The sequence below is a fragment of the Erythranthe guttata genome, chromosome 3 (assembly GCF_056151865.1).
Source record: "Erythranthe guttata isolate IM_541 chromosome 3, IM_541, whole genome shotgun sequence".
Lineage (NCBI taxonomy): Eukaryota > Viridiplantae > Streptophyta > Magnoliopsida > Lamiales > Phrymaceae > Erythranthe > Erythranthe guttata.
The window spans coordinates 4989789-5061877 of NC_142535.1; the positions used below are offsets into that span (position 1 = coordinate 4989789).

The 72089-nt window shown below is 36.7% G+C and overlaps 2 protein-coding genes and 1 non-coding gene across 3 annotated transcripts; all 3 read right to left on the reverse strand.

The window, feature by feature from the left end:
* Positions 1-9667: 9667 nt before the first annotated feature.
* Positions 9668-10423, reverse strand: LOC105973954 (uncharacterized). The gene is made up of 2 exons (XR_016030486.1): positions 9970-10423; positions 9668-9847 (listed from the first exon to the last, which is right to left on the reverse strand). It is a non-coding gene; the product is annotated as an uncharacterized LOC105973954 (transcript).
* Positions 10424-35249: 24826 nt separating this feature from the next.
* LOC148771607 (uncharacterized) lies at positions 35250-37212 on the reverse strand. The gene is made up of 2 exons (XM_088815133.1): positions 35933-37212; positions 35250-35835 (listed from the first exon to the last, which is right to left on the reverse strand). The coding sequence occupies exons 1-2, from the start codon at positions 37162-37164 to the stop codon at positions 35250-35252; spliced, it is 1818 nt and encodes a 605-aa protein (XP_088671259.1). The 5' UTR covers positions 37165-37212.
* Positions 37213-39935: 2723 nt separating this feature from the next.
* Positions 39936-41633, reverse strand: LOC105949723 (uncharacterized). Its single transcript, XM_088815134.1, has 3 exons — positions 41447-41633; positions 40322-41077; positions 39936-40216 (listed from the first exon to the last, which is right to left on the reverse strand). The coding sequence occupies exons 1-3, from the start codon at positions 41631-41633 to the stop codon at positions 39936-39938; spliced, it is 1224 nt and encodes a 407-aa protein (XP_088671260.1).
* Positions 41634-72089: the final 30456 nt, after the last annotated feature.

A 72089-nucleotide genomic window follows, 5' to 3' on the forward strand; every position in this document is an offset into this window, starting at 1 on the left:
ACATCACCGTGACTTCACTAGAGGACCAGCTGTATCGTGGCATGTCCATGAGTCCCACCCATGACCGCTCCAAGGGCCAGTGTTCGTATAGTCTGAAATCTAGTGGGAGGTATGTGCATTGTAGTAGGAGATTCGATCGCTTGAGTAGTCATGGATGTCTTGTGTGTTCTTATAGTTTGTGACTATAGTCTCTGGCCAGAGTTGACTGTGTGATCATTAGGGAAATATATTTTTCTAAGTCATACATAAATCGATTACAATACTAAGAACGTTCACGCAGTAATTGAAATTTAAAAGAGGTCTCAGTGAACTAATGCCTCTAGTTCAATCGGGACATTGCATCGAAGGGGTCGTACTGTATGTTAACTATATCAAACGGTTCTTGCAGGCACTTCATTTGTATCTAGAAAATCATTATGCGTTGCTGCTAGGCGCAAATCTTGATTCGTTGGGTATTTGAGTTGAAATTAGTTTCACCTCAAACATAACTCTGGGGACGACTTTGAATCACAATTTGTTGTGGGCCCACGGCTAGCTTATACATGAACCATCGAGGGTCAGACTTCTCGTTTAATTGAATTCCTTGAATGAAGGGTCAGAGGTTAACTCTGCATAATTGGAACTAAATATGAATGAGTCCAACATTCGTAATTGTTGATTATGAACAAGAATGAACAGAGAAAAAGAAATGGGCAAACATTTATCAAACTTTCTAAATCGAAAAGTTTCCCGATTGAGCAGTTCCACTAAACTAGGGTTTCCGATCGTTAGTTTGAGAGAAACGAGCAAATGAATTATATTGGACTTAAGCTGTTGGGGTCAGTCCGACTTAAGCCCAATAGGGTTATATCACAAGACACTATGAATACGAACTAATAGGTCTTGTGAAATAACACAAGACTCATTGAAAAACCTAGCCTCCCTCTCTCACACTCTCTTGTCCGCCCCTCTCCAACCGCCGCCACCGTCGCCCCTCGCCGCCACACGCCGCCGATTTGTCGGTAGTTTTCTTCTTTTTTTTTCGATTCTTTTGTTCTGACATCTGGGTATCTAGTGCCACGTAAGTTGTAAAATAAATCAGCAGCCGCCGTCGCCGCACGCGCTCCCACGTGCCGCCACCGTCAGCGTGTGAATATCACACGCCGCCGCCGCGCCCCCGTTGATCCGGAACAGATCCAAAGGGGTTGTTGAGATGCTAGCCATATACATACATCTCACGCTTCAAGGGTAATTATATGATTATCCTTTATTAGTTTTAATTAATTGATATTAATTATGATTAGTATATATTAATTAATTTCGAATCACATATATTGCATGTATTATTGGGTGCTTATGTGAAATCGTATGTTGAACAAGCTTATTATAAGATTTAAATTACCGCGCATGCTAATTGATTTAATTTTATGCAATTTAAATTAATCGCTAGTATGTATATGGTGATTGCAAGAAATCAGGTATACAGTTAATTACTTTAATTGTGCAGGTGTGTTTATTTGATTAATTGTTTTTCAAATAATTTTTTTGTTTGGTTTTTCGCCGCGTACACGTAATTGATTCCCAACACTTTGAACATGGTTACTCGATCATCGAACATGACAGAGGCAGGAGAAACGAACCCGATTGAGGTGGATACTTTCATTGAAGAACAACTAGCCTTCAATGACAAGATCCAAGGACATCTCACTGTATTAAGATCTGAGATGGAAACCAGCAACCAGGAGATGGATGACATGAACACAGCAGTAGAAGATCTGGTTAGACCCATGAATAACGACAAAGGGAAGGAGCATGTTAGGCCTTGTAACACCTCAGAGCAACCCTTCAGAAATCCAGAGAATGTATTGACCAGATTTAGAGGAAGAAGGAATCACTCACTGTGTAACACCCTTCATGAATTTTACGTAAATAAGAAATATTTAAGTATACGATTTAAAAAAAATTAACTTTACTAAAAATTTCGGATTCAATTTGAACTTTGAGATAAAAAGTTTAGAATTTATCAAATTATTTTCCTTTACTTTAAATATAACCCACAACTAAAACATCATCAGGGTTTAGAAAATACTAGACAGCAGAAGAAAAATAAACTTGATTTAAATACCCCTTTTAATAGACTAGGCATGTGCACGTGCGTTGCACGTGTCGTGACAATATCATTAGTGGAAATAAAATAAAAACACCAACATCAACACTGAAAAATCAAATAAAAATACACAGGGTAGTAATAGTAGTCTCAAAAAATATATATATACCAAATTTCAAAATCACGTTGAGGTTATGAAAGAGGGATTTACCTTTGGATGAATAAATGTCTGTGGCGATTACGGTGGCTACTGCGGCAACGATGCCGGTGCTTGTTTAAGATTGCATAGAAATTTCAATTTCTAATGAAAAGGTCATTTACCAAGGAAAGAATAAAAGGAAAAAAAAAATCAGGAAGATGTGAAAACTGTAAACGTAAAAACTGTTCTTTTGTGTTAATTATCTTATTTAAGTATGGCGTACTAATTAATAACTAGGGTAAATTACACCCACCCCCTGAGGTATCATCAAATAACTCACAAACCCCTGTCGTTTTAGGAATTACAATAACCCCCCTGAAACTGACCGACCGTCTATTATGCTAACAGAATGAAGGAATTGACCGAATTACCCTATAAATAATAATGTCTGAAAAAAAACGAAAAATGTAGAGAATGAAAACGTTTCACTGCGATTTTTAGGGTTTTATTTCTCTCACTTTCCTTCGCCTCTCACTGCGATTTGAGAGGCTTCCTGCTTGAAGAAGGCAGGGTTTTTATTTTGCTTGAAGTCAGTTGACTGCGTTGAGGGTTGAGCGCTGGAAATTCGTGGGGTGCACGAAGAAGGCTTCCTGCTTGTTCATACGAAAACAAAACGGTGAGTTTTTACCCATTTTTTCAGAGATTTGGTTTGTTATGACGTGGTTAATTGATTAGGTTTCTCGTCTCTTTCCCCTTTATTTATGGGTAAAAAATTTCAATTTCCCCATGTTGTTAAATGGGTTAATTTAGGGTTTTTTCAATTTAGGGTTTTTTCTAGATTTCTGGTTTTGTAAATCACTTCTGATTTTTCCATGTTTTTCTTTTCAAAATTTACCCAGACTTATTGATTTAGGTGTTTTTTATTGTTCTTTAATTTTATCAATTTTAGGCATTTTACCCAGGTTTTATTTTTTTCAATTTTTCTCCTTATATTCTCCAATTTGCTTATGATGTCTGAAACATTTTATTTATTTTTAATTGCAAGCATGGAAGATAAGTTGTATTGCATTGTTCTGAATTATTTGGGCTCCAAAGTGAAGCTTAGTGGTGTTGATCCAGATGTGTATAGCTATATTGATTTGGGTTTAGATGTTGTAGAGTCATTCCCTAGTATTGAAGTATCAGGGTTAAGATATTCATGTACAATTGATGGTGGTGAGGTGATGGAGATTAAAAATGATAATGATGTGATGGACATGTTTAAAAGAAATACAAAGAATGACTGGTTCGACTTATTTGTGGACAATGGTGTTAGTATGGCTGCTGAGGTGAGTATTGAAGAAAATGAGGAGGCTGCAAATGTGGATGAGGGTGATCTTTCTGCATACATTGAAGAAATTGTTCAGTTCATAGAGACTGAGATTGCTGATGAAGCTCAACAAGATGAGCCAAATGTGGATGTGCCAGTAGAAGAGAATGATGGTAGGGATGATGCCATTGATGATTCAGATGATGATTTTATAGCACACATTGATGAGGATGATAACAGAAGTGAGCTTGAGTTGAGTGATGCAGAAGAATATGAAGATGATTTTTTGAGTGATTATGAGTCAGATGACCACTGTGAAGCTGCAAACAACTCAGATGAAGAGTTTGACAATGATCCTTTGAATGGATGCATGGAGTTTGGAGATCATGTGTATACTCACATAGAGGGAGATCAGATAGTGCTAAAGAAGGGTCAAGTGTTTGACAATGTAGATGCTTTTAGGCTGGTATTGAAGGACTATGTTATTCAAGAAGGATTTCAGTGTGTAAGGAAGAAAAATGAGAGAAAAAGGGTGACTGCTTATTGTTCAGTGAAAAAATGTAGCTGGAGAATCCATGCTTCTGTGTTACCAGACAATGTAACATTCCAAATCAAGACTTACACAGACACTCACAACTGTGTAAGGACTTCAGCTGACAAAGAGGTTACTGCCAAGTGGATGGCCTCAAAACTGATTGATGTACTAAAAAGCAATCCAGACTTGAATTTGAAGGGTATAGAGGATGAGATAAAAAAATATGGGGTGTCTACCTATTATATGCAAATGTACAGAGCAAGGATGTTAGCAATGGAGGAGATTCAAGGTAACCATGCTGAGCTGTTTCAGAAATTGCCCACATATGCTGATATGGTACAACAAAGCAATCCTGGGAGTGTTGTCACACTACAGTGTGATATTGCAAATGATGAAAATGCCTCCATCCCTAGGGGTCCAACATTCAAGAGATTCTTTCTAGTTTTGGTTGCTGTGAGAGATGGATTTATGGCTGGATGTTCTCCCTTTTTGGGATTTGATGGATGCCATTTGAAAGGTCCATATGGTGGTGTGCTACTATCTGCAATAGGGTTGGATGCAAATAATGGCCTCTACCCAATAGCATTTGCTATTGTGGAAACTGAGTCCAAGGAGAGTTGGGGATTCTTCTTTCACAATCTGTGTATCATGTTTGATGGATTTTCTGATGGAAGACCATGGACTTTCATGACAGACAGACAAAAGGTCAGTTTTATTTCCTATTATTTTTCTTGTGATATTATTTTTCATGTGGTATTTTTGATGTCTAATGAATTCATTGGTTTATTGTAGGGACTGGTGGAAGCAATAACAGAGAGAGTCCCTCATGCCATTAACAGAAAATGTGCTAGGCACATTTGTGCAAATTTTAGAAGTTCATTTGCTGGGGTTCCCCTAAAAAAGTGGTTTTGGAAAGCTGCTAGGTCATATACTGCTTCAGGTTTTAACTTTGCCATGTACAAAATTAAAGAACATAACATTAGGGCTTATAACTGGCTTTTAAAGATTCTATCTGAGTTATGGTCTAGATATGCATATGATAGGAGATTGAAGAATGATCATGTCACTAATAATATTTCTGAGTCTTTTAATAATTGGGTAGCTGAACTTAGGCCTAAGCCTTTCTTTCATTTGTTAGAGCAAAGTTGATGAATAGGCTGATAATGAAGAGGGAAAAAGGAATTAGGTGGAAAACTGATCTTCCTAAAAATGTAGTGATAAGGTTGAACAAGGAGAGATTAGAGGCTAGGAAATGTCGTTTCTTTGTTGCTGGTGACAATGAATTCCAAGTTCAGGAAGATAACCAACTTTTCATTGTTAAGTTATCTAGCAGAACTTGTGAGTGTCACGTTTGGGATGTGAGTGGAATCCCTTGCAAGCATGCAATTTTGGGGATTTTGTACAGAAGGGAAAACATAGAGGATTATGTTCACAACAGTTTATCCAAACAGCAGTACCTCACCACTTACAGTCACCACATTCATGCCATTACAAGTTCTGAATTGTGGCCTGAAGACACCACTGTTACTCCACAAAATTTGCTGCCTCCAACTTATAGAAGGCCACCTGGCAGGCCAAAGAAAAACAGAAGAAGAGCACCAAATGAGGGGGAATCTACAAAGAGGTCTTTTGTTGTTAGATGCAAAAGGTGTAATGGCTTGGGGAACAATATCAGAACTTGCAAAGGAGCTCCAAGGTCTTCTGGTGTTGAGGTAAATGTGTAATTAAACTTTTTTTTTTTTTTGGTATTATGTTACTGCTTAGTTGATTTGCATTTGATGATGTTGTTGCTTAGTTGATTTGCATTTGATTATGTTGTTGTTTGTAGGCATATGTTGAAGGTGACAGCCAATTCCAAGCATCCAACAATCCTGAAGCTGAAATTCCATTGTCACAAGCTGCTGAGTCAAGTAGAGTTGGCAAGAGAAAAACATCAAATACTGCCATCAACCACAAAAGAAAGAAAATACACAAGGTATATTTACAAGTTCAGAGTTATTTTTGAATATGATGTATATATTTTGAAGCTACAAATATTATCTTTTAAATATTCAGGGTGATCTACAAGCTGAAGGCCCATCCATCCAAGTTCAACAAAGCTCATATGTCTAAGTTGATGGCCCCAGTGTTCAATGTGATGGCCCCACTGATCAATGTGATGGCCCCACTGTCCAAGTTCAAGGTCCTTCTAAGGCAACTTCAAAAGCATCTTCAAAGGCAACAACTTCAAAAACATCTTCCAAGCCACATTCCAAGGCAACAGCTGTAAGGCCACCTTCCAAGGCAACAACTTCCAAGCCACCACCTTCATCTGGAATTGCTTCCAAGCCACCACCTTCCAAAGCAACAGCTTCCAAGCCACCACCTTCCAAGGCAACAGCTACCAAGCCACCACCTTCAAAGGAAACAGCTTCCAAGCCACCAGCTTCCAAGGCAACAACTTCCAAGGCAACAACTTCCAAGGGAACATCTTCCAAGCCACCACCTTCCAAGGCAGCTAAAACAGCTTCTAAGGCAGCTTCACAGCCAGTTTGGAAGCCACCTTCCAAGGCAACAACATCAACTTCCAGGGCAACATCTAAACTTGATGATGAATTTGAAGAGAGAATGAGGCTGAGTAAGATTGCTATTGGCAACCCCATGACCACTAAATATGATCATCTTCTTCCCAAGATGAGTGCAGATAAATTCCTTTCTTTGATGAGGTTTTAATGTTGATTATGCATGTTTGAATGATTAAGTATATAATGAGGCCTGTTTTGTTAAGTACTTGATTAGGCATATTTTTGAAAGCCAAAGAGGCCTGTTTTGTTATTATTTTGGAAGCTTGTAGTTATTTTGTAGGCCAACTGATGTTATTCTGTTTGTGAACAAGTTTGGATTAGAATATTGTGGTCTTTTTTTGTGTAGTTGGGAATTTGTGTTATATTCTGTTTATGAACCAGTTTGTAAGTCAGTTTGCATTTGAATATTGTGGGTATTTTGTGTACTCGGGAATCTGTGTTTATATTCTGTTAGTGAACAAGTTTGTAAGTCAACTGAATTAGAATATTGTGGTTTTTTTGTGTAGTTGGGAATCTGCATTTATTGAAAATACAAGTTTTTTTGATTGTTACACTAGTGAAATATAAGCACAAATGTTTGGCATAACATATAAAATGCAAATATTGCTAGGCTTAAAACAATTAGGCTATGAATTACTCCATTTGCAGGTTCTTCAATTTTCACTGCAGATTCGTTTTTTGCACTAGTTGCTTCACTTTCATCATGAAAGTCCTTCGAAATGTTGTGTGAGCAGTTTTGCTGACCGTCGAACGGGTCACACCAGTGAGAGAAACCGTGCTCGGAACAACAATAAAACAACCTCCCCGGATTTAAACTTGTTTCCGAGATCATGATAGTAGTCTTTTTTCCACAATTCGACCGCTTGCATTTCTGCTTCTTGTAACGAAGTCCACTGATTTGAGAACTATTACTTGAGGATGCCATATAATTACAAAAACGAAATGACTTTGATTAAGTTGAGTGAACAAAAAAATTGAACATATGGTGACACTTATATAAGGGGTGGGGGGAAAACGGCTATTTTTTTTATTTTTGTTCAGACATTACAATTACCCCCCTCTGGAATGTTTTCGATTTCAATTAACCCCTCATGGTACAACGGCTATAAAAACGGTCAGAATTTTTATTTTATTTTTATATTAAAATTTGATTTTTTTTTATAATTATAAAATTAAACATATTACAATTAGCCCCCTCTGGGGTATATTAGTCTTACAAACATAACTGCCTACTGGGACACGTGTACAGGGGCATATTTGGAATTTGAAAACGAATATTCCATGGAATCTTGTAGATTCCGTTAGTAAGGGGGCCGTAAGGGGGTAACTGTTAGATGGAGCAATACCTCAGGGGGGTTATTGTAATTCCTAAAACGACAGGAGTTTGTGAGTTATTTGATGATACCTCAGGGGGTGGGTGTAATTTACCCTAATAACTATGAATAAATTTTACTTCATTCTTAGAGGGTGTTTGGCTAAACTTATAAGATGTTAAAAGGAGCTTATAAGATATTTTAGAGCTTATAAGCTCTTCCAAGGTGTTTGGTAATTTTTAAAAAAAAGATCTTTATATTTTTTTAAATAATCTGTTGGAGACCAAATAAGATATTTTTAAATAAGTACCTCTACCCCACCTTTTTATTTAAGATCTTATAATGAGTAGAATAGGAAATAAGCTCATTATCTAAACACTCTAAAAATTAATCCTAAAAATAAGATGTCACAACTTATCAGCTCTAAAAACATCTTATCAGACGTAAGAGCTTATCAGCTTTTTAAAATAAGCTTAGCCAAACACCCTCTTAGTTGTTCGTCAAAACTATTAAATGTGTTACCTTGTACATAAAACTGAAAGGTCGTTTATTTACCATGGAAAAGAATAATAATAAATTTAGAAAAAGATGAAGAAGATGTGTGAAAATATTTGTATAAGTATTAATTAATTGCTATTATTATTAGCATAGTACTTAATTGTCCTTCAAATTTTCCATACCCAAAGGATATTTGTGTCCATACAAAAAATGGTAGAAACATTCATATCATTCACACTTTTATAGATAGTATAGACTAGATTCCTAAATCAGAGTAAAAATTAAAATCATGAAAATTTCTATTTTTGTATAAGACCTTTTCAAAAGCGAAAGTGAAAATATAAACTTCCGGATAAGGCATGCTAGGCATCAAGGTTCGTGATTCCTCGAACTTCGCTTCGATGCGCACTTTGATTACTTCGAGAACCTGAAAAAGGGAATTTTCATAAAGCGTGAGCCCAACCAGTGGCTCATTAATAACTTTGGCCCGACGATACTCGCGCCTCTCTTAACGTGTCACTCACGTCCTATAAGTGCCCTAAAGTACTTGTGTCTATGTTCTTTCGTGTAGGGATAAGCCTAAAGCTTCTATGTCATCTATATTCAATTTATTCCTCTAGATCAAGACATTCGATCATGTACGTAAGAGCACATATCACCACATACAAATACAATATTTTTATTCTATGTTCAATTCGTCTTAATCTTCTTTGTAACTTGATCTATGTTCAATTCGTCTTATTGAGTTTAGCCTCAAAGATTTAGACTATTCTTTCAAACATCTCTTTTCATTCAAATAATTTATTTTAGAAGAATCTGACGTTTTTGGTTCTTTAACTTAGAAAAATCATATCTCTTATATCGTAGATCAAATATAATCATATCCAAGTGGAATCATATAAATTAGATTAGTTTTAAGTCGTATTAAACACATAATCCATGAATGACTCAAAAACTGTGCAGATTCAGAAAGCAATCCATAACTCACTCAATATAAATCATATTTATGCATGATTTATATCAAAATGAAGATAAAAGTATTATCTAGACTACCATAAAATTTCATAATTAAAACACAGGGAGATTTGGCGCAGATTTTCCTTAACACGGGGGGTTTTATGCTGTTTACCCCAGGATTGTCTGTATATTGTTTACTGTATTTTTCACTGACGTAAAACATAGGGGCGTATTTTGTAGTATTTTTTTCTTTCACAAGGACGTAATTAGCACAGCAACATCAACAGGCACATACTTTTATTTATTACAAGCACGAGATTAGATAGAGATAGTAAATACATATATACATCTTATTGTATATATTTATTCACTCTTTTATTTATAAGCACGCACGTCACAGATATATTCTCTTCTTGCAAGTCTCGTCAACTAATCAACGTGTTAACCTGCAGCAATAAATCAAAGCCACAAAACATAATCCATGCATTAATTTCTTGCTTACAATAATATATATGTATGAAAGAGAAATGTTGATCTTGTTATACGGTTGATCGACTAATGTACTCACGTTGAACAGTCGAGCGATGGGGTGTATCTGTACGGAAAAGGGATGCCGCATTTATCTGGAAGGCTGTTAACCAAACTAGGGTTAGGCGAAACGCTAGGTATAAGCGCTGTGAGGCATCTGCATGCGGCTTGTAAATCAGCCGTTGTTTTGGCTTCGTCGTTCAGTAATTTCAGACTGTCGCAACAAGCAGGTGTCACTGCACCGCCTCTCTGGACATAACCGATGCACGAAGTGATCCTCGTCACAACTGCGCTGCACGTGATTGCGGCTGATTCTACCTCAGCCGGACATGTAATTATAATTACCAAGAAGCAAATCATCATCAATAATGCACAACCAACCTTATTAAGCGACAATGGTGATCGAGAAACTGCAGCCATATATAGATACTTCGACTAATGTCGATATACTCTTAGTAATTGTATATTGGAAGGAGATACTGATTTGCTTTGTGAATATTCGATTCGGGTTTCGGGGTATTTATAATGAAGAGAAGTAGGAGAGAAATTAAAAAGTATCATGATAACATAAAAGATCATTAATTATAATTATAACAAAGCTGAAAAAATAGAACTGGACCACATACTTGTTTGCAGATTTTTCATCATAATTCATAGTAAATGATCTCTCATCAGAAAATTCGGTATTGAAGGCCAGCTTTTTTAAGTTATTTATTTATTATTATTTTTTTTAGAGGAATGCCATCATGTTTACTAATAAAATTTCATATGGTATTTCCTAGTAATCCCTATGAATGTCATTAATGATATCTGATTTGCCTAATTTGGATTAGGTCCAAAAGGCCCAAGTTAATCTAACTGATTATGAAGATCCAATGAACACATTTTACTTATGGGGAAATTTGCTAGACACCCCTTATTTTGGACTTATATAGGTAGAAGTCCTAGTTGCTAGATGAATATAGGCCTAGGTCCTTTCACATAAAAAAAATAATATAAATTAAATAATAAAAAGAATATATAGACATAAGTACCCTTATTGAATGAACATATTTTAGGCGATTCAGTTATTTACGTAAAGTTGGGAAATCAAATCCCACTAATCACGATTGAAGGCAGAGTATCGTGTAAGACGCTTGGAAAACAGATCTTAGTCGATTCAAGTGAAATATGAGATCATCATGAAGAGTTCGAGAGACCAATACGATCGTATTATAATTAAACGCGAGAGTCGGTGTTGATAATTAGTCAATCCTTTTTTTTGGCCTGCAATCAACATGAAATTGAATTATACGCAAAGGTTTGTCAATTGATGTTTGTTGTTTTGAATTTTCGATTTATTAATCGTCGTTTTTACAACTTAATTTTCGTTCAATATTGTTTGCAGTTTATCGTTTTGCACAAAATTGGTGTTCAGGTATGATGTATTGGTATCGGTGAAGAAAGTGTCGAATGCAATCAACATGAAATTGAATTATACGCAAAGGGTTGTCAATTGATGTTTGTTGTTTTGAATTTTTGATTTATTAATTGTCGTTTTTACAACTTAATTTTTGTTCAATATTGTTTGCAGTTTATCGTTCTCCATAAAATTGGTGTTCAGGTATGATGCATTGGTATCGACGAAGAAAGTGTCGGATGCAATCAACATGAAATTGAATTATACGCAAATGGTTGTCAATTGATGTTTGTTGTTTTGAATTTTCGATTTATTAATTGTCGTTTTTACAACTTAATTTTCGTTCAATATTGTTTGCAGTTTATCGTTCTCCACAAAATTGGTGTTCAGGTATGATGTATTGTGTTTGCCCTCCTGAATTTAAAACACGACGTGGTAGACCAAAGAAGAAGAGGATACCGTCTAATGGCGAGAAGATAAAGAGGAAAATAAGATGCGGGAGATGTAAAGAACTCGGTAAACACAACAAAAAGTCTTGTACAAATCCGATGTATTCTTTAGGGGTGATGCTTTTTGGTTATGCTTTTTATGTTTCATTTAAGAACTTGTGCTATCATTTTCAAGCTTCTATTTTTGAATTTTTTTTTTGTTTATTTTTGATTAGCTTATGTAGATGTTTTACCATTTATAATGAAATGAACAATTTAGCAAATGGTAAATTTTGTTTAGCTTATGTTCATGTTTTACAATTTAGCAAATGGTAAATTTGCTACAGACAACAAACACGAAGTTATTCAACAAATACATACCTCCATGTTTTATGTTGTAAACAGCAAACAACAAAAAACAAATAACAAACTATAAACTTTTACAGTGTTCAGTGAAACTGCCGACTTTGTTTGGTTCATTACATCGCTCGTTGCACTAGTTAGCAAACAATATGTGTAAAACACAGCGCATAATATTATACTTTAAGGAGCAAACATGTAAAACTAGTAATTGTCTTATTTTTTTAAACTGTCCTACTTAGTAATTAGCGAAAATTGAAATTGCAAACATAAAAAAGTAACATAAACAACGAGAAAAGTACGTCAACTAAGTTCAGGTACCAAAATAGCAACAATTAGTAGAGTACGTCAAATAATAGGATAATACAAGGATGTTTAACCAACTGCAAAATTATAATTGTATCAAAATGCAACCAAACTAAAAATCCAAAATAGCAAGAGTTCAAGGTAGTTTCTAAAATCTGATCATTATGCGCTAATCTAAGTTCACAGTGTCTTCATCGTTTAAGAATTGATGAACAAAGTCACTTCGTAATGCGCATACCCCATTTTGTGCATCTTTAATGTCTAAGGGTTGTTGGCGACAACATTGTCGTGCGATGTAAAGGACGAACATCCCGCAGTCAACTGAATCAAACTTTTGTTGTGGTGATGCCAAAACGGAAACTAATTTGGCCTTTGACTTAATACCAAATTTCATCTTCCCATTTGCAATCTGCATGAAACTCTTCATTTATTTGGCATCAACCAAGAATGGATCTTCTTTTCCGTCCAATCTTCTAGGCAATGAGGAGTTGAAATGCTCCCACGAGCAGTTAATCCTATCATAAACAAGTAGAGTCCATTGGGGTATTATGTTCATGGGACCTTCACCTGAGTTTAACGGGAAAAGTAAGTAACGAAAATTGGTCACATCCTTTCCCGTCATGAAGTGTTGTACCATTTGAGTTGGTTTCATATTTTTCGTATAACTCCCTGAAAAAACATAAGATATTACTTAGATTACCAATTTTGTGTTTAAGACTTATAAAAAAGATTAGATTATATATACCAGAAGCAAGCTGGGGAATATCAGACTATTCCCCATACGTGTGGGGTCTACGCCGCTTGCAAAATGCTCTTCATCTTGTTGTTTCACCAAAAGGTACGCACAAGAGTCCATTATCTGCTTATGCCATAATAACCAACCATTTCGAATCAATGCCATAATAACCAAGCATTTCGAATCAAAAATAAATCAACGTGCAAAATATGAGAAAATATCTAAATGTACGTACAAATATACGGTATGCAAATGTTAACTACAATTTAAATGTACAAACATTGTATAACAGACTGCAAACACCAAAATACAAAAACATATTGCAAAAAACCAACATGATAAGTACCACAAATATAAAATGTAAACATCACAATAGACACACTAAACTTAAATAACAAAAGACAAATATTCATGTCTAAAGTGCAAACCACAGTTAATAACAAATTGCAAACACCTAACTCAAAACATCCAACTTAGTTAACTGATTACCCAAATGAAAAATAAAATGTGCAAATAACAAATTGTAAAATGTGCAAACAACAAATAGTTCACGTTTTGTTTTAGAATAAACATAACCAAAGTTGTAACATAAACAAACCCTTCAATTTTTTTACCTGATTTCGGGGATTGGAAATCATCATCCTCCTTTGATGTTAAGGGGAAAAAAAGGGGTTCTCAAATTATTATTGAAATATTTGAAATACATAGCAAACAACAAAATGCAAAATCAAAATAGGAACAAAATACAAAATTAATAATGAAAGAAAAAAAATCAAAATTAAAAACCCAACATGCAAATAAAATTTTACAGAAAGGATCATCGCTTACCAAGACTTAATCGTGTTTTGGCCATCGTACGAACTCCAAACAACAAACCCTAAACACCAGTCGTTGATTCCGAAAAAAAAAACAATTTGTAAACAACAAACAGAACGAAGGCAAATTGGGAAACAACAAATCGAACGAAGGCAAACGAAATGAAGGAAAAATGCTCAGACCTAGTAAAACTGCAAACGCTCAGACACTCACACGCTCAAACAACAAACCCTAAACACCAGCCGTTGTTTCCGAACAACAAACAATTTGTAAACAACAAACCAAACGAAGGCAAATAGGGTAACAACAATTCGAACGAAGGCAAAATACAAACGACCTGGTAAAACTGCAAACGCTCAGACACCCAAACCTATGGAAGGGTTCAGAATTTGTGGAGAGATTTTGGCTTCGAAGAAACAGGGAAGAAATCTATTTCCTGATTTTTTCAATTCTAATTTTCGGATTTGCAGTATAAAAGGGAGAAAAATAGGGGATTTGATTTTGAAGATTTATTTTACCGTATATTGATAGGGATATTGATAGGGGTACTTTTGACAAATTATAAATAAAAATATTTGCTGGAAATTAGAATTTAATAGATGGATTTTAACACATATAATCTCTTATAAGAGGACCTATAGCAAATTGCCCCTTTACTTATAAACCATAACTCATTGTTCCACATTGGTTTTTAACAAAAGTTGTACTTACTCATCCATCTATAAATATGTGTTTTAATTCACATAACATGTACATGCTAATTTGGCAATTAATCATTATTATTGACTTATATTATTATAGTTTCTTACTTGAGCGTCGCAGGATAATCGACGGACCAATCCCGACGTTTCATCCAGTGTATTCAACTATTTTGTAGGATTAACGAGTGGATCCATAGATTACATCGAGACACGTGGCAGTGAATCTCGGCGTTCTCTATCATTGCGAGCTCAAAGACTCTTAGGTTGCTCAATCCACATTTGAGCAACATCATTTTGGCGTCGTCTGTGGGAATGCACATTCGATCACGTGACACGGAAGGAGGTGGTCAAAGAAATCTCAGTCCGCCCCATCAAGGAGTCGGCGGGATCCCGGATCCGCCTCAAAGAAAGAGAACGACCGGAGCGACCAACCATGGGAGATCCTCAGCGCCGATCATTCAGATGACGGCGGAGGAATTGCAAGCCATGATGGATAAGACTGCGGCCAAAGAAGCGACTTGGGAGGCGGCAAAGGCGGTAGCTAAATACATCAATGCTCAAGGTGTTAGCAATTTTTAAGAGCCGACTCCGTCAAGGGGCGACCCTACGGATTTCACTCACGTCCATGCGACCCCACCTATCGTGGAGCTCCACGACTCCGAGGAGAGAGTGTCACTCAACGACCAGAATGTGCTCCCCAAAGGTACGCTCAATGCGGGTTGCCTCAACGCATGTGATCCTCGGACCAGGCCCCGTGAAATGAAGTGCATGGTCAATCACCGCGCCCCCTGAGGAAAAGGGCTCCTTCAAGTTAGGGGGAGGGTGGCGTGTAGCCGTCGAGAGAGAAATGGTTCTTCTCGGCCGGGTGTTCCACAACTCCACGAGTCCAGAGAATATAGATACCGCGAACGTTCCTCTCGCCATGGCAACTCCCTTTGAAACGAACCTAGGAGTAGATATTCCCAACCTGTTGAGACGAGAAGGCGTCGCTAGGACTTGGATGACCATAACTCAAGGAGCCATTGACGAGAAACTTTGAGGTCAACGGCCGCTCGCTTTGGAGCGTTCGCCGCCCAAATAAGCCCCTTTATTTCGGCCATTATGGAAGAAGTTTTACCACTCGAAGTTAGGATCCCTAATCCACCCCAGTTCGATGGAACCAGAGATCCCCAAAGTCACTTACACAATTTCTTTGCCAATATCGATCTCTATGGCCTCACCGACGCCGCCTTGTGCAAACTTTTCCAAACTATGCTGACTGACCAGACACAAACTTGGTTCAACGGCCTGCCTAGAGGATCCCTAGACGGCCTGAACCAGCTATTAGAACATTTCCTTAGCTAGTACTCCATCGACAAGAAATACGCCAAGACTGGATCATAACTCTTTAGACTCAAACAACGCGAATGAGAACCGCTCAGAGATTATGTGCAACGGTTCGTCAAAGCTGTGCACCAGGTGCCTAATATTAACCACGACCTGTTAGCCGACATACTGCAATACGATTTAAAGCATGTTCGCTTCCGAGAGTTCATTGCGGGCCGACCTCCACAAACCTTGGAGGAACTTCTAAACCACGCCGAGAAATATATCCGGATAGAGGAAGCCGTAGAGATGGGGCTCCCCGTCAAGAGGAAACGCGAAGAAGAGCACCACGAGGCAAAAAGGAGAGAAGAAGGATGCTCGAACCACGCCCTTACATATCCAAAGTTCACTCCCCTAAAATCAAAACTCATGGAAGTATGCAGAAGAGAAAGGTTAGGTCAAACCTCCACGATACATGAAAGAAAATCCACAAAGGAAAAAAATCGGATAAATATTGTGAGTACCACCGAGACCGGGGCCACACTACCGACGAATGCTTCCAACTCAAGCAAGAATTGAAAGACTGATTAAGAAGGGGACACCTTAGTGAATTTGTGGATACACCACGACACCCGAAATTCAAAGGTTAACCACATTTTCAACATAAAGAAAAGTGTCCCAATCCTCGGAAAGATTGTGGCCGATAATCTTCCGACTCAAGGAGTAACTGCGGTCATTTCTGGAATACCATCAAGTGGTGACACCCTAGCGCCTGTCGCGCATCAATGCAGGCATCACGAGGATCCTACTCTACATCAGAACGTCCAGCGGGACATGTTTACCATGTTCACCACCCAAGCTTGGAGATAGCCTTTAACGATGTTGACCTCTAGGGGCCACGTAGTGAATATAATGATGCGTTGGTCATTTCTGCATCAATTTCCAATTACTTGGAAATGCAAATTTTAGTAGACGGCGGTAGTTCGGTGGACATTACAGCTTTTGAAAAACTAGGGATAGCCAATGCTAAACTCACACCCGTGCAAATGCCTCTAGTTGGTTTTACAGGACACGTCGTCGAAGTTGTAGGAGAAATTTCGCTCATCTTGTCTTTGGGATCATTCACATTCCCGACAACAAATTCCGTTAACTTCTTGGTCGTCAAGGCACCATCTACATGTAACGTCATTTTAGGGCGATCAAGTTTGAAGCTCTTCAGAGCAATCCCCTCAACATATCATATGAAGTTGAAATTTTCTACGGCTAGTGGAATCGGAGAAGCCATAGGTGACCAATGCGTAGCTCGGGAATGTTATGCGAATACCTTGAAGACACCTCAACTTCAGAACAAGAAGCAAGTGGGGGGAGGGGATGACACCCCTAATCTTCTAAAGAGAAAATGGATGATGGCTGTCGAAAATGAGCTCATCAGTTCTTCGACCGATCAGCGACCGATAGCATGAGACTCGTAGAAAAGTTGAAAAGCATAGAATTGGTCCAGGACAATCAAGACAAGCTGCTCCGAGTGGGAACAAGCCTTGAGTCTGTGGCGGAAGCGGAGCTCATAGGTTTCTTCCGAAAAAAAGAGTGATGTTTATGCCTGGAAGGCGGAAGCTCGAAGGTATCCATTCCCCCGCCTAAAGCTATCCATCGGCTCGACGTCAACCCGAAGCTCAGGCCAATTAATCAGAAGAAAAGGACCTTTGGACCGGAACATAATAAATATCTTTGAATCTCGCTAGCACAATTCCCGAAAAAGAGATTTCAAAAAGAAGGAAAAACCATACAAGTACAGGTTGGTATTTATATATTACTCTCAAGTATGCCCACGGGACCGTGATCCAACTTGCAAGTGGGGGCTTAATGATGTGCCTGATTGAGATTAGGCCCAAAAGGCCCAAGTTAATATGAAGACCCAATCAACACCTTTTACTTATAAACCACACCTCATTATCCCACATTGGTTTTTTACAAAAGTTCTATCTACTCATCCACCTATAAATATGTGTTTCAATTCACATAACAAGGTACACAATAATTTGATAATTAATCATTATTATTGACTCATATATTATATAGTTTCTGACTTGAGCGTCAGAGGATAATCGCTGGGCCAATCCTAGTGTGTCATCTAGTATTTTAAATTGTTTTGTAGGATTAACGAGTGGATCAATCGATTACCTCGAGACACGTCGCAATGTCCCTCTCGACATTCTCTATTATTGCGAGGTCAAAGACTTTTGGGTTGCCCAATCCACATTTGAGCAGCATCAATATCTCGCGTAGTTTGCATTCCAAAATTAACATCAATTACATAAATCACGCCTATTTGCATTAGTAACTTTGTGATCTGCATCTATCAAATTCATCTGCATCAGCAATTCTATCAAATTCCTCTTTCAGTTTCAATTTTCATAATGGGAAAAACCCTTCAAGCATCAGCAATTCTATCAAATTCCTCTTTCAATTTCAATTTTTATAATAGGAAAAACCCTTCAACCACTTCATAGAGAAGTCACAAAAATGACAAGGGGGTTAAATGCTATTTACGACATGGTGAAACCACATGGAGGTTAAATGCTATTTACCCTTCTTTCTTTATATTTATCGGTTTTGTTTTTTTTTTACAATTTTAACCTAAAATAGTATTCTCGTATATAGTGTAGTAGAATCATTTATACCAGTTATCTAACAAAACGAATATCATGTATTGTGTACAAAAACCTCAATCCACACCTAAATAAAAAATATCAATTTCAATCTTGTTGTTACAACTTGTATCCCACAGTATAAATCAAAGGGTAAATTACAAACACCCCCTAGGTATGGTCAAATTACAAAACCCCCCCTCAAATTACCAAACAAGAGGGGTGTTTTTGTAATTTGACCATACCTCAGGAGGGTGTTTGTAATTTACCCTAAATCAAAAAATCACATGTATAGATTTTTCAAATAAAACAATCATCAAAATTACTATACATTAGAAGAAAAAAAAAACTACGGAGCTTATATATGACTATATATCACCACGTGTTTATGATTGTAGAAGGAAAGTATAAAAAATGATATTTTGAAGTAGGCTTTTCGAATTACTAAAGAACATGGGTTTAAAATAATTATATTTTAAAGAAATGATTTTAGGTTCGAGTGGTGGCACAACGAGTAAGGACTCGAACTTGCGCATATGCTCCGGTTTTAGAAAAATTAGTCGAGCTGAAAATTGATCGTATGCTCGAGCTCTTAGCATATTTAATGAGTCAATCTCGAAAAGAAAAAAATGTTCCACATTTCGAGGTGAAGCCAAAATTGTTAAGTTGCAGTAGTGAAATAAGTTCACTAGCCGAAGATCTCAAACCAACAATTAGAAGAAATAGTTACAAATTTAAAAAAAAAAATTAATTTCAATAAGTGTTAGACCAAATTAATTTTTTTAATGTATAAATATTATAATATTCTTACTTGTTAAAAAAATAGAAAAATCAAAATGATGCAATATTAAAAACTCAAAAACTACAAAAACTCTATTATAAAATCACAAGACCAAACTCTCATCTTCTCCATCTTCCAAACCCACCAAAACCTTTCTTCTTCTTCCTCATCCATAAACCCACAAAACCTAAACATTCAACACCCTCAAAACTCAACAAACCTTACTACGATGGCAAATATGGAGCGAGAAGACTTTGAAAATGGAAGATTCTACGGTGGAAAAAACCCGTATATATATGTATTTTAGCTAGGATATTGCTTCCGAAAAAAAAGTCGAATTTCATTGGTGAAAATCGACATTACAATGTCGAATTTGTAGCACAAAATTCGGCATTTGGATATGTCGAATTTGGTGCTACAAATCCGGCATTGTAATGTCGATTTTTGCTCGCAAAATTCAACATATCATTGATGTTGATTTCTATTCTTTTTGTTCGATGCTTAAAATGTCGATTTGAAGCATAGGTTTTCGACATCTTGATGTCGAAAATAACCGGTTTCAAATTTAATTTTTTTCCTTTCTTTTTTTTGAAGGTTGAACAAAATAAGGAATTAGTAATGGATTAGGTTTAGGTCATTGTTGGGGATTTGGGGGGAGGGGGGGGTTAATTTTATTTTTTGTTTGCAAGTTATTTGTTATTTGGTCTTGCATGAACAAACAAAACACAATTTAACTTGTGGATATATATCATTTCATTTTAATACTTAATAAAATAGAATCTTTTAGGATCTTTCTTTAATTTGATCTTACACTTATCGAAATTAGTATTGCGACTAGCCGCGTCCTTTCTCAAATGGTATAGCAAGCTATCGTAGTAAAATTATGGGTAAATAGTATTAAACCGCCTGAACTTTGCCCGTTTTTGCGGATTACCACCTCAATAAAAAAATCCGATCCCGCCGAAACTCAATAAGTTGTGGCACATTGCCCATTTTCAGGCCAAAATGGCTAGAATTGGACACACGCCCATTGCACATACTATTTAGAAGGTCTTTTTTTTCCATTGCAAATTTAAAAAAAAAAAAAAGAAAAAAAAAACTATTTTACCCCAATTCATTATTTGCTTCCTCTTCCACACAATCTTCTTCCTTATCTCATTCCTCTTCTAGCCATCATCCCCTATTCGTGTACAATTTCCCCAATTCCTCTTCTCAATTCTCATATTCCCTAAGATGAATAAAATCAAAATCCAAGCACAATTATGATGATGTGTTTGCTATTGGTTCGGGCTGTGTGAATCTTTCACGCCTGAATGATTTGCGACTAGTTTACAATATTTTCATGGACTGAATTCACCGACGGACAAGTTGGCGTTATTGTTCAACGGACTAGTGCCAAGTTCTTCTTCAGTTTGGCACATCAAATCTTGAAACGAATGTGTGGCACTCCTTAGATTCCTTTTGTATCTCAGGCCTTCATTTTGATGAGTTGATGATCAATTCCAACAATAATGTGATACGATCCATCCAATTACGCGAGGTAGTGCCGAGCTGGATGAAGGAGTTGATGACTTGGACGAGCTGCATATGCCAAGATGACCAATTACCCGAGCTCGGGCCAAGCGCATTGAAGCAGCCATGCTTAACTTAGTAGAACACAAGCTCCAAATGGAAGAATTGACGAAGTCTAGTTCGATCCCAGCTGAGCTTAATTGGAGCGAATTATTCGGGCCAAATTGTGAAGCAAGCCGAGCTCAAGGACTTGAGCCCGTCTAGTCATCCAGCCGAAGAAGACGTGACTTGGAAAAGATGATTATTATTAATTTTCGTATTTTATTATTGGACAATTTATTTCTTGTTATTTAGAGTTCGATTTGGACTAGATTTAGTTTATTTCGTTATTTCCTTATAATAGATAAGTTAGGATTTATTTTCCTTGTTAGATTAGGTCTCTTTGACACTTATAAATAGGTTATTTTAGGTCATTATTATTTGGACGTTTTTAAATATTATTTTGAGATATTAAAATTCTCCTTCGTTGTTCTTCAACAACTCTTCGGGATATTTTGCGAGTGGATTGTTGTGAATTATTCTTAGCAATATAGTATTGGTTTCTGATTCATTATAATCACGGGGTCAATACTTCCACCTTGATAATATTGGTTTCTAGCTCTCTATAGCTACGAGGTCAATATTCCGAATTCCGCCGATCGAATCCTTTATTTTTTGGACGTTCCGTTCTTGCTTCCGCATAAGATTATTGGGTCCCATAACAAGTTCTACGGGGTTCGTATCAGTTGGTAACCAGAGCCAATTTTCAAGAAAAGGTTTCACCTGTCCTTTTTTTTCGTGTCCTTGTTTTGTTTTCGTTCTTCCATTATTTGTGTCTTCTCTATCTCATATTTTCTTGAATTGTGTTCTCTAGAGTCTTCGTCAAAAAAAAAAAAAAAGAAGAAGAATTCGAATTGTGCTTCTCTTTAAAGTTACTTCCAGCCCACGTTAGGGTTTGTTAGTTAAAAAACAAAAAAGAAAAATAAAAAAAAAGAAGCAAAATTCGAAATCCAACCAAGGAAAATTCCTTGTAAGGAGTTTTAATAGATTTGGGCAACACAAATAGAGTTTTAATAGACTTGGGCAACTCCTTGAATATCTTGTTTCCCTGTCTACCTTTCTCCTAATTGAATTCCACGTTGTTTCTTTGTTTCTTATTCCTTTTGTTTCCTTTTACCATTAAATTCGAAATTCCTTTTATTTGCCTACACATAATTTCTGAATTGATAAAATACTATTTAGCTTTGAATAAAAAAACGAAAATCCACTTAATATTTTCTCGATTAGTTTCTTTAGAACTTCGAAGGGAGTTTACGAGTGGAAAAAGGCAAGAGAGTGTGAGATCAAAAGAGGGTAAAATCCTAATTGTGTGAAACACGAGTGCATTGAGTGAACATCATATTGAGTGATACACGTGTGGGAGTGGTGAGGAAAATCTTTTTTTTTCTTTAACAATATTTTGCAGTTCGAACATCATGTCAAGGAATGAGAGTGGTGATGAAACGGACGAAACCACGGAGCAGCACTTCCAACGTCTGCATATAACCCTTCAAAGGATGCAAAATCAAATCGATGAGTTGAGTAGGGTAAGACCTGCACCGGCGCCACAACTGCGGCCACCTATTCGTCAACTTGTTGTACGCCAACGTGACGAATTGGAGTTCGATGAACAATTCTTCGATGAAGAATCTGAGGCAGAGTCTAATACTTCTAGACGATGGCATAGAGGACAAGGGAACAGAGGTGGCAGATTTGACATACCAAGGCGAGGTAATGTGGGACGAGAAAGAGATGAAGTTGATCGAACCTCAGCTCGATCAAATTGAGTATACCGTCTTTCCAAGGGAAAAGTGATCCCGAGGCATACATAGAATGGGAAAGAAAGGTTGAGATCCTTTTCGATTGCCACAATTATTCCGAGGAAAAAAAGGTGAAGCTTGCAGCTGTAGCGTTCACCGATTATGCTATCATTTGGTGGGATCAATTGGTAGTGACTAGACGCAGAACCGGCGAACCATCAATTGTCGATTGGGGGTCTATGAAGGCACTTATGAGACGGAGGTTCGTGCCCTCACATTATTATAGACACTTACATCTGAAATTGCAAAGCTTGAAGCAAGGTACTAAATCAGTCGAGGAGTACCATAAGGAGATGGAGATTGCAATGACTCGAGCCAATATTGAGGAGGATCGAGAGGCCACGATGGCAAGATTTATTTGCGGGCTGAACCGGGAGATCGCTAATGTAGTGGAGTTGCAGCACTACGTTGAGATTGAGGATGTCGTTCATATGGCCATGAAAGTTGAGAGGCAACTTAAGCGAGGAGGTTCGTGCCCTCACATTATTATAGAGACTTACATCTGAAATTGCAAAGCTTGAAGCAAGGTACTAAATCAGTCGAGGAGTACCATAAGGAGATGGAGATTGCAATGACTCGAGCCAATATTGAGGAGGATCGAGAGGCCACGATGGCAAGATTTATTTGCTGGCTGAACCGGGAGATCGGTAATGTAGTGGAGTTGCAGCACTATGTTGAGATTGAGGAGGTCGTTCATATGGCCATGAAAGTTGAGAGGCAGCTTAAGCGAGGAGGGAGAACTACAAGCTGGAAACCGCGATGGAATCCTACTTCGAAACCCGAGGAGAAATCGACAACGAAACCTTCCAATGAAAATCCAATCAACCGAGCACCACCTGAGAGAGGTAATAATTCATCATAACCACAACGAACACGTGATATTAAATGCCATAGATGTCATGGAGCAGGTCATATCGCCATGGACTGCCCTAACAGGCGTGCTATGATTTTATTGGATAATGGCGAGCTGGAGTCCGAGGAGGAGGACGAGTCAACTTCAAAAACAACACCTATTGAAGGTGACGTGGTACAAGCTGTTGATGGACTCACACTTGTTGTACTTCGAACTCTTCACGTGCAAGCTGAAGAAGATGGTGATGTAATACAGCGAGAGAACATCTTCTATACACGCTGCCATGTTCAAAACCGATTATGTGGATTGATAATTGATGGAGGAAGTTGCGTGAATGTAGCGAGCAAGCTAATGGTAGACAAGCTAGGGCTACAAGTCACCAAACATCCGAGACCTTACAAACTTCAGTGGCTGAATGAAAGTGGCGAGTTGAGAGTGACAAAACAAGTACTGATTTCCTTTAGTATTGGACAATACAATGATGAGGTGATGTGCGATGTTGTGCCCATGCAAGCAAGTCATATCTTACTTGGGCGACCTTGACAATTTGATCGACGAACAGTCCATGATGGTTACAAAAATCGCTACACTTTTCCTAAGGATGGCAGGCGAATCACACTTGCACCTTTACCACCTCGTCAGGTGTTTGAGGAGCAAAACCAGATCAAGAAGTCCATTGCTGCAAGTTCAAAAAAAAATGAGATTGAACGTGTTAGTAGTAGTGGAGAGGTAAAACAAGAGAGTTTAGCGGAAGTGAGAAAAGAAAAAGAAGAGAGTGCAGACTTAATAAAGAGAGATGAGAGAAAAGTGAGTGTTTATGCAAAAGAAAGAGAGATTAAGAGTGCATGTAAGGGTGAAAGAACAATGATGTTGTTAGTGTTTAGGGAGTCCTATTTTTCTAAGGCTAACCTTAATTCTTCTTTGCCTAGTATTGTTATTTCTCTTTTGCAGGAGTTTGATGATGTCTTTCCGGACGAGATGCCAACGGGGTTGCCACCAATTCGAGGGATCGAGCACCAAATTGATTTTATTCCAGGGTCCCAAATTCCAAATAGACCAGCTTACCGAAGTAGTCCCGAGGAGATGAAGGAGTTACAACGGCAAGTGGACGACCTGTTAGCTAAAGGACATGTTCGAGAAAGCATGAGTCCTTGTGCAGTGCCGGTTTTACTAGTACCAAAGAAGGATGGGAGTTGGAGAATGTGTGTTGATTGTCGAGCCATCAACAAAATTACGGTAAAGTATCGACACCCCATTCCTCGATTAGATGACATGTTAGATGAACCACATGGTTCCATTATCTTCTCTAAAATTGATTTGAAAAGTGGTTATCACCAAATTCGCATGAAAGAGGGAGATGAGTGGAAAACTGCATTTAAAACTAAGCACGGATTGTATGAATGGTTAGTGATGCCCTTTGGTTTAACTAATGCACCAAGTACGTTTATGCGACTTATGAATCATGTTCTGCGATCTTACATAGGAAAATTTGTTGTCGTTTACTTTGATGATATCTTAGTATATAGCAATAATTTGCATGATCATGTTGAGCATTTGAGGTGTGTCTTAGAGTCCTTACGGCGAGAACAATTATATGCTAATTTAAAGAAATGTGATTTCTGCCTAGATAGGATAGTTTTCCTTGGTTTTGTTGTGAGTTCTAGGGGCGTTGAAGTGGATGAGGAAAATGTTAAAGCAATTCGTGAATGGCCAACACCCAAGAACGCATCCGAGGTGCGAAGCTTCCATGGCCTAGCGGGATTCTATAGGAGATTTGTACCGAACTTCAGCACAATTGCAGCACCTTTGACCGAGGTGATCAAGAAGGAGGTTGGCTTCAAGTGGGGCGAGGCGCAAGAGAATGCATTTCACACTTTGAAAGATAAGCTAAGTTCCGCTCCTTTATTACTTTTACCAGACTTTTCTAAAACTTTTGAAATCGAATGTGATGCTTCTGGAATTGGTATTGGTGCAGTGCTTATGCAAGACAAGCGACCTATCGCTTATTTCAGCGAGAAGCTCAATGGCGCAACCTTGAAATACTCGACCTATGACAAAGAGCTCTACGCGTTGGTGCGAGCTTTGGAGACTTGGCAACATTACTTGTGGTCTAAGGAATTTGTTATACACACAGATCACGAATCACTAAAACATCTTAAGGGCCAAGGCAAGCTGAACCGAAGACATGCTCGGTGCGTGGAGTTTATCGAGATGTTTCCTTTTGTGATACAGTACAAACAAGGTAAAGATAATGTCGTAGCTGATGCACTATCTCGCAGGTATGTTCTCGTGTCGACCCTTAGTTCTAAATTCTTAGGTTTTGAGAGTGTTAAGGAGCTGTACGTGAACGATCATGATTTTGCTACTATATTTGCAGCATGTCAAAAAGGAACTTTTGAAAAATTCTACAAGCATGATGATTATTTGTTTAGGGAAAACAAACTTTGCATGCCTAATTGTTCGCTTCGTGAATTACTTGTGCGAGAATCACATGGAGGTGGTTTAATGGGACATTTTGGTGTTTCTAAAACATTATTAGATATTTTAAAAGAACATTTCTTTTGGCCGCGTATGAAGCGAGATGTTGAGAGGATTTGTTCGAAGTGTCTAACATGTAGGCGAGCTAAATCTAGGGTTAAACCACATGGATTATATATGCCATTACCTGTTCCTACTCACCCTTGGACCGATGTATCGATGGATTTTGTTTTAGGGTTGCCGAGGTCTAGTAGAGGTCGAGATGCTATTTTTGTTGTGGTAGATCGTTTTTCTAAAATGGCACACTTCATTCCATGTCATAAAACTGATGATTCTACGCATGTATCAAATTTATTCTTTAGCGAAGTAGTGCGATTGCATGGTGTTAAGTGTATATTTTTACACTTAATCATACCTTCTAATTGGGACTTTGGATGTGTTTTTACGACAATTGGTGCTTAAAATGGGTATTATTTGTGTTTTAGGTGCAAATTGAAGAATTGGCAACTTATGGGGTGAAAACTGCAAATTCGGAGAAAAAGTGGGCCAAAAGTGAAAAAATCAGAACTCTGAGGAATTAAAGACCGGACGGCCGTCCGGATTTAAGAAGGAATTCTCGCACGGCCGTCCGGATGAACGAAGTGGCGCAGTGAAGGAATTTTAATTACCAAGGAAACCGCCCTTTTATATTTTTGCACCCTATTTAAAGGCCAAAAAGCACACAATTAGGAATCCATCTTTTATCTTTTATCTTTTATCTTTTATCTTTTATCTTTCATCTTTCTACACGCGATCAAGAAGCACAAGAACGAAGACGAAGACTTGACGAATCTTCATCATAGTTCTCCTCTTTTATTTTTATTCATAGCTTTTATGTTTTTTCGTATTTTTATTATGCTTTTCGCTAAGAACATGAGTAGCTAAGTTTTTATTCTAGGGTTTTGTTAGAACCCTATGTGGTGATTCGAACCTATTTTTCTACTTTTATGCAAGTTTAATTCTTCGATTATTTCTTCTATTTTGATCTTATTTAGCGCATGAACATAGCTAATTTATGTTGCTATGTGTTATTGTTAGAATTGATTGACAGATTGTTTTAATAATTAGAACAGGGATAGAAGAGCCTTCGAGTAGTTTTCACCGAATGTGTGTGTTGATTGCATGTATTATCGTAGACATACAGATAATACCTTAGGTAGCCGTTTTCGAGACTTGTTATTTAATGCTTTATTCATACTAGCTTTGCATAGACATATAGTTAATCTTTTATGAATAATAGACTTATAATACACGCGATAGCTGGTTATGAGTAATTTCGTGTCAAGGGTTAATAATCGGGAATCGTAACTTGCATGATAGGAGATTAATTGGGTGAAGAATTATCGCATAGGGGGAAGATAAAATCCTAGATCCGTTTTATATTGATATTTTCTCGTGTTTAATTGCTTTCTTAATTAGTTTAATTTATTTAGTTAATTAATTTGACAACCCTGCGTAGGCTGGATAAAATTATAATTGTTAAAATTTGGTACTTAGGATTAGGTAATTTGCGTATTCCCTGTGGGATCGACATCGGACTCTCACGAGTCCACTTTACTACTTGTTTGCGATACGTGCACTTGCGTGTTGGTATTTAGCACCTAACACATGGGGTACCTCGTACTATTGTTAGTGATAGGGATGTTAAATTCCTTAGTCATTTTTGGCGTGTTTTGTGGGGTAAGTTAGGTACGACTTTACTCTTTTCTACTACTTGTCATCCACAAACCGATGGTCAAACCGATGTAGTTAATCGAACTTTAGGTATGTTATTGCGAGCTGTTCTTAAAAGAAACCTGAAGTCATGGGAGGAATGTATTCATTTTATTGAGTTCGCGTATAATAGATCTGTGCATTCTTCTACAAAGTTTTCACCTTTTGAGATTGTTTATGGTAATAATCTGCTAACTCCTTTGGATTTGTTGCCTTTACCTGTTAATGAGATTTCTAGTCTAGATGGGAACCGTAAGGCTGAGTTAGTGAAGAAAATCCATGAAGAAGCACGCGAGCACATTGTGAAAAAGAATGACCAAGTTGCGAACCGAGCTAATAAGAGGCGAAAGCACCTTACCTTTCAGCAAGGAGATTGGGTTTGGGTTCATTTTCGAAAGGAAAGGTTTCCCAATGAGCGGAGTTCAAAACTTAAGCCACGAGGAGATGGACCTTTCCAAGTGCTGGAGAAGATTAACGATAATGCCTATAAGATCGACCTTCCAAGTGAGTCTCAAGTTAGTTCGACATTTAATGTTTCTGACCTATAGGTTCAGATTCGAGGACGAATCATTTTCAAGAGGGGGAGGATGATACGATCCATCCAATTACGCGAGGTAGTGCCGAGCTGGATGAAGGAGTTGGTGACTTGGACGAGCTGCATGTACCAAGAGGACCAATTACCCGAGCTCGGGCCAAGCGCATTGAAGCAGCCATGCTTAACTTAGTAGAACACAAGCTCCAAAAGGAAGAATTGACGAAGTCTAGTTCGATCCCAGCTGAGCTTAATTGGAGCGAATTATTCGGGCCAGATTGTGAAGCAAGCCGAGCTCAAGGACTTGAGCCCGTCTAGTCATCCAGACGAAGAAGACGTGACATGGAAAAGATGATTATTATTAATTTTCGTATTTTATTATTGGACAATTTATTTCTTGTTATATAGAGTCCGATTTGGACTAGATTTAGTTTATTTCGTTATTTCCTTATAATAGATAAGTTATGATTTATTTTCCTTGTTAGATTATGTCTCTTTGACACTTATAAATAGGTTGTTTTAGGTCATTATTATTTGGACATTTTTAAGTATTATTTTGAGAGATTAAAATTCTCCTTCGTTGTTCTTCAACAACTCTTCGGGATATTTTGCGAGTGGATTCTTGTGAATTATTCTTAGCAATATAGTATTGGTTTCTGATTCATTATAATCACGGGGTCAATACTTCCACCTTGATAATATTGATGTCTAGCTCTCTATAGCTACGGGGTCAATATTCCGAATTCCGCCAATGGAATCCTTTATTTTTTGGACGTTCCGTTCTTGCTTCCGCATAAGATTATTGGGTCCCGTAACAAGTTCTACGGGGTTCGTATCATAATGTCAGAATAAATTTCTCCAGTCAATTAATATATCCAACGTGTACTATTTGGAGTTCAAAACTTTCATATAAACCACAAAACACAATCACATGATCTGCCAATTTGTACAGCACCATCACCTCTTGTCTGTACGTGGCTAACGCATCTGTGTGGACCATTATGTTTACATTAGTTAAAAAAAATTAATGGTGATAATATGTAAATTATAGTTCAAAAGCCATTATTAGGTATTGTCATCAATATGTTTATACGGATTTTACGGTTGTTGTTTCCTCTGTATTATTATGACATGTAACATGAAATTAATTGAACTTGTTATTGTTTTCGGTGAGATGAATGCTTCACAATTTGTTATAAAAAATTGATTACTTTTGTGGGGTATTTTGAGGGCTATTTCTCATCTCCATCATATGCTTATTAAAGAGATTTGCTGTAATGTTCATTATATATTATTATTATTAAGAATGATATTGTACATAATATATACAAAAGAGTCCCACTAATCTAGTTTGTACAATAGGAAACTAAATCAATGTAATTACTGTAATGGGGAGAGAATTATGTCATTACTGATTATGCTCTATCAAGGAATATTATGTTCTTGATTTTGTGCTCTATCATGCCCCCGCAAGCGCAAGGGTCCGGGAAGGACACTAAGCTTGGACCGATGAATTAGAAACAACTTCCGAGAAAGAGGTTTTGTAAGGGAGCCGCAAGCTGGTCTGTTGTATGAACATGGGAGATGCGAAGCCTTTTTTGAGAAACTTGATCACGTACAAAATGAAAGTCGATTGAAATGTGCTTCATTCGTGAATGGAAAACAGGATTGGAGCATAAGTAAGTAGCTCCAATGTTATCACAATAAATTGTTGGAGCAGCTTGTAAGGAGAGAGATAGTTGACGAATTAAATTCGTGATCCACATTACTTCGGCAGTGGCAGCAACTATGGCACGATATTCTGCCTTGGTGGATGACCGTGCAATGGTCGATTGTTTCTTGGAGCTCCAACTAATGGGATTTGAGCCGAGGAAGACAACATAGGCTGATGTTGAGTGTCGGGTGTCGGCATCACCAGCCCAGTCTGCATCGGCAAAAGCATGAAGTGCTAGAGGAGAGCTGGCAGCAATGAAAAAACCATAATGGGACGTGCCCTTTAGATATCGAAGAACTCGTTTAACCGCAAGCCAATGATTCTCGGTTGGTCGATGCATAAATTGAGCTAGCTTATTGACTGCATAACTAACATCCGGTCTGGTAAGAGAGAGGTATTGAAGTGAACCAAGCACTTGGCGATACTCTTTTGGATCATGGCTAGAGGAGCTGTCGTCAAGTTTGAGGTCTCAGAAGGAGACAATGAAGTGTGGACTTCTTTGGCTTCATGCATATTAGTGCGTCTAAGAAGATCACTAATATATTTTTGTTGAGATAGGAACATGCCCCGGGAGGTTCGAGATGTTTCAACTCCTAAGAAATAGCTGAGATTCCCGAGATCCTTAAGAGAAAACCGATTAGAGAGCCGAGTAGTGAAGGTAGAAATTGTAGATGGATGATTGCCGGTGATAACTATATCATCCACGTACACAAGCAAGTACATGATTCTCGCCCCCGTAGTATAAATAAAGAGAGAAGTAACACTCTTTGAGTTTGCGAAACCATAATCAAGAAGAAAAGAGCGAAGCTCATTGTACCATGCCCGAGGAGCTTGACGAAGACCATATATGGCTTTATGCAGTTTACATACATGTGAAGGATAGTGAGAGTTGATGAAGCCTTGAGGTTGCTGCATATAAACAGATTCAGAAAGAGTACCTTGCAAGAAAGCATTATTAACATCCAATTGTTTCAAAATCCACCCACGAGTCACACCAATAGTAAGAACAAGGTGAATAGTAGCTGGTTTAACAACTGGACTGAAAGTTTCGGTAAAATCAATACCAGGTCTTTGGTGAAATCCCTTAGCCACAAGACGGGCTTTGTAGCGAGCAATAGAACCATCCGGATTTCTTTTAATTCTATAGACCCATTTACATCCAACAATGTTCTGTGTAGGGGAGGAGGGTACAAGGGTCCAAGTTTTATTTTTTGTAAGGGCTAGAAACTCTTCGCTCATGGCTTCACGCCAATGAGAGTGTGAGTTCGCTTGGGTAAATGAGGTTGGTTCTGTTTCGAGTAGAGACGGAATCGTAGTTGTATGAAGAGAGAAATGTTTTTTGGTTTGTGAATATTATTTTTGGCACGAGTGATTATGGGGGATGGTTGAATTGGTGGAGGGGGAGGGGAATTATTTGGTGCAGTGGGCTGATCCGAGATGGTAATATTTTGGCATGGGGTAGAGTAGCTGGTGGTACATTCACCTGGGGTATGAGTTGCAGTAGTAGGGGTGGGATTAAGAGAACTTATGGGTGAGGGTGGAGAACTAGTTACCTGTGGTGGAGATGATCGATGAGCAGCCGTGGGAGAAGACGAAGTAGAGACAACTTGTTGAGAAGAACATCTTCGAGATGGTGTAGGGAGCAAGTATGGTTCATGAGAGGGTGGAATGACAGAATCCGAAGGGTCACATGGGGGTGCTGTTGCTTTGTCGACATTCTTGTCTGTAAAGGTAGATAGGTATTTGGAAAAACTGTGGCTTGAGATATATAAGTCAGGATATGATTTATCTTTGTAAGGAAAGACGTGCTCAAAGAAGACAACATGTCGAGAGATGAAGAGCCGATTCGACTTAATATCAAAACAAAGAAATGAGTGGTGAGAAAGAGAAAAACCAAGATACACACATGGACGGGAGCGGGGTTCAAGTTTGTGGCTGTTGTATGGTCGAAGCCATGGATAACAAAGGCAGCCAAAAACTCGAAGTGAAGTATATTTTGGTATGTGACCAAATAATTTTTGGTAAGGTGTATCGTAGTTGAGTACGGGTGTAGGCATACGATTGATAAGATAAATGGCATTTTGGAAAGCACGAGACCAGAATCGTAAGGGTATGGCAGCATTGTGGAGTAGCGTGAGGCCGGTTTCCACTATATGACGATGTTTCCGTTCAGCGGAGCCAACATGCTCAGGTGTATAAGGTGGAGATGTGAGATGTTGGATACCTTGTGTAGATAAAAGGTGAGCAAGAGCTTTGTACTCACCACCACCATCTTTGTATATGGTTTTAATTTTGGAGTGAAAGAAATTTTCAATCAACTTGCTGAATTTTTCAAAAACACTAAATACATCGGATTTGGACTTTAGAGGATAAAACCATGTGTATTTAGTGAAATAATCAATAAAAATAACATAGTATCGGTAATTGCCAAAAGAGATCACTGGAGAAGGTCCCCAAACATCTGAATAAATAATTTGAAATGGTGCATTACAGCTAATTGAAGAACTTTTGAAAGATAGTTTATGACTTTTGTTACACATACAAGAGTCACACACTTTATCAGAAGAAAGCACAGAAGAGGGAATTTTATTATTTGTTAGAATCCTTTTTTGGATGGAACGAGAGGGATGACCAAGACGTTGGTGCCATAACTGAGAGGAAAGAGCAATAGAGGTAGAAGGACTGAGGGTGGATGGACTCGTTTTTGAAGATGACCATTCGTACAAGTTATGTCTACTCCGGCCTTTCGCCAAGGATGCCCTCGTATTCAAATCCTTCACAAGAAAATAGTTAGCAAAAAATTCAATGGAAACATTATTTTGTTTGCAAAATTGGGAAACAGATATCAAGTTCTTCTTTATTAATGGAGCACACAGAACATTGTTTAATGCAAAAGAGGAACCATGAGAATTAATTGAACCAGAACCAATATGAGAGATAGGAATTTCATTACCATTGCCGACAACCACGTCTTCATTTCCAACATAGTTTGAGTGCATCGAGAGATTCTGGAGATCAGAAGTGATATGGTGCGTGGCACCTGAATCGAGCACCCAATTCTTATTGTTATGGGTTGTGTCTCGTTCAGCTAGATTTGCATGCGGTCGAGATAACTGAGAAGATGGTTGTCCATGAGAGTAACAAGTTTTTGCACTGTGTCCCGGTTTATCACAGAGTTGACAAACAATGCGATGTTGGCTTTGATTTCCCTGATAAGAGTTTGAATTCCATGAGGAAAAATGTGGTTGAAAATTTGATGAGCGTATACCTCGTCCAGAAGAAGGTTGTTGTTGGCGATTAAAATGCATGTGGCTGGGAGTGTTATGTGAGTTGTGTGATGAGCTATTGTTACCACCACGATGTCCTCCGCGAGTACCACGATTTTTATACATAGCCTGTTTTTGAGTGAATTGTGCAGTGATTTGTACTTCTTCGTCCTTTAATTCTCCATTATTACGAATCAGTTCCTCGTCGAGTAATTTATCATAGAGGTCCTCAAACGAGAGTGGAGTGTCGCAAACACGAACGGCTGCAGTGAGTTCTTTAAACTCGTCACCCAGACCATTTAAGGCATAGGACATGACTTGAGAGTCATTTAGAGGGTGTCCAATAAGAGCTAAGTCGTCAACGAGGCTCTTTACCCTGCTCATATAGGCAGCAACGGTCTTCCCTTCTTTTTTGTTTGTCATGAGGGATGACATAATAGAGAGCATCCTTGTATTGGAACGATTAGCAAAACTCGTTTCCAATTAGTTCCAAGCATCAGCAGAAGTGGTGCAATTGTTGATCGTCGGGCTGATTGTGCTATTAACCGTGGCCTGGATGCTGAGGAGCACAAGACGATCTTGACGAGTCCAATAAATATATTCTGGATCGGTTGGCAGCGGGCATGGATGTGTTCCATCAACGAAGCCAAGAAGTCCATAACCGAAGAGAAGATTGGTCATTTGCGACTTCCAAGAAGCATAATTTACCCCATCCTTTGCAAGTTTGAATGGAATCTGGGAAGAGGCATTAAGAGATATTAGATTTCCACCGTTAGAAAATGAATCACCTTGAGTCGTCATTTGTGGAGTTGTTGACACAAGAGTAGGTTCTGCAGAAATGGTTTGGGGAGGTATTGTTGTATTTAGTGGTGTTTGATTTTCCATTGTAGTTGTAATGGAGACTAAGTAGGTGGGCAAAGGATCAAACTCTATTCAATTGATAGAGAGAGCTCTGGTACCATAAAGAGATTTGCTGTAATGTTCATTATATATTATTAAGAATGATATTGTACATAATATATACAAAAGAGTCCCACTAATCTAGTTTGTACAATAGGAAACTAAATCAATGTAATTACTGTAATGGGGAGAGAATTATGTCATTATTGATTATGCTCTATCAAGGAATATTATGTTCCTGATTTTGTGCTCTATCACTTATGTCCCTCGAGTTTAACATGCCATCACATATCCACTACTCGTATCTAAATTTATGAAATACTCAACAAGTCTATTTACACCTATATATATATATATATATATATATATATATATATATATATATATATATATATATATACACACACACACAACACATTTCTTGGTCATAACAAGTCATCCAAAAAACACTAGCTTCCTCAGATTTCACTTATTTCAAAATAACTTTCGATAAGTTTGTTTTCTATTTCGCCATAGGTTAACAAATACGGGAATGGGGGACACGGCGACACACAGACACGGACACCGGGAAACTTTTAATAAAAAAAAGTAGGACACGGGAACGTGGGGATACGTGTAAATATTGAAAACATAGGAGTCTACTTGGAAATTATTAAAATATTTATTTTTACAATTTAAAATTCACATATATATATTTATTCAAATAACGTTTCAAGTTTTCAACTTTAAATCAGCAAAAAATTATAGATTAGGAGCTAGCGTATGTTATAGCCAATTTCACATCATACTAAAAATTAAAAAAAAAACAATCAAATTAAATAAAATAAAAAAACCATGTTCAACTAATCAAAATAAATTATCCAATACTTAATAAAGTATTGCTTTTAAAATAATAATAATAATAATAAAATTGAACGAGCATTTTCCATCACTTCCTACTTTTCAGCCGCCTCATCTTCAGTAAAAAGTACGGTCTCGAATTCCGGTTCATCTAAAGAAAGGTCGGCAATTTCAAGAATTCCTGTATCTTCCATACTTCCAAATTCATCCCCACCAACGTCCCACATCTTTGTCTTTTCATCGTGGTATTGGGAAGTGCCTCTAGACAAAAGACGAAGGTTGGTATGAACGAATACTAAATCCTCTGCTCTTTTAGAAGTTAATCTATTCCTTCTAAATGAATGAATAAAGGAATACGTACTCCAATTCCTTTCACAACAAGAGGAGGAAGTAGGTTGTCCAAGAACCCTAAATGCCAATCGTTGAAGCAAAGGAGAAGTTGAACCATAGCATGCCCAGCACTTTCTAGGCTCAATATCAAATCTACTGCCAATAGAATCTGGATCTCCAAATGCCCCCCTCTTGAGAGAAAAATTGGCAAATTCATCATTGACCTTTGCACGATCCTCTTCGTTTGCGAACATTCTTTTAAAACACTTGATTCTTTCAGTTGAAACTTCTCCATCCATATGAGGTGGCAATCTACCTTCTCCGTCTCGAAGCCATTTATCACTATAATACCTTAGGGAAAAAACAAGAAAGCGAATAACAAGAAGTCAAAAAATAAATAACACGTTGATATAAAAAAAATTAAATATTAATAAAAATAAAAACTCACTTTGGGTTTAATGAGTGAGCCAAGCAATGAAGAGGGGTATTATTCTTTGCCCAACGATCAACAAGAATCTCATGGACCACATCATAAAAAGCAGGAGATTCAATTTGTTGCTTTCCTTCATTCTCATAAATAGTCTTCTTCACTTTTTCAATCATGGAGTCCCACATCTCATAAGCTAAATGAAGACATGGCTTGTCTGTATCACAATTTCTAAGCATTTCATAAATCAGGGCAGTAAAAGAAAGAATGTAATCAACCTTTTTCCACCAATCTTCATTCACCACCGTATCGCGAACAAATATAGCTTTCCCTTGGTCATCTTCTCGGTATTGTGCCCATTGTTCACTGAAAACCATTAACCCTAAAGCACGTTTAATAAGCTTGAATCTCTTAAGAATGACAACAACAGAAGCAAAACGAGTGTCGGCAGCTGAAAGCAACTTCAAATGACTAAACCGATAGAAAATAGCTAGCCTCATGTTATGGTACATTATAAAATTCTTGATTTGCATAGCATCTGCATGAACGATACTTATCCAACTACACAAGTCATATGTAACTTGATTAGCTTCCGCATTTCTAGCTGCACAAATATTTTTCAATGCAAGATTGAGAGTATAAACAATACAAGGAGTCCAATAAATATTAGGAAACATGCCTTCAATAATTTCTCCAGCGGCCTTACAATTTCTAGCATTATCTGTAATAACTTGAACAACCTTTTCATGTTCAACCTCGTGGATTACTTCTTTCAACAACTTTGCAATAAATTGTTTATCTTTTATCTCACCAGAACAATCCACGGCTTTGACAAACATAGGACCAGACTCAGAAAAAACCATAATATTAATCAAAGGTCTCCTCCGTGGGTCACTCCAACCATCACTCACAATACTAACACTTTTTTCGCACCAAGTGCTCTTAATAGGTTCCAACAACCTCTCCACGTGTGCCTTTTCTTGCTGGAGCAATGTGGTTCTCAATTTATTGAAGCTGGGAGGAACATAACCACCCAATGAATGATTAGAAGCAAATACAAAAGAGCTCAGAAAATAAGGATTATTAGCAAGATTAAAAGGTATGCCCCCATTATAAAACATCCTAGCAATTTCTGCATCCAATTGATCTCTAGTTTGTAAATCAAAAGCTCTAGCAATAGGTGAGTCGTCTGCTCGTCTCTTCTTCAAATTCAAAAGATTTGAACCACCTGCTTCACCAGACAATGGATTCATCGTAGTTTTCGGTAAAGAAACTTTCTTAGGTTGTGAATTTAGAATTTTTTGTGTTACATCTTCTTCATTTAAGAAATATCATCCTTGCCAACACTCGTGCAACCTCCAATCCCTTGCTTCTTAATATTTAAGAGGTGAACCCTAACCTTGGTGTAACTTCCTTGTATTTCTTGATGACAGAAATTACAAACCCATTTACAATTACCACCACCGTCCCCTAATTTCCCGATTTTAGTGACATATTTCCACAGAATATTATTCTCTTCGTCTCTACTTCTAATATGATCCATAGTTAAATAAAAAAACACAAAAAACCAAAAAAAATAACAAACAGAAAAAAAGAATAATATTATTGTTGTATAGCTTGTAATCATGTATAAAAGAAAAAAGCAAAAAGTAAAAACTAATATATAATATATTAGTTTATGGCTTTCTGCAGAGTCATTTGCAAGAAAGAAATTCCGGCTAGGCTACAACCTATAATAAAAAAGGTAAAATAGGTTTTGACTTTGAGTTTTTCCTTTTGGGCTTTTCAAAAAAAGGCTGCGAATTTTTTTTCCTCTTTGACACGCGTATCAATTTTGGATACGCGTGTCCAATTATTTCATAATTACTGACACGGCCCCCAAGCGTATTATACGCGTATTTGGGCGTTTCGTACGACACGTGGACACTTCTCATATTAGGCGTATCCGTGTAACAGAGGTTTCGCCTCATCAAAAAAATTTAGTTTGAATAGTATAATGGCGATTCGACAAATGCTTAGACGGTCTTTACCATCTGAAAGGAGATCAAATGAAGTTCCAAAGGGTCATTTAGTTGTTTATGTTGGGCAGAATGAGAAGAAGCATTTTGTTATTCCATTATCGTATTTGTACCATCCTTCTTTTCAAGAATTGCTATTTCAGGTCGAAGAAGAATTTGGGTTCCATCATCTAATGGGCGGACTTACTATTCCCTGCAGTGAAGAGTCACGATCAGTTTATGATGTAGAAAAACACACTATATTAGTTAGCTAGTGTAACATAGATTTTGATTTTTTTTTTTGAATTTTTTTTTGTCTTGGAAAAATATGTTTCGTTGGACAAAATTACAGTACGAATATTGCTGATCCATTTTAAGATGAAAAATCATCTGGTTTTGAGTTGCTACTACAAATTATTCATAGACTCAATAGTTTTAAGGGTTAATAGCATTTTGTCATCTGTATTGTGCACATTTTTACATTAACTATTCGGACGGGCACAACGAAACCATTTTTTTGACGCACATAACTACCTATGGCGAATATTCTAACGAATCTTCTCATTTATCGGCGCACGCGCCATGCACATGCTTAATATGCTTAATGTAAGGGGTTTTTTGGTCTTTCAACTCAAATAATGTGTGGGCCCTATTTTTTTCTCTCTCCTCTCTCTCATACAAACATTGCCACATCATCATCTTCATCTTCATCTTCTTCTTCTCTTCTTTGTTTTGTGCTTTTCTCAAGAATCAATCTTTTCTGAAGAAACTCCGTGTTTGTGGCTTTGTGAATTGGCGGCCATGGCAAATTTGTCTCGATGATGTGAAATAACGGCTGAATTTGATGAATTGATGGATGAAGAAAGAAGGCGTTTCAGGATTTTGTTGATGTTTTTTGGAGATGGATAGGCCTGTTTTTGGGATTTTGTTGGTAAAAATTTTTGGGATTCTGGAGAGGGCAAAGTGCAGAATTTTTATTTGCCACATTTTTTCATACAATATTATCCAAATAAATGGTAAGGAAGATGCTTGCGGATGGAAAGGTGGACAAACCCAGCAAGGGTGAAGATGAGACTCACTATAACTTTGATTTGTTTGCAATTGGGGAGGTGGACAAACCCATTGAAATTAAGGTTTTGATTTTCTCCATGCTCTCTCTTCGTTCTTTTGTTCTTTTGTTTAGGTTCCGGATATGTTACAAAGTAGTTGAGTCCAGGTCAATAATACATGCTACTCTGCAAGAATGACAATAATGAAAACATCTTGGACCGATTTGAATCCAGGGAGGAGATTTGCTATATGTCCCAAATATAAGGTATGAATTTCTTGTAAATTTCGTCAATCTTATTTTGAATCCATGGAAGAGATTTGCTGATTTTGAATTCTTGTAACGTGTTCTGTTATTTCCAGCTAATTGGGGGTGGTTGCAAATACTATTTGTGGATTGACCCTTCAATGTGTGACCGATCTCGTAACATAATTCTTGGTTTACTTAGGAAGATCAACAAGTACGAAGATGAGTTGAATAAGTACGAAGATGAGTTGAAGAAGTGTGAAGATGATTTGAAAAAGTGTGAAGGCTCAGCTACACTTTCTTGAGTCTGGTTAATGTCAGAAACAAGCTTCCTCTACAGAAATGGAAGAAATCAAAAAAAATCACAAAATCATAAACTAACATAGAAACAGTAGTTTGGCTACAAATCACAAAAGCTAAGTACCTTTCTGTTAATAGCATTACTTGTTTGAACTTCTATATGAGGTGCAAATGTAGTTTGACTTCGTTGTTTTGTCACAGTTTGTCTTTGTTGTTGAGTAACAGTAGCTTGTGTGTTTGACTTCTTTCTCTAGCACTGAAACAAATTCAACTGCATTAGTTAACAATTAACTTACTCAATAAAATAATGAATAATTGAAAACTATGCATATACCTGGCCTTTATCATTAACTACACATCTTGCCTTCTTCAAGGGGCAAGTTCTTGCATTGTGGTTTTTCTTTTGACATGAACTACATGTCATAATGACACCTTATCTACCCAAACTCTCAATTTTTGTTATTGTTTTGGCAACTGGTGGTGGGATGTCCTTTGGACCATTGATCTCCCCTGGTTGCCTTCTTCTTTTGTGCAGTTTAGGCCTGCCTGGCATCTTCACTATGTCTGGAAGAAGCAAGGGTGGCTTTCCAGATTCAGGCCAAGATTCAATTCCTTCAAGTGTGTCAAGTAAGTGGTTGTACACTGTCATATAGGTGTTCTTCTTATAAAAAATTTCAACATACTCTTCAGGTATTCTCCGCAGATAGTACATGCCTGAAATGGAATGTGCACAAGAAATTTCAGAGATTTACCACTTTCTACAACTGCAAGTTTTATCCCCCAAATGCACCTTAAATCTATCATCACAGCAATTATCACCTTTAAACTGATCCTTACCATTCCAATTAGCTATGAACTCCATTGATTTTTTCTTCAGCTCTATCTGTCTCTGAATGTTAGGACAAATGTCACCGTTGTGGCTTGCCATCTTATCCCTCTTCACATGTAGCCTCTTCAAAAAGGTCTTTCTGATTGCCTCCAACATATCAATTATTGGTAGATTTCTAGGCCTTAGAATCATTGCATTAAAGCTTTCACACATATTGTTCAAAAGTGTATCACATTTTGAATTTGTATTGAAAAAAGCTCTACTCCAATGTGCAGCAGGCCTTTCTGCAAGCCATTTGAAAGCATCTTTATCTTTGGAGGCCAAATCTCTCATCACTCTTTCAAAATCTACCACTCTTGAAGCTCTAGCAGCTTGCCACAGAATGTTCTTGAGTGCCAATCCTTTATGTGATACCTTGAAGTTACAGTACAAGTACATGGCACAAAATATGTGCTCACTGTTAGGCAGAACTTCCTCCACAACATCTAATAACCCCTTATGCTTGTCACTCATGATGGTCCAGTGCTGACTCTCCTCAATCTTCAAGTCTTCTTTCAGCAAATTCATAAACCACAACCAACTTTCTTTCTTTTCCTTTTCTACAACAGCATATGCAAAGGGATACATGCCATTATTTCCATCTATCCCTACTGTACATAGAAGAATCCCACCATATATCGACAAGTGACAACCATCTAAGAAGATGATTGGCCTACACCCATCAAGAAACCCATTCTCAATCCATCCTAGCAAATGTAAATTCTTTCGAACTTCAGTTGATCTGTTGCACCACTTCATTTGATTCTAACAATGGTCCTAGGACTAGAATTTTTAATTTCCTGAGCATACCTCCATATGAGTCCATACTGCTCAATATTAGACCCGGTACTCTTCTCTATTGCCTTTTGCTTAGCTCTGTATAATTGGTGTCTGCTATAACAATTTGCAGTCATTCTGGACCACAGTCATCATAGAGTCCAATGGCCATCTTGGATCAGTAACTATTTTGTCTGCATATTTAGTGGCCAACCACCTGGAAGTTGCACAAGCCACCTTCTCCTTTCGTTTACATTCATGGACTGCATTGATTGTCTTGATTTGAAAGGTTGATTAACCTCTCATTTGAGAAGCATAGACTAGCCAGTGACAACTTGGATGTTTGCATATCGCTTGAATCTTATACTTCTCATTAAGCCTCAGCTTTATGTCCCTACCATTAACTATGGAGTGCTGTCTTATGGCATCTCTAAAACTCTGTGCATCTTTGAAGCAAACACCAAGATGAAAGTTAGGATCACCCATGTCTATCTTTGGATTAAAAACTGGAAAGTTGTGGTGTTTCCATTGATCTTTCTTGGCAGTTTCATGAATCTAATCTTCTACCACTTTCTATTTCCCCTTGTTTAATCTCCTAGACCTTCTAGGTTCTTCAGCTTCTTCATCTGACTTAAGTCCACCCCACTCTACCCCATGATCAATATTTTTATCATATTTAAAATCATCATCTGATGCAAAAAAATCACTACCAACCAAAAAGTCAGAGGGCTCTGAATCATCTCCAACTGACTGAACATCACTGCCACCACTTTCATTATCATCAAACAAACCATCATTATCACCAAAAATATCAGTCATATGATTCACATTCATATTACTATCAAGAACCTCAAATTTAAGCACATCAGACTCACACACATCATTAAGTCATCAACTTCATCAACATCGCCCACATACCCTACTGCTTCATCTACATATGGAAGATTATCTAAATCAAAGGAATCAGGTTGACTTTTTTCAGTTTCATCTTCTATTACTTGTAGGCAAGGTTGTAAAAAGCGGTAATCGGGTCCGAGTCGGTCAGGCACCGGCTCACGATTAATCGGTGCGGCGGTGATTAATCGGTGATAAATCGGAAATAAATCGGTTTTTAAAATTTAATATAATATATTTCTAAATATAATTTATAAATACTCCAAATATATATAAAAAGATATTTAAACATAGTTATATCTCCATCATCTATATATCCTAATAACATAATAAAAGTTTAATAATTATAAGATCATAATACATAAATATCCTTATAAAATATATATTAAAAAAAACTATTTTTTTAAATTTACATTTATTCTTGAACATTCTTGGCATACATCATTAGTTCTTTAACAATAATAATTAACATAAACAAAATAAGGCATAAAATCATATTTTCTTTTATTAAAATCCAACTTTTATTTTGAATTATAAAAAAAAAAAAAAAAAAAAACAACCGATTTTTAACCGATTTTTGCCACCGAGTTTGACCCGCCTTAAAGGTTTGACCACCTCAGACCGCCTCGGACCGCCTCGGACCGCCTCAGACCGCCTAAAACCGCCTCACTGGCAAAAAACCGATTTTTCAAACCTTTACACTAAAATCGTAAAGGTTTTAGACCGCCTCCGCCTCGGAGACCGATTAATCGGCCGCCTCGGCCGATTTTTAGAACACTGCTTGTAGGTGCTTCACATAAATTGTAGTGGCTCTGTCTTTGTCAAGATAGTTCACTAATTCCAAAGCATCATATTCATGCTCCATTAAATAAAGAACACTACAATCTTGTAATGCACTTCTACTGTGATAGAAATCTTCCCAATCTTCCAATTTTAATTCCCTTGTCATTTCAGTTATTTCAGTCATTGACATTTCATCATAACAACAGTAGTCAAAATAACTAACTTTCTCACCCACATAACAGATCTTACCTAAATCCATAATTTTTCCAGAATGGTGCATTACTATTGTGAAATAATCACTATTGCGGCCTGCCAAAAAATATATAAAACACATTTTCCGAACATGTGAATCTAATAAAAAACTGTTTGATGTGGTAATAAGAAAAAAAAAATTAAACATGCTAAAATCAAAGTGGGAGACCGAAATGTGGTCCAAACATGTATTGTAAGTTGGCATAAACATATGGGAGACAAGAAAACCAATGTGGTCCACACAATAAAGAAAAAACTATAAACAAACAAAGAAATCACTATAGTATATTATAAACAAATCCAAGAACACCCCATGTGCAACCACATTGAATACATCAAACAACTATTTACATTAAAAAAAAAAACAAATAATATGAATTCTAAGAACGCATACCGTATTGTGGAGCATTTTTTCGAAAATCGTCCTCGTCACTACCCTCCCTTAACTTCCAAGTCATGATAGAGTTAAGAAGATCTTCAGATTATTGCAATTTATCGTCGACAATGTTAGCCCTAGATTGAGATAGAAAAGAGGATTTTTTGGGAAGGTGTGAAATTGAAATGAAATGGGGGAGGTCAACGACTGCTAGGGCATTTAGAAGGATGTTAAAGGAAAAGACGAAAAAGCCCATATACTTTGGCATGTGCAGCGTGCGTGCGCCGGAAAGTGGAAAGATTTGCCAGAATATTCCCTCCTGGTGGTTATGTGCGTAAAAAATGAATGTCTAGGTGCGACCGTGCAAATTTTTTTAGAGAAGGTGGTAAAGTGCAAAAACGGGCAAAGTCTAGGTGGCGAAATGCAATTAACCCGGATTTTTTTATAAAATAGTTTTTTGTCTTGGCCACTTTATGAATGAGTAGCTCATGATGGGCTTATTTGTAACTTTCCCTAAAATAAATGATTTATTTAAAAAAAAATTAATATATATGCTTATAATATATCAGTGGAAAGTTGTCCAAATGTAATTTTATACAAAATTAAATTACATCAAAAATATCAATATGTAGAAAAAATTACAATAAGAATAAAATAAACTCTCACTTTCATATAAATATAGCACATGAAAAGACATTTGATATTTAAACTACATTATAAGCTATGTTAATTTATTATTTTCATTTTTTTATTACACAATTGAGTACCCCAACTAGTTGACGGTATAACTTTGTTATAAGGTGCATAATAGCAAGCACAAAAAATGTTAAGAAACAAAAAACATTCATACTTTTAAAGTTGGTAGAGATAGAGAGTTTGTAAGCAAAATGCCAAACGAATATGTCTTTGATCTTTAAATGTAGAACGAAATATTGTTGTTTATAAACATTTACGGCCACAAATTTGTCGCCTTTTGCACCTTCATTGTTTCTTAATTCACTAATTTTCTTATTTTAATAACTATTAAAGTTAATTATGAGCGTAGTTCATTCCTCTCTCTTTTTCATTTTTTTTATTTTTTATTTTTTATTATTTATTTTTTGTTGCCAGTTGTCGCGTAAGAGGTCGTTCCTTTCTTTGAGATTTTTCATCGGGACCTCATTTTCACCTTGGGAAGGGATACTATTGAGTTGGTTGCCTCCCCAAAGACAGAAGATGGAAGACATATGTAGATGCACTAGAGAAGCATCTCGAACAATATTCTTTTTCGTCAGCGACATAGTGGTTAAACCAGTTTTCTAACAATGTAAACTTTTTTCTTGCACCATGTTTGTGAAATCATAGGTTTCATGATCAACAAAGTTTATGAATTTTCTCTCATTTTCCTTTTGTTGTTGACCAACCAAAAAAGTTTTACTGGAGGGTGGAGGTAGCGGAAGCATCGTTAACAATGCTCTAATGCTCAACACAACAACGGTAAAAAATATTTATGAATCCAACATAACTAGTTTTTGATGCACTATGGTCCTTTGTACTATTTTCCTTGTTTTTAATAACTTAAGAAGTTAATTATGAATGGGATTTATTGAACTTTGTTCTCTTTGTAGTTTGTTGTTGAATGATGAATGAGTTGAAATAGAGAAGCATCTTTGAACTATATTCATGCTTATAAGGGTAGACCAACTTTCATTAAGGTTGTGTTTAGATTGAGGTATTTGAAATGAATGGTTTTAAATCAATTCAATTGGGGAGGATTTGAAACGGTTATAATTAGGAAAGGGTTTGAAATTCACCACAATTGCTAAAAAACTAAAAACTAAAAATGAGAACTCTGGATTTGAAATCCACAATGAATCTCTATGTCCGAACAAGTACAATGAGTTTATTGTTACGGATCTGAAATACCTCCTCAATTAATCGTCCCATCCAAAAGCACCCTAAGGAACATAGACTAGTTAATTTTTTTCTCGCATCATGATTGCAGGATCAATACCATTAGGAATAGAGTTTATGATCTCTCTCTCTCTCTCTCTCTCTCTCTCTCTCTCTCTCTCTCTCTCTCTCTCTCTCTCTCTCTCTCTCTCTCTCTCTCTCTCTCTCTCTCTCTCTCTCTCTCTCTCTCTCTCTCTCTCTCTCTCTCTCTCTCTCTCTCTCTCTCTCTCTCTCTCTCTCTCTCTCTCTGTTTTCTCGTCGACCTACCAATGAAGTTTTGCTAGTGAAAGCATCTTGAACATTGTTGTTGTACTAAGACAAATTCTATTTAATATTTTCATTGGCTTTCACCTTTTTTGACCTTGACATTAGGTGGAGTGTGACAGTAAAATTCTTAACATAGTACTTATATAAGAGCAACTCCAATGGTTTTATCAAATAGAGTATTCAAACATTTAACCCCCATTTACATACTTAAAAATAAAAATCTTTAACTCCAATGGAGTTATCAAAAGAGGTTTCCATTTTGATAATTCACCTTTTGGGTTACTTGCTGACAATTTAGTTATCAAAAATGTAACCTCCTAACTATCCAATCATAAGTTGACATGTGGCAATTACAAATAAAACCATCAATAAACTTCCAATTGATAATTAATTTGATAACCATGATTGGAGTAGATGAATTTTAAATCAATATTAAAATAATTCTCAAATATCAAATGAGTATTTGATAACTCAATTTTGATATCTAGCATTGGAGTTGCTCTAATAGCCTTCTTGCCATCAAGATAACATCTAATCTATCCATCTATATCATCCAAATATTCTCGGTGTTATCAAATTCTTCAGATTTTTGACTTCTTCACTATTCGCCCATATTTTCTCCAAAATTGCAGTTTTTACCTCATACTTATCCTATTCTTCAATTTGTACCTAAAATACAATAAATCAACATTTTAAGCACCAATTATCAATAAAACACACGAGAATCCCCAATTAAAAGATACGATTAAGTGCAAATATATACAATTAACACACCCCCAAACTTGCACTTTTGCTTGTCCTCAAGCAAAATCTACTCATAAGCAAATAACTGAACTACTACATCTCATTACATAGATTAATGATCAACTTCACGTTTTCAGAACTTGTAATTATAATGACAATTCTTAGGCATTTTCAACCTCAAAATTCAAAAGCACTTAGTCACTTACCATTGCCAAAAACCACAAATCATACAATTGCTTCAAGAATCCAATATTTGTAAATTAAAGATAGACAGAATTTATGCTTACATGCATATGTTTGACTCCAAATACTCACCAAATTATATTACTCTACAAATATCGAACATTAAGCTATTGGGATCATTTGGGCTTTTTGGCTTTCAACTGTTAGGCTTTTTGGTTCGAGGTAGGAAATATTGGTATATGTGGCTATTCTTCTTGACTTGAGGTGATTACGTCAAAATCTGAAAGATAGGCGTTTGAATCAATGAATTAGCCTCTAAGGACTTTAATAAACTCGATTCTTAAGAGTTCAAAAGTCTCCACTTTTGCTCTTAAGACAATGAATCGAGTTAGCTTTCAAAAACAATTCAACAAGTAGTATTTACTTCTCCCTTTTAGTCTCTTCTTCTTCTTCTTCTCTTTTTCTTTTTTTTTTAAGAAGAAGAAGGACCTCATAAAAATTTTCAATCGAACTCCAAGGGATAATGTTTCAAGATTCTCCATCCATTCTACCGTATACACATTGGCTAAAAGAAAGAACATCTTTTCTCCGAGGCTCAAATCAAGGTTCTAAGGATATTTCGATAAAAAGGTCGGCTTGAAAGGCTCAAACGTTTCAAGAAGGCCCAAATCATATCCCAAATTACTCACTACTCAATACTTCGTATCATAAATTTCCTAAGGTGAGTTTTAAAACCGAACATAGCAAGATATAACACAAATTAATTCCAAAATTCAAAATACAAAACATTCAACCAAAGCAATGCACAAAGTGTGATTCCTAGCAATTATTCGTTTCTAAGTTCCGTTGAATCGAAAGCTAAACAACATATAATCCTTATCACACAAAACAAGAAATCTCATCATCAAACATTGATCATCTCTCATCATCATAATTCATCGATGCATTAGACTCAAGCAATTTTTTTTTTAATTTTTTTCCAAACGATAAAAGCAATAAAAATAGAAAAATAAAACATCTAAAATAAAAACCTAAGGCATGCAACTAAAGCAAATAATCACAGAAGCATGTTTTTCCACCCCAAAACTTAAAATTTTCGTTGCCCTCAACGAAATTAGCACAAATTTTACGGATAAAGAACACCTGATTTAGTCGGAATCGTTGTATTTGGGGTGTGAGAATTTGAGGGAAAGAAATCTGTAATTTTTTATTTTTTCGCTCAAAATGTGTTTCGGACGGCCGTCCCGTGATATGAGAATATTTTTAGGCGGCCGTCTGGACCCTCTGACCACGTTTTCGACCCTCAAAATTAATATGCATGCCTATGAAAATAAAAACAAAACGTAAAATTAAAAAAATACGAAAAACAATAAAGCTCGGGTTGCCTCCCGAGAAGCGCTAAGTTTAAAGTCTTCTGCCAGACTTTGCTTCTTGAAAATGTTATGTCCAATCCATCCATGAGATCTTTCACATCAATTGCAACCGATACATGGATAGGATTAAAATATGTTAGGGTCCACTTTAGCTTGTAGTCTTTTTTGGTTGTAATCAATCGGTACGAAGTCAAGATGGGATCTTCATCACCCGCTCCCTCAAATCAGTTCACAAAAGCCTCAAGTCCGCGTATAACCTCCACTTCAAACACATTCGTCTTCTCATCAACCTCTATTGATGCCTTCAAAGCCACGTCAGGAACAATGATAAGATCCTCAATTTGAATATTTGCACTAACCATATCCATCTCTTTCTTCTCTTGTTCCGAGATATCTTTGGAGTTTAGCTCAATTGCATTCTCATATTCATCATCCTTAAGTGTCTTCGTAAGTTCTTTTTCTTTCTCATCGACACTATTTTTTAGGTCTGAAGGATTTTTCTCACTACAAGTTTCAGACGGATTTTCTTTGTTGCAACCATTCTCGATATTGTCTGAAGTACTTTCAAGAGACCTCTGGAACTTGAATTCTTCCAACTGTATCTCCAGTCTTCGGATAGATGCTTGAGTGGATTTCATAAAATCTTCAAGGATGGAGTTCGAATAACACTCCTGAATAGTGGTTTCTCGTGGCGTGTTGGTGTATGTGTTCTAATAACCTCTATTGGTTTTATCTATGAAAGTATTCGCCTTCGGTGCATACCACCAACATTGGTTAGTGTAATGATCTCCACCACATATTGAACAAAATAACGACATATCATAGGTATTTTGCAAGTATTCGCCAAACCGAAGCCATTCATATTGTTGGTTGTAATACCTACACGCAAGTGCACGTATCGTACAAGTAATAAAGTTGATTTTTAAGTCCAAGTATCGATCCTACAGAGAATACTTAATTATTTAATTCTAGACGCTAAATCCTACCAATTGTTATCAAGCCCACCCTACACAGTCGAAAAAGGATTAACAAACTAAATTAAACTAAAGCAATTAAAACAAATTAAAAATAACAAAAGCAACAAAAAATTAAAACGAAGATTTAATACGAGAAGGCAAGCCTAGGATTTTATTATTCCCCATATGTGATTATTACTCCCCCAAGTAATTAACTTGGATTATTAACCTAAGATGCTAATTTAATCATAACTCGTTTCCGCGTGTATTACGATTCTAATATTCTAGATTCAATTACTATATTCCTATGCAATTAATTCTAGAACAAAGTATTAAGCACAAATCTCAATAATGGCTACCTAAGAGATTAACTATATTCCTATGTTAATACCACAAATACTCTTCTACCATAGTTCTAATTATTAACCTGGTGTTCTGGTTCATGCGATTAACAATAACATAAAAGCACATAAAGTGGCCAGTTTCATGAACTGTATAAAACAAGTAGAAGAAATAATCCGGAATTAAAACTCGCATAAAATCATAGAATTTGGTTCATAAATCCCACATAGGGTTCGAAATAAAATCCTAGAATAAAGACTTAGCTACTTGTAGTTCTTATGATAAACAAAATAGAATAAATAAAAGAAATAACAAAAACTATGTTTGAGTCTTCGATCTTCGTTCTTCGCGTTTTCTGGAGTAAAATTTCGTTCTGATGGTGTAGAGATTTGTTGCTTTTATAGGCTTTTCTTGATAAGGAAGTAGTGGAAACCTAATAGAAATTAACTTCCGCCACTTTCCCCCATCAGGATTTGTTCTTCGATTTTTTTCATGTTGCATTCCGAATTTTGGAATGTTGAGTGAATAAAAATTGTAGCCCTTGAAATTAGCTTTCCAATACCTCCAAAATCAGCTGATTTGGAGGTCGTATGAGAGAGATATGCTATAAATGGTGGACACTGCCAAAGTTATGGCGAGATTCCTTCTTCCTATTTGATTTATTTCCTTATTTGCAACTTTTTCCTTTCTTTTTGATCTTTTTTCCTTCATGGACACATAATTCTTGTTTTTCACCTATAAAACATTAAATCAATCAATTAAAGTACAAATATAATTAAATCTAAACAAAAGATCCACGTAAAAGTAAGCGTATTGAGTGTAAAATCTTCACTCAACACACCCCCAAACTTGAACTTTTGCTTGTCCTCAAGCAATATCTAGCAACTTGAAAAGCCACGAAATCAATAAATGCATCACATTATATAAATTAATATGGTCAACTTCACATTTTTAGAACTTCAAATTGTTATGACACTTCTCGAATATTCACAAGCTTAAAATGCAAAGAAAGTTAATTGCTTACCATTGCCATTAACCAAAAATCATGTTATCGCTTCAAGCATCTAATATTTGTAATCTAAAAATAGAGAAAATTTATACATACATAATAGGGGCCTTAAGATATAGGTCCCTGGTGACAAAACTTATTTGAACTAAATGACAAGTCAAACTAAACCTTTGCTTCACATCCTTTATAAATTTCATTCCAAAAGTGCCCTTCTATTCAAAAAATGAAATATGCACCAAGTAATATTTACATTGCATTTATTATTTTTTATTTTACATTTAACATTTTCATTTTTTTTGTATTTTTTTATTTGTCTGATATAATATTGAAAATTAATATTTTCATATTTTTTTAATTTTATTTGTATATTTTTAACAACTATGTAGTTGATTTTTATCGATAAATGCAGAATATGAATCACAATATAGTCACCCATAGTTACGTAATCGTTTATAGTCATCTAAGTCATGTATCCAACTTCATAGCACACTCTTTATATACGTATATCATTTTCATCCGTAGCAACCCTAGTCACTTGTTGTAATCCGTAGTCATCCGTAGAAACCCATAGTCACTTGTAGTAATCCGTAGACAACTATTGTCATCCTGAAACCCTAGATACGCCCTCTTGAACCCTACCCCGATCTTTTGATTCACAACGCCGCCAGACCCTGTAGACGACCTTAGTCATTTTGAAAATTCTAATTTCACCCTTTTAAACCCGAGCGCCGCCAGCAGACGAAGACCGACCACCGTTGAGCCGTCATCGCCTCGTAAAAAATTAGACACACACGTACCATGAATTCACAACCAGCCCTAGTCGTTGTCGAAACGTGCAACAAGATGTCGAATCAGCAACCCTTCCCTGCTGCCCCATAACCAGACGAACAAACGTTGATGCAATCGCCCGTTCCACACCAGACCTAGGCGAGTCGAGGTTCGTAGCACCGCCGCGCAAAGCTTTTCCGGAATTGCCGCCACCGCTGGTTGCAGATCTGTTGCTCTCCATTTCAAAACATCAAAAACAGATATACCAAATTAAAGATACATAAAAAGAAAAAAAAAATAGAGTAAAAAGGCGATGGTGGGTGGAATAATATAGTTGTAGCACAAGAAGAAGAGAAAGATAGAGAGAGAAGGGGAGAAGGTGTGGCGGCGCAAGAGAGAGTAAGGAAATTACGTGTTTATTAGGTATATATTAAGGGTATTTTGGGGTTAAAAGAAAATAAAAGGATGTATGTAAAATTTTGTTTTGAACTAAAGATTTAGTTCAAATATTCTAATTGAGGTTGTCATTTAAATCTAATTAGGTTTGATTTAAGGGGTGTCATGCATATTACCCCTACATAATAATATTTGACTAAGACTCACCGAATTTCTCTACTCCGCTAATATCGAATAATTGAGCTATTGGGATTATTGAGACTTTTTGGCTTTTAATTGTTGGGCTCTTTGGTGCAAGGTAGGAAATATGGGTATAAGTGGCTACTCTTCTCCTTTCGATCTTCTCATTATTGAATATATAGTTGCACTAAGAAAGATGCTTTTTTTTTTCTTTCTTGAATCGAGGTGTTTTCGCCAAAATTTGAAGATTAGGCTTTTCGAATCGCTTATTCACCTCTAAGGACTAATTATCCTACTCGATTCTCTAGAGTTCAAAAGTCTCCACTTTTGCTCTTGAGGTATGGTTCGAGTTTTTATTCGAATATTTGCGCATGTCCTCCTTTTCCCTTCTAGTTCCCTTCTTTTTTTTTATATATATATACTTATATTTTTATTTGACAAGAAGAAGAAAAACGTAACAAATTTTCAACCAAACTCCAAGGGATAATTTATCAAGAAATATCCTTCTAATCTACCCACTTTATTTTGGCTAAAAGAAAGAACACCGTTTCTCCAAGGCACAATCAAGGTTCTAGGAAAAATTTCAATAAAAGGTCGGCTTGAAAGGCTCAAACGGTTCTAAGAAGGCCCAAATCACTCAACGACTCAATACTTCACTTTGCAAATTCCTCAGGTGAGTTCTAAAACCGAACATCATATGATATAGCATAAATTAACTCCATTTTTAATAAAACAAATTTTTTAACAAATGCAACACATAATTCATGATTCTCCACAATGACTCACTCATAAATTACTTTCAATCAAAAGCTCAACGAAATTCAAGTATAGCTACCACAAAGCATGTAATATCATCATCAAACATTGTCCATCTTTCATTATCAAAATTCATTAATGCATTCAACCCAAACATTTTTTTAAGAAAACAATAAATAAACAAAAACGACTAAAAAGAAAAAAAATCCTAAAGCATGCAATCTAAAACATATAAAGCACATAAAAAGTGTTTTTCCTTCCCAAACTTAAAATCTACATTGTCCTCAAGGTAATTAAAACGAAGTTTAAGGATAGAATACACCTTGATTTGTCGAAATGTCCTCCACGTGTTGCACTCCTCCATCTCTTCCTCTTTCAAGCAAACCTTTTTTTTTTCAATTTTTCGGAAGAAAAAAAAAATTCCGGGGGTGTTCTGGACAGCCGTCTCAACTTTTGCACTATTTTTTAGAATCGTCTCAATTCCAGAAGGTTCACAACTCGTCGTAACTTCTCCGTACGGCCGTCTGGGGTTTTGGCTTGATTTTCGGACGGCCGTCTGGGCTTTTTGTGTCTGTTTTTCGACCTAAAAATTCAAACATGATTAAATTATTAGATTGCAAGTTTATATGTATTCTAAGAAAAAAAAACTTAAAATACGAAAAATATGAGGAAAAAAACGATAAATGCTCGGGTTGCGTCCCGAGAAGCGCTAAATTTTAAGTCTTCAGCCAGACTTGCTTCTTGAAATTGTTATGTCCAATCCAAAGCCTTGTAGATTGCGCATCCATTCATTGGCTTTATAAATTCAATTGGAACCAATGCAAGGATATGATTGCAATATGTCAGAGTCCACCTTAGCTTGTAGTCTTGTTTGGTTGTAATCAATGGGTATGAAGCCAAGATGGGATGTTCATCAGCCGCCCCCTCAAATCGGTACACAAAAACCTCAAGTCTGCGTATAACCTCCACTTCAAACACATTCGTCTTCTCATCAACCTCTATTGATGCCTTCAAAGCTACGTCAGGAACAAAGATAAGATCCACAATTTGAATATTTTCACTAACCACATCCATCTCCTTCTTCTCTTGTTCTGAGACACCTTTGGAGTTTAGCTCGATTGCATTCTCATATTCATCATCCTTAAACGTCTTCATAAGTTATTTTTCCTTCTCATCGACATTTTCTCACTACATGTTTCGGACGGATTTTCTTTGTTGCAACCCTTCTCGATATCGTTTGGAATATTTTCAAGAGACATCTTGAACTTGATCTCTTTCATAAATTCTTCAAGGATGGATTTCCTATAACACTCCTCAATAGTGGGTTCTCGTGGCCTTTCATAATAGGTTTGAAAATCATCAAAGTGCGGCTCTCGGTGTTGAAAATTATTTAAAGCTTGGCTCGGAATGCTTTGTTCGTACGTGTTTGTGTATGTGTTCCAATAACCTCTGGTATTATCTATGAAATTATTTGTCTTTGGTGCATACCAACATTGGTTAGTGTAATGATCCCCACCACATATTGAACAAAATAGCGGCATATCATAGGTATTTTGAGGTATTCGCCAAACAGAAGCCATTCATTTCCCGTTTGAGGTGCACGAAAATTGTAGCCTGACATGTAACCAAAGAGAAAAAAAAATATTAAGAAAAATTAAAACGAAAAAATAAAAATTAATTTGGGTGAATCGTGAAAATTGTTCAAATTTAGAGCTAGAATAAAATAAATAATTAAAATATTCCCCGGCAACGGCACCAAAAACTTGTTGGTTGTAATACATACACGCAAGTGCACGTATCCTACAAATAGTGGATTTTTCAGTCCAAGTATCAATCCCACAGAGAATACTTAATTATTTAATTCTAGCCGCTAAATCCTACAAATTGGTATGAAGCCCACCCTACACAGTCGAAAGAGGATTAAAAAACTAAATTAAACTAAAGAAATTAAAACAAATTAAAAAGAACAAAAGCAAGAAACAAATAAAAACGAAGATTTAATCAGAGAAGGCAAGCCTAGGATTTTATTTTTCCCCCTATGTGATTATTAGTCCCTCAATGCCTTCAATTATGCAAGTAATTAACTCGAATTATTAACCTAAGATGCTAAATTAATCATAACCCGCTTCCGCGTGTATTACGATTCTAATATTCTAGATTCAATTATTGTATTCCTACGCAATTGATTCTATAATACAACATTAACCACAAATCTCAATAATGGCTAGCTAAGAGATTAACTATATTCCTATGTTAGTACCACAAATGTTCTTCTACCACAGTTCTCATTATTAACCCGATCTTCCGATTCATGCGATTAACAATGACATAAAAGCACATAAAGTGGCCAGTTTCATGAACTGAATCAAACAAGTAGAAGAAATAATCAAGAATTAAACTCGCATACAATCATAGAAATAGGTTCATAAATCCCACATAGCGTTCGAAATAAAATCCTAGAATAAAGACTTAGCTACTCATAATTCTTATGGTAAACTAAATAGAATTAATAAATGAAATAAGAAAAACTATGTTTGAGTCATCTTCGTTCGTGGCGTTTTATGGTGTAAAATTTCGTTCTGATGGTGTAGAGACTTGTTGCTTTTATAGGCTTTTCTTGATAAGGAAGTAGTGGAAACCTAATAGAATTCAATTCCCGCCACTTTCCCCCATCAGGATTTTTTCTTCGATTTTTGCCATGTTGGAGTCCGAATTTTGGAATGTTGAGTGAATAAGAGTTGTAGCCCTTGAAATTAGTTTTCCAATGCCGCCAAAATCAGTTGATTTGGAGCTCCATGGGAGAGATATGCTAGAAATGGTGGACACTGCCAAAGCTGTGGCAAGATTCCTTCTTCCGATTTGATTTAATTTCCTTATTTGCAAATTTTTCCTTTTTCTTTTTTTTTTTATCTTTTTTCCTTCATGGACAACTAATCCTCGTTTTTCTCCTATAAAACACAAAATCAATCAATTAAAGCACAAATATAATTAAATCTAAACAAAAGATCCACGTAAAGTAAACGTATTGAGTGTAAAATCTACACTCAACACATATCCCGTTTGAGTTGCTAAAAAATTGTAACCTGACATGTAACCAAAGAGAAAAAAAAAACATTAAAAAAATAAAAACGAGAAATAAAAATAAAAATAAAAATTAATTTGGGTGGATCGTGAAAATTGTTCAAATTTAGAGCTAGAATAAAAATAAATAATTAAAACATTCCCCGGCAACGGTGCCAAAAACTTGTCGGTGGAAATACCTACACGCAAGTGCACGTATCGTACAAGCAATAAAGTGGATTTTTAAGTCCAAGTATCCATCCCATAGAGAATGTTAAATTATCTAATTCTAGACGCTAAATTCTACGAATTGCTATAAAGCTCACCCTACACACTCGAAAAATGATTAATAAACTAAAGAAATTAAAACAAATTAAAAAGGCAAAAACAGGAAAACAATTTAGACGAAAATTTAATCAAAGTAAACCAGCCTAGGATTTTATTATTTCCCTATGTGCTTATTAATTCCTAAATTCCTTCAATTATGCAAGTAATTAACTCGGATTATTAACCTGAGAAGCTATATTAATCATAACCCGCTTCCGCGTGTATTACGATTCTAATACTCTAGATTCAATTACTGTATTCATGCGCAATTAATTCTAGAACACAACTAATGTTAATAAACAAAGGCTCTTCTACCACAGTTCTAATTATTAACCCGATCTTCTAATTCATGTGATTAACAATAACATAAAAGCACGTAAGGTGGCCAGTTTCATGAACTTAATAAATCAAGTAGAAGAAATAATCCGGAATTAAAACTTGCATAAAATCATAGAATTGGGTTCATAAATCCCACATATGGTTCGAAATAAAATTCTAGAAACTAAAGGCTTAGTTACTCGTAACTCTTATGATAAAGAAAATAAAATAAATAAATTAAATAAGAAAAACTATGCTTGAATCTTCGTTGATCTTCTTTGCTCTTGAATTTGCGTAAAAAGATTGATCCCCAATTGTGTGCTTGGAGAAGAAGGTAGTTTCCTTGTGCAATTAGAATTCCTTTACTGCGCTTCTACGTCTTCTCGGACGGCCGTCTGGGATTATGTACTAAAACTTGGACGGCCGTCTCAATTCCAGAGACTGCCTCTGTTTCTCGGACGGCCGTCTGAGACTTAAGTGTATTTATCAGACGGCCGTCTGGACTTTCGCCCATATTTTCTCCAAAATTGCAGCTTTTACCTAATACTTATCCAATTTTTCAATTTGTGCCTAAAATACAATAAATCAACATTTTAAGCACCAATTATCAATAAAACACACCAAACGCCCCAATTAAAAGGTACGACTAAAGTGCAAAAATATACACTTAACATTTGAGATTGGTGGAACTTGTTCACCTCGGATTCCTTCTGAAGATGTGATTATTCCAATATCCTCACTGGTGAAAAGTTATGAAACTATTTGATTTATTGCCGTTTGTCATGGTAGTTTCACAAATTTCAACATGTACTATCTCCAAGACAAAATTGCAAGGTCTAAGTTCAAGTTTAGTAAATATGGTATTTGTCGACAAAGAGAACCATGTATTCATGATGGCAGAACTATAAATATTGATAACAATTTGTAAGAAGATAAGGCATCCATGTATTAATGTATTACGATTCATTTGTTCGGGAATACATTTTGTATCCAACAAAGTATCTTCCGTGTTTACAAAATATGTAAAGAATCTAGCTAATAAAATTTATATGCTCTAAGAACACTCTGCTCAAGCGATACGTTAGCTCAACGAATAAATCCTCACTGCAGGGAATAGTAAGGCCACCCATTGGATGGTGGAATCCAAATTCTTCTTCAGTCTGACATAGTAATTCTTGAAATGAAGGATGATTCAAATACGATAATAGAATAACAAATCGCTTCTTTTCAGTTTCTACGATGTGAACAGCCAAATGTCCTTTTGGAACTTCCGTTGATCATCTTTTTTCGGCCGATAAAGACCGCCTAAGAATTTTGTGAATAGCCATTGATTCTTTGTTAAATTAAATCTTTGTGAAGCGGAAGATGAAAGACAATAAAGTAATTTATGAGAGTCTTATGAAGCAAGTGAACTATGAGAAGTTGAAAGGTGGTTGTGAATTTAGATATGTGTCGTATAAACATATAAATAGATGAAGTTGTAAATGCTATATCCAAATTAGCTGGATTGAGTGGTGATGAAAAGGCCAGAGGATATGTGTTGGCTACTGGAGAAGTTAGAGAAACAAAAGCACATGAAAAATCACATGGTTTTGTCCATAAATTAGAGCAACATAATGAATTACATATCATACCTAACACCACCAGCAAGAAAACGTCACATTGAATTGAATGGGGCATTTAGGATAAGATGGCCTAATTAGTAGATATATCGAAATAAATAGAGATGTTGAGATGATGGTTTAAGGGGCCGTGTTGCCAGAGTTGGTAGGATACAACATTTTCTATCACACAAATTCTTGTTGGCTTGAATTCATTTCATTTTTTAAAGATAAATCCATGTGATTTCATGTGCGTATGTTTTCTCGAGTTTCTTACAGCAACGACATTTATGTTGACCACATCACTTGTGTAGATTTATGAAGAATACATCATTTCTTTCTAGCCTATATATACAACACCGTTTCTTGATTACAAACAACAACTCCTGATCAAAATACTCTAGTTTCTTGATTTCAAAAACCTCTTAAAGAGTTTCTATTTTTACTTGACCAAAGAAAAATTCACTTCACGCTAAGATGGCAATCCGTCAAATTTTGAGAAGGTCATTATCCAACGAAAGAAGATTAGCTGAAGTTCCAAAAGGCCATTTAGCTGTTTATGTTGGGTAAGGCGAGAAGAAGCGATTTGTTATTCCACTATCGTACTTAAACCATCCTTTGTTTCAAGAATTGCTATTTCAAGCCGAAGAAGCATTTGGATTCCACCATCCGATGGGTGGAATCACTATTCCTTGCAGTGAAGAGTCATTTATTGATTTAACTTCTCGTTTGAGCAGCACATGATTGATATACATGTTTAGGAGGATCACAATTTTGTAAAATTAGTTATTCTTGTTTGTTCTCCTTTACTAGGCAGACATAATAGTTTATCAAGAAATGTATAGAAGCACTGAATTAGAGTATATACGAAAATCTTTGAACCATTTTAAGATGCAAAAGTATTGTGTGGCTTGAGTTGGAAATACTAATTGATCTATATGAACTCAACATTACGTGCAAATCAATCTTGATTTACTGCATATTTTTCGGGTAAATTTTGGATCGCCAGAGCGCCGGAGCCTCTGTTTAGTGGCTGATGTTGGCTTTGAAACTCTTCGTATTTACAGTATTTGTAGCCTAATTCTCACCCATATCGGAGTTGTCGACGATGACGGCAAAGTCAAGTCCACTATTGCGTAGAGTGAATATTGTCCTTTCCATTTATTAAATATATACTATATTGCACAGAGTGAATAGTGTCCTCCTTATTTATTAAATCCACTATTGTGCAGAGTCGATTTTAGTTGGACTTTTCAGAAAATTACAACCGCCATAGTGAGGGGGTTTCTCAGTGTTGAAGATGAAGTGGGGAGATGCGATTTTATGGATGTAGTGGGAGCTCCTCTGTTTTCTCCTTCAAATTATCATCACAGAAGTTGCACTAATTGTTGGCTGCGACGTAAATGTGTGGATCGGCGGACGAAGAATCAGTACTCTTCAATATTCTCACATATTTTTCCATTCTTTACAAAAACTACCCATATATAATCTCTGATTGCTAAAAAGACCCTTATGTATTTACCAAGAACTCCTAAGAACTTATTGTGGGGATAATTACCTTTTTCGTCCTTATACTTTACCACTTCTTCGTTTTTTGTCCCTAAACAAGTTGGAGTGACATTATTCATCCCTAATCATGCCATTTTTAAGCAGTTTTCGTCCTGCCGTTAATTCTTGCTGATACTTTGGATGGAAAATCTGACGTGGACCTGAAAATCTCAATATATGTTGCTGACATGGACGATTAATTCACGTGGCCACTCACATACATGTATCCTGCTGTTGATATGCTTTGTGAAACCAACTCATATTAACTCAAATTACCCATGCATTGGCACCCATCAAAACTCAACTCTAAACTTTGCTAGAGAGAACGAGCCACCATGCATATTCCCAAAATACCCATTTCAACTTTGCAAACGAGCCACCACCATGCAAGAGACCCATTCCCACCTAATTAAGAGGAAATTCTCAGAATTGACTGTGAACGATACAATTTTCGGATGACTTTGCATGAAATTTCCATGTTTAAACTCAAAACATACAGTGAAATAACCTTTTGCAATATGTGCGCGTACACGCACTTTAGAATTAATGAATATAGAAGACATGCAATTACATCAGTTTTTTTTAATATCCCCTACACCAGACATGACAATTTCCTTTTTTTTTTTTTTGTTCAAATGAGTAGGTAACGTCAGTTGGGGAGATAATGACTAATAAGGGTAGGCAATCTAAATTAAAGTTTTAAGAATTGCAAATCGTGCAAATCCTTAATTTGTAACAAAACAAATAATTCTTCTTGAGTAGCTTAACATATTATAAATTTCATTCAACAAATCCAAATATATTAATTCAAAGTAGAAATTGCATTGCATCAGATTCGTATGATGGAAAAAAATTATCTTTTGGGCCTTATCGAGGCTATTTACGAGTCCAAAGAGGTGTAATTAGGGGTGGTAAACGAGTCGAGCCGGCTCGTGAGCTCAACGAGTTGGCTCGTAAAAAGCTCGAACTCGGACTCGAGGTTTTCGAGCTCGAGCTTTTTGACGAGCCGAGCTCGAGCCGAATTTTAGTTGTTCACCGGCTCGCGAGCCGGCTCGCGAGCCGGATTTATTATTATTTTTTTATTATTTTTTTATTTTTTATTTTTTATATGTTATTTTTATTTAAATAATGTATAATAATATAAAATATTATAGAAATAAATACAAATATTAAAAAAATATATAATCACAATTTAGTTTTTATTTTGTATTTTTTAAAAATAATTTTTAATAATAAAATAATAATTAAAAAATATTAAAAAAAAAAAAAAAAAAAGAGATTGGGCTCGAGCTCGAGCTCGAGCTCGAGCTCGACAAAATTAACACGAGCTCGAGCTCGAGCCAAAAAAAGAAGAACTCGACGAGCTCGAGCTCGAGCTCGAGCTCGACAAAATAGACTCGAGCTCGAGCTCGAGCCAGCCAAAAGAGGCGAGCTCGGCTCGAGCTCGGCTCGTTCACACCCCTAGGTGTAATATTGAAGAAATTGGCAATTTGGAAAAGAAGGCTTATGTTCTAAAGAAGATGCAATCTGAATTTGAAGAGACATGTTGGCTCTTACGTATCATGTGCGAAACACTTGTTATTTTCCGTCCAAACTAACCAACCAAATTAACAGAGGGACGAAAATAGCAGAAAAATGGCATGTTTAGGGATGAATAATGTCACTCCAATTTGTTTAGGGACGAAAAACAAATAAGTGGTAAAGTATAGGGACGAAAAGTGTAATTATCCCACTTATTGTGTAATGCACGGGCGGATTGTGAGAGTACAAGTGTGTTTTTTGACTTGAAAAGTCAAAAATATCCTCTGGAACTCTTTTGGTGTCCTTTTTAGTTATTTTTTTTAATATTTCTTTTGTAAAGGTAATTTGGTCATTTCACATAAGTCAACCCTAAACATCGAAATAAAACCGGGTTGCTTTGAAAAACGCAACTGTAACAACAAATTCATATCTGCGATTTAGACAAACAAGAAAATACTTGCACAAAGATAATTTATTGAATTAAAAATAAATATTACGGGTTACAAACTCTAATTTAATCCTCTGATTCTTCTCTCAAGAACAATATGTGTTTGACTTTGAATTTCGGAGACGGGTCGTTGACTTGATCTTCTCCGGATTTGATTTGGATTTGAATAACGTCTTCGGAGGGTCTTGCGACTTGAATCTCGGATCGAACGCCGAACTTTGACGGGTTTTGACTTGAAGATCTTGGAGTTCTTGATGGATTTGGCCCTTCAATCTTCCTTCGATCTTGATTTGTTGAACTTTGACGGACTTTGACTTGAAGATCTTGGAATTCTTGATGGATTTGGCCCTTCAATCTTCCTTCGATCTTGATTTGTTGAAGAACGCCCTCGATTTGATGAAGAACGACTTGAATTTGATGAAGAACGACTTGAATTTGATGAAGAACGACTTGAATATTGTAGAGGGAATTTTCTCCTACGGTTTTTCTTCTTCTTGAGTTGTGTTTTGAATTGTGTAGGGGGGTCCCTATTTATAGTGGTAGAATATGAGTCCTACATAAAGTCTTCTTGATGATGTGGCGCGGTTTGATTGGCTCTCTTTAAATTGATATTTATCTCTTATAACTTGGAAGAGAAGAAATAATCCTATTGGCCAATAATTAATTGATAATTATCTATATAACTTATTTTGGAAGATAAATTATAATTTAATTTAGACACAATTTAATTGGCTAATTTAATTAACAAATTAATTAATTTTATGCGTCTACAAATGCCCCCTCGAGACTTGTTCACGGACAATGCATCTTGGAGTGAATGAGTCTTGATAATTGCTCAACTTCAATTGCAGCTTGATCTAGCAAAACACATATATCTTTTGAAATCATGACTGCACTTAGAGAGATTCTAAGTTGCCTACGTACCCTTTAAAGGGATCAAGTCATAACGTAGTTCAAAATATATCCTTTCGAGGGATGTCGTGCACAGTTTATACTCATGTGGACAAGGAGAAACATTTGCAGTTTAAGCTCGTGCTGAAGGAGCATTGACTTGATTTGGATATATAGATAGTTTATGCTCGTATCAAGGAGCCTTGACTTGATTTGGATATATAGATAGTTTATGCTAGTATCGAGGAGCCTTGATTTGACTTGGATATGTAGATAGTTTATGCTCGTATCAAGGAGCCTTGATTTGATTTGGATAGTTTATGCTCGTATCAAGGAGCTTTGATTTGATTTGAACTTGTAGACATTTTAAACTCGTGTCAAGGAGTATTTAATTTGATTTGGACATGTAGACCTTTTAAACTCGTGTCAAGGAGTATTTCATTTGATTTGGACATGTAGACCTTTTAAACTCGTGTCAAGGAGTATTTCATTTGATTTGGACATGTAGACCTTTTAAACTCGTGTCAAGGAGTATTTCATTTAATTTGGACATGTAGACCTTTTAAACTCATGTCAAGGAGTGCTTCGTTTTATTTGGACATGTAGACCTTTTAAACTCGTGTCAATGAGTATTTCATTTGATTTGGACATGTAGACCTTTTAAACTCGTGTCAAGGAGTGCTTCATTTGATTTTACTTGTCACGTTGCATAGGATGTTGTTTCTTCAAAAGACTTGCCCCCATCCTCATGATCTTCTTGTTCTTCTTCGACTTGTTCTTTATTGAGCTGGTGTGACTTTTGGATTGAAGGTTCTTTAACTCCATTTGCAATTATGCTCAATTCCATATCATGTGCTCGAGTGGCCAACTCTTCAAAACTTCTAGGTTGAATTCCTTAAAGGATATATCGGAGTCCCCATTGCATTCCTTGGATGCACAGTTCAATAGTTGATGTCTCAGACAGTCGATCCTTACAATTAAGACTCAAATTTCTCCAACGGTTGATGTAGTCTATGACAGGTTCCTTCTTCCATTGACGGGAATTTGTGAGCTCAATCATGCTGACTGTTCTTCGAGTGCTGTAAAAGCGGTTGAGAAATTCTTCATCTAAGTGCTTCCAACTATCAATGGAGTTTGCCCCCAAATTAATGTACCAATCAAACGCATTGTCTTTGAGCGATCAAACAAATTGCTTGAGGAGGTGATCTCCCTACGTCCCGGCATCATTTCAAGTCTCGACGAAGTGTGCCACATGTTGCTTGGGGTTGCCTTTGCCGTCAAATTGTTGAAACTTTGGAGGTATATAGCCCATTGGCATCCTTGGATCATCAATCCTTTGCGTGTATGGCTTGACATAGGTTGATGGAGACTTCGAGCTTCCTTGCAACTTGTCTTTGATGGTTCCACTGATCAGCGTCATCACTTGATCTACATGAATCATCCCTTCTGGAGAAACTTGAAGTTCTTGAGCTGGAGCCTTCTCGTTTTCAACTGGATGTTGCTTTGTGGATTTCTCGACTTTGTCTTGAGCCTCTATCTGATTCTCCGCAGCTTGACTAGCATCGGCTTTGTCCATCTTGTTGATCAACTTGGCAATTTGAGAATCTCGTTGTTGAACATGCTTTGCGAGTCCCTCAATGGCCTTTGTTAAACTTGCAATTTGCTCTTCCATGGTTGTAGTGTTTGTTGTCATGACGGATGCCACCTCTGACTAGCTTGATGTTGAACGAGGCGTGGGCTGTGAAATCTCTTGTTTTGAACCTTCCACGTCTGCGCTTGTATTGACAAGAGGTGGTAAGCCTTTCTGAATGGTTTGGGGCGCCGAGCTAGTCTCTGAGGATGCTTGCAGCTTCTTAGCCATACTCATTGTAACTAAGCCCACACTTAATGAATCAGAAGTAGCAGTCTTCATTGCGAACGTAGAGCAGTTACTGCAACACTTCGAGGATCTTCGAGAGAGAGAGAGACAAGAGATGAGAGGTAGAGATGTCCCACCGGGCGTGCCAAAATTTGTAACAACAAATTCTTATGTGCGATTTAGAAAAACAAGAAAATACTTGCACAAAGATAATTTATTGAATTAAAAATAAATATTGCGGGTTACAAACTCTAATTTAATACTCTGATTCTTCTCTCAAGAACAATATGTGTTTGACTTTGAATTTCGGAGACGGGTCGTTGACTTGATCTTCTCCGGATTTGATTTGGATTTGAATAACGTCTTCCGAGGGTCTTGCGACTTGAATCTCGGATCAAACGCTGAACTTTGACGGGTTTTGACTTGAAGGTCTTGGAGTTCTTGATGGATTTGGCCCTTCAATCTTCCTTCGATCTTGATTTGTTGAACTTTGACGGACTTTGACTTGAAGATCTTAGAATTCTTGATGGATTTGGCCCTTCAATCTTCCTTCGATCTTGATTTGTTGAAGAACGCCCTCGATTTGATGAAGAACGACTTGAATTTGATGAAGAACGACTTGAATATTGTAGAGGGAATTTTCTCCTACGATTTTTCTTCTTCTTGAGTTGTGTTTTGAATTGTGTAGGGAGGGTCCCTATTTATAGTGGTAGAATAAGAGTCCTACATAAAGTCTTCTTGATGATGTGGCGCGATTTGATTGACTCTCTTTAAATTGATATTTATCTCTTATAACTTTGAAGAGAAGAAATAATCCTATTGGCCAATAATTAATTGATAATTATCTCTATAACTTATTTTGCAACATAAATTATAATTTAATTTAGACACAATTTAATTGGCTAATTTAATTAACAAATTAATAAATTTTATGCGTCTACAGCAACATAGGGGGCTTCTTACTAATTTTTTTAGCACAAGGGAGTTTTTCTACAATTATAAATAACACAGGGAGGTATGTGATATTAGCTCATTTATAAACCAAAGGGACAACACAATGGAAAGTGGAGAAGCCACGGTCATTTTTGTAATTTTCCAGGCCTGACCAAACAATGCCAAGGTTAGAAATATGAAAACTAACGCCAATGACTACATTGGTACAATTTTACAAGTACATAGGGTAAATCGATGCAACCGGAAGTAAAATGGGGTAAATTAATCTTGACCCAAGTACAAGGGGTGGAAAATGGAATTGCCCTATATTTTATCCACATGTTAAAAAATAATAATTTAATTTAATTATAAGCATGCTTTAAATACATATTTTTTATTTCTTCTACTTAATAATGGAAAAATTAAACATGAATTATTGGGACCATGGTTCTCTGGAACGCCCGGAACACAACAGGAAATGACCTCCAGTTTCGGATTCAATTAGGGAGAGGAGTTGCATTGTGAAGTGGGCCCCACAACAAGAAGTTCTGTCTCAGTTTGCAGTTGGTGGATTTTGGACGCATAGTGAATGGAATTCGACGCTGGAGAGTATTTGCGAAGGAGTACCGATTATTTGTTCGCCTTTTTTAGGCGATCAAATGGTGAATTCGAGGTATGTGGATTAGGGGTGTGCGCGAATCATAAACATGCGGGTTCTAGCACAAAACCCATAATCGTCCCGCCAACCTACAGTTCTTGATTTTAAGGAACCAAACTTGTGGGTTTTTGACGGGTTTAGGATATACGGGTCGATGGCGAGTTTATAGTACAACCTAACCTTCACGTGTCAAAATCCGCCATAATTTAAACATGTTACTCTTTTAATAATTTATAAGTTTTATGCGAAACTATTTAGAAATTAAATTGAATTACCAAGCATATAATTTTAAATTGAAATCCACGTTAATAAAATCATGATAAATGTCAAGAGTAAATCAAAATTAATACATTTATCTTAAATCTATTCAAAACAGTAACTAAATTCAAAGCTTTATAAGAAAAAAATTAAAATCAAATATATAATGATAGAAAAAACGAGACGGTGTTGTCGTTATAGATATAATTTTTGATATATAAGAGATACTTTATTCATGTATTATATATTATTAATTTATTATAAGAGCTATTAGTGAAAACTCCCTCTACGATTTTTTAAGAGACCTACTATTTCCACCACGAAATCCTCTCATTTCACCATTTTATTTATATAACTTAAAATAATTATATATAAATATCTTAAATATCCTCAATAATTTCTATTATTTTACTAATTTAATTATACACCACCATCTCCACATTATATGCCCTTTCTACCTTATTTCTCATTTCATCTTATTCGTCCAACAATTCAAGAGTAAATCAAAATCAATACGTTTATCATAAATCTATTTAAAAGAAAAATAGAAAAGATGGAGCCCATTATATTATTAGTGACAGATTCAACTTTTCTATTATTCCAAATTTACCCTCCTCCTATTCACTTTCCATTATTTTAATATCTAGGGGCTCTTTGCGGAAACCTCCTTATTACTTTTTTTAATGGAGGGAGGCCCAAAATATTTTTCTCCATTTGAGAAAAGCCCACACCCATTTTCAGCCATTATGTTTTCCCGCTTTGCCCCCGCCCGCCACATCATCACTGGGTCACGCGCTCAGCTATTTATTTTTTATTTTTTTTCCAGTCTTTTATGTATCAGTTTCCTTAATCGACTATGAAGCATAGTAGATTAGCCTTAATCGACTATGCTTCATAGTCGATTAAGGAAATTCTTTAATTTAAAAAAAAAAAAAATTTAAATTTTTTTTCTATATCAAGTATATTAATCGGCTATAATGAAGCATAGTCGATTAAGAATCTGCTACTTAACATAACAAATTACAACTGCGAAAAAATGCAAAATCAACTATATTTTACAAAAAACAAAAAATATACAAACATTATAAATGATTTATACAATTGAAATCAATAAACAAGAAATCCAAAAAAAAAAAAAAAAAAAAAAAAAACTGGAGTCGATCAACCTTAATCGACTACCAGAACATAGTCGATTAGCTTAATCGACTATGAACATGTACATAGTCGATTAAGGTTTCAGCCTGCGCGAAATTCTCTACACGCGTCGTCCTCCGTTCGATCCACTAAAAACCCAAATCAGCCTCCCCATCGTCACCACACCACCCAGGTTTTGAGCATGTTTGGCTCCACCAATGAAGCAACATCAATCTTGAGCACCTTCTTCACAATCTCATGCTTGATGATGGCCTCGCACACAACCGATTTTCCCTTCCCTTCAATCCAGTTCACCGCAGCAGGTTTCTTGTCCGTGTTAGAGTAGGTGACCAACAAGCCAACTTGTGGCTGTGGTCTTTCATATTTATTATAGAATAAACAAACTTTTTTCGTATTAATGATAAAACACCTAGGCATTCTATATCTTTGTCCCTTTGTCACAAGCATAGATATAGTCCTTACAGTTATTACAAGTACGAGTAGTTGATTGTTAGGATCGTGAGATATTTACTTTCGTATTATAACTGTTAAACGTGTTCCTAGTCGAAGGGTTACGCCACTAATGAGGATATTGACCTTTCCCATTAAGAGACTAGCACTTAGTGTATGTGTACTGCATCTCATCAGTAAACGGTATTGTGATATCGGCATGCATAAGTGGGTGCTCGTAAGTTGACGAGTTCACTGAACTCACTTACCCTAGAAATATCTAAGTGGTTCTCAATAATCGAGTAGAGATATCTATGGCATAGTTGTACATCATTAGTCCTTATGACCTAGACATCACCATGACTTCATTAGGTCGTGACCTGTCCCTGAGTTCCACCGAGGACCGCCCCAAGGGCCAGTGTTCGTGCAGTCCGAAATCTAGTGAGAGGTCTATGCATTATAGTCGGGGATTCGATCGCTAGAATAGTCTTTGATGTCCTGTGTGTTCTCATAGTTTGTAATCTCTAAGTCTCTAGCCAGAGCTGACTAAGTGATGATTAGAGAATTTGATTCTCTAAGTCATGCACGTATCGATTACCACACTTAGAACGATCGCACAATCATTGAACTACTAAGGAGGTCTCGATGAACCACTGCCTCTAGTTCAATCGGGGCATATGAATCGAAGGGATCGTAATGTACGCTAACTATACAAAAAGATTCTTGCAGGCACTTCATTTGTATCTAGTGAATCATGATGCGTAGTTCCTAGACGCCAATCTTGATTCGTTGGGTGATTAAGGTGAAACGAGCTTCATCTTAATCATAACTCTAAGGGACAAGTTTTGACCACAAAGGGTTGTGGGCCCACGGCTAGCTTACACCTGAGCCATCGAGGGTCACACTGCTCGTGCACATGAGATCTTTGAATAAACGGTCAGAGAGAAAAATATTTTATCTTTGCATGATTGGAAGTCAATATGATTGGGGCCAACATTCGTAGAGAATAAGAAAAGTAAAAGAATAGGCGAACAACTTAGTGAACTTTCTAAATCGGGAAATTTCAAAATTTAGAAAGTGCACTGAATTAGGGTTTCCACTTTCGAAAAGTTGGAAATCGAGAGTTGGCACTCGCAATGACGAGGACATTATAATGATTCCGAAAATGTAATCATTACAATTTTCCGATCATTGAATAGAGAGAAACGAGCGAATAAGGGAATAACGAACTTAAGTTGTTGGGCCCGGTCCAACTTAAGCCTGTTAGGGCTTTTATGCAAGACACTATAAATACTTGATTTATAGGTCTTGCACATACGTAACCCTAATACGAAACCCTAGCCTCTCTCATCTCTCTCTCGGCCGACCTCAACCCGCGGCCACCACTGCTGCCGCCGTCGCTAACTCGACGGAATCGGCCACCCCTTGGCCGATCCTATTAGTAGTTATTTTCTCTTTTCGTTTCTTCCGTTTTATTCTAACTATTGCGTGTCTAGTGCCACCTTTTAGTAGATCTAAGTATACGAGGTGAAATCCGAGAGGAGGAAGATCGAAGAATCAAAGAATCGAGGAGCAACCACCAAGCCAACGACGCACGCGCCGCCTGAAGACAGCGCGTGAACCACACGCGCCGCCGTTTCTCACGCCGTTGCGGCCACCACTTCGCCGTCGCTGCTCCGGATTGCACGGATTGGTTTCTGTGGCAATCTTGTTTCGTTTCGTGCGCCTACCTCACGCTTCAAGAGGTAAAGTTTCGAATTCGTAGTTATTTGATTCGATTAAATTTAGATTAAATATGTATGTTCGTATCGTACGTATATTGTATGAATTTATGTATATTATGTGATTACATGAAATTCGTTATTTACTGCGAGCATGATTAATTGATTTAATGCGAGCATGCTAATTGATTTAATGTCGATTATATAATCCGCATGTATATTGATTTTAATTTGGCTGGAAGCGCAAAGGTACGCAATTAATTGTTTACAATTATCAGGCATGTGATTATGTGTTTTAAATTCGTTTAATTCACATAATTTTTTTTTTCCGCTGCGTACACGTGTCTGATTCCCAACAGTGGTATCAGAGCTCGTTGCGCAATTAATTTCGTTTTTAATATGCTATAATTTTGATGCAAGTTCGATTTATTAAAGTAGCAATTGTTGTATTATGTAATTAGGAGTTATCGAAAGTTTAAAATATTTTTGAAATATTGTTTAGAATTTTTCCAGCTTAAAATTGTTTAAAATTGGAAAATCAGATATGAAATTTAATTTTAAAACGTCGGTTTTATTTAATTCGGATCGAACCGGCCGGTTCGATGGTTATGTTCGATCCAATTGACCGAATCCTGTGGATTCGGGACGGTCACACCGGTTCTCGGTCCGACTGACCCGGCCCACTTCGGTCAACTGGACCGGTCAGAACCGGACCGTTTCGGTCCGAACCGGACCGTTTCGGTCCGAACCGGACCGTTTCGGTCCGAACCGGACCGTTTCGGTCCGAACCGGACCGTTTCGGTCCGAACCGGACCGTTTCGGTCCGAACCGGACCGTTTCGGTCCGAACCGGACCGTTTCGGTCCGAACCGGACCGTTTCGGTCCGAACCGGACCGTTTCGGTCCGAACCGGACCGTTTCGGTCCGAACCGGACCGTTTCGGTCCGAACCGGACCGTTTCGGTCCGAACCGGACCGTTTCGGTCCGAACCGGACCGTTTCGGTCCGAACCGGACCGTTTCGGTCCGAACCGGTCAGACCGGTGGGGCCAAACCGGTTCACTGAAAAAAAAATTTATTTCAGATTTCTAAAATTAAACTTAAAATAAATGTATTTTAATTTTGGAAAAATTATTTTCAATTAATCCCAATTAGATAATCGAATCAACAATCATCTATTTTAGTAAATATGTGTTAGATTAATTAATTAATTTAAATTGTTAAATTGATTTTAATTAATGGAACACACATATAATATTGATTATACTTCAACTTAATTCATAGTACCTCAACATTATTTGAATGATTATGCTAGTTGAGGTCCTATAATTATTTTGAAAACCCGATAATTAATTAATGTAATTAATTATATAGTTAGGTCGTATGTTCCTCTTAGGACAATATGCGCTTCCATGTACCTTTAGAGAACATAGATGTAGGAATCACATAGACCAACCCGAACCTTCTGATGAGATAAAACATTTTAATAAAATCCCTCATTCTTAATCTAATTAAGAATTATTTCAAGCTATAAAGAAAAACCAATTTGTTGAATTTTTCTTTCCTTCTCCCAACGGTTGAATTATGTGTAGCCATTTACTGTAGTGCAGTAAGCCGTGTTAGCGGGGAGTGCTATGGTAAAGTAAGTTGTAATTCAATTGACATAACGATGAAGGTAGCCATAGAAAAGGGTTATGCTAGATTAACGTGGTCGGCTAGATTAACTAGGGACTGCATCAGTTTGGCATAATTAAGTTATATGAGCATCTTTGATTGGTAGGTTAGACTTGACACACGACGATTTTGAATTCGCGAGATTAACTTAGGTCATTATCAAGTGTGAGGAAAATTAATTTAGGGTCATATAATGGATATGATTGATTGTGATCTACTGTTGGGCAAACATAATCGGGCTAGATTAACTACGGGTTATATATTTCTATTGGACCTATAGCCCATTAAAGAAAAATCGGTTTTCTCGTTTGTCTACTAGAGGGAAGTGGAACTCGACAAAATTAGTGGGAGAACAATTAAATAACTAAGAACAAACATTTAATTGTAAAATTCATTTAATACGAATCTCTAATAATCCTCTTCTCTAAACAACTCAGATAATCATGTATAAGAATCCCATAATGTCAATCCTCGACAATAAACTCAATGGCCCTGATTACCTAGATTGTTTGCGTAGTCTTAAACTTACGCTAACCGTTGAGGGGCATCTCTATGTTCTTAACGAGAGACTTCCTGCCACTATACCTGCCACAACGACTGATGCTGAAAAGGAATCTTATGAAGCATGGAAGAAAGATGACACTCATGCTAGGTGTTATATTATAGCCGCCATGGAGCCCGCGCTTGCGAGGAAATATGAGTCTCACTTACATGCTTTCGATATCAAGGCTCATCTCGATAGCATGTATAGTGAGAATATTAGGGCATCGAGGTACGCTGCTACAAAGGAGTTGATCACGGCGAGACTGCGCGAAGGGACTTCGGTCCACGAGCATTGTCTCAAAATGATCACTCTCCTTGAAAAGCTAGTGAATCTCGATGTCACCCTCCCTACCGAGCTCTCGTTGTATTTTATCTTGTTGTCTCTTCCTAGTTCCTATGAATCGTTCATAGTGAACTTCAACATGAACAAACTAGATCCTCCCTTGGATGAGTTAATGAACATGTTGGTCAGTTTCGAGTCCACCATTAAGAAAGAGAAGTATGTTCTTATTGCTGCTACTTCTGGAAAGAAGATTTCTTCCCAAAAGAAGAGAAAGGAAAGAGTTCCCTTCCCAAACAGCAAGTTCGAAGTGGGTGAAGGTAGTGGGGGCCCCAAGGAAAAGATCAGCAAGCAAGTTGATGATGCTTGCCATCATTGTGGAAAGAAAGGACATTGGCGCCGCAACTGCAAGGTTTACCTAAAGAAGAAACGTTCTGAAAAGGGCACATATTTCATTGACGTAAATTTGTCTGTAAATTCTTCTTATTGGGTATTGGATACGGGCTGTGGC

What these genes read in the sequence shown, in the direction of transcription:
- LOC148771607 (XM_088815133.1), bottom strand. Translation starts at nt 37,164, where the DNA reads ATGAATCCATTGTCTGGTGAAGCAGGTGGTTCAAATCTTTTGAATTTG. An exon ending in GCTCACTCATTAAACCCAAA is followed by an intron (nt 35,836 to 35,932) that starts GTGAGTTTTTAT and finishes TTTTTCCCTAAG; the next exon opens with GTATTATAGTGATAAATGGC.
- LOC105949723 (XM_088815134.1), bottom strand. Translation starts at nt 41,633, where the DNA reads ATGGGTGATCCTAACTTTCATCTTGGTGTTTGCTTCAAAGATGCACAG. An exon ending in CTATGCTTCTCAAATGAGAG is followed by an intron (nt 41,078 to 41,446) that starts GTTAATCAACCT and finishes TACATTTGCTAG; the next exon opens with GATGGATTGAGAATGGGTTT. An exon ending in TGGTAAGGATCAGTTTAAAG is followed by an intron (nt 40,217 to 40,321) that starts GTGATAATTGCT and finishes ATTCCATTTCAG; the next exon opens with GCATGTACTATCTGCGGAGA.